This window comes from Seriola aureovittata, chromosome 13 (genome assembly GCF_021018895.1).
Source record: "Seriola aureovittata isolate HTS-2021-v1 ecotype China chromosome 13, ASM2101889v1, whole genome shotgun sequence".
Taxonomy (NCBI): Eukaryota; Metazoa; Chordata; class Actinopteri; order Carangiformes; family Carangidae; genus Seriola; species Seriola aureovittata.
The window spans coordinates 1,239,010-1,310,362 of record NC_079376.1 but is presented as its reverse complement, the minus strand read 5'-3'; the positions used below and the strand labels follow the sequence as shown (position 1 = coordinate 1,310,362).

General features: G+C 44.6%; 2 protein-coding genes across 2 annotated transcripts in view; both read left to right on the top strand.

The window, feature by feature from the left end:
- ehd4 (EH-domain containing 4) overlaps positions 1-19,987 on the top strand; it is a 29,122-nt gene extending 9,135 nt beyond the window's left edge. The window contains exons 4-8 of the mRNA XM_056393300.1: positions 9,404-9,570; positions 9,651-9,784; positions 10,693-10,804; positions 14,115-14,279; positions 15,719-19,987. Of these exons, the coding sequence (XP_056249275.1) occupies positions 9,404-9,570; positions 9,651-9,784; positions 10,693-10,804; positions 14,115-14,279; positions 15,719-16,276 (1,136 nt within the window). The 3' untranslated portion in view covers positions 16,277-19,987. The remainder of the gene's footprint in view (positions 1-9,403; positions 9,571-9,650; positions 9,785-10,692; positions 10,805-14,114; positions 14,280-15,718) is intronic.
- A 4,676-nt stretch (positions 19,988-24,663) lies between these two features.
- Positions 24,664-71,085, top strand: sptbn5 (spectrin, beta, non-erythrocytic 5). The gene is made up of 79 exons (XM_056393828.1): positions 24,664-24,777; positions 29,439-29,606; positions 29,710-29,826; positions 30,845-31,002; positions 31,474-31,702; positions 36,005-36,091; positions 36,214-36,321; positions 36,725-36,809; positions 37,302-37,435; positions 37,531-37,751; positions 38,277-38,415; positions 38,555-38,689; positions 38,806-39,048; positions 39,266-39,469; positions 39,621-39,827; positions 39,927-40,095; positions 40,413-40,549; positions 41,207-41,419; positions 41,590-41,742; positions 42,129-42,259; positions 42,342-42,593; positions 43,030-43,105; positions 43,196-43,407; positions 44,159-44,408; positions 44,591-44,730; positions 45,560-45,659; positions 45,852-46,022; positions 46,188-46,352; positions 46,960-47,049; positions 47,669-47,805; positions 48,302-48,488; positions 48,590-48,699; positions 48,927-49,017; positions 49,474-49,590; positions 49,677-49,834; positions 50,167-50,299; positions 50,634-50,779; positions 50,930-51,044; positions 51,122-51,232; positions 51,443-51,622; positions 51,701-51,904; positions 51,975-52,124; positions 52,212-52,316; positions 52,939-53,127; positions 53,223-53,378; positions 53,673-53,864; positions 53,946-54,041; positions 54,630-54,751; positions 54,821-54,935; positions 55,031-55,141; positions 55,626-55,747; positions 55,966-56,134; positions 56,220-56,402; positions 56,577-56,654; positions 56,748-56,920; positions 57,303-57,393; positions 57,877-58,023; positions 58,557-58,694; positions 58,806-58,973; positions 59,095-59,183; positions 59,604-59,790; positions 60,150-60,218; positions 60,323-60,466; positions 60,993-61,189; positions 61,303-61,507; positions 61,942-62,121; positions 62,216-62,371; positions 62,450-62,667; positions 63,176-63,365; positions 63,459-63,635; positions 63,815-63,922; positions 64,000-64,949; positions 65,095-65,101; positions 65,243-65,311; positions 65,758-65,841; positions 66,430-66,521; positions 66,717-66,833; positions 68,880-69,076; positions 69,161-71,085. The coding sequence occupies exons 1-79, from the start codon at positions 24,664-24,666 to the stop codon at positions 69,316-69,318; spliced, it is 12,396 nt and encodes a 4,131-aa protein (XP_056249803.1). The 3' UTR covers positions 69,319-71,085.
- The last annotated feature ends 268 nt before the right edge of the window (positions 71,086-71,353 follow it).

The window sequence follows — 71,353 nt, the reverse complement described above, 5'->3', positions numbered from 1 at the left end:
TAGTTATGGTTATAGTTATAGTTATGGTTATGGTTATGGTTATAGTTATGGTTATGGTTATAGTTATGGTTATGGTTATGGTTATAGTTATAGTTATGGTTATGGTTATGGTTATATAGTTATGGTTATGGTTATAGTTATAGTTATGGTTATGGTTATAGTTATGGTTATAGTTATGGATATAGTTGTGGTTATAGTTATAGTTATAGTTATGGTTATAGTTATGGTTATGGTTATGGTTATAGTTATAGTTATAGTTATAGTTATAGTTATGGTTATAGTTATGGTTATAGTTATGGTTATGGTTATAGTTATAGTTATGGTTATGGTTATGGTTATGGTTATAGTTATGGTTATGGTTATGGTTATAGTTATGGTTACAGTAAGTCTCCAGGACATGAATGTGTGTGGAGGTAATGTCCTCTGAAGTGATGGAAACATGTCGGCCCTTTGTGTTGTTGCGTAATAGTCCTTGAAATTCTTTCACTTCCTCATATTGTATGAACTCCGGGAGCAGGAGGCCTCGGCGTTCAGGCGTCACTCAGCTTTTAACTCAAGTGTAAGTACACACTGAACTTACAGGAAGCAGAGGTCAGAGGTCACAGCGTCCTAACAGCACAGGGAGCACGCTCAGGTTATGTTATGATGCTGGTGTTTGTCTGAAGGTGTGACGAACATCTCAACAACTGTTCGACCGTTCATGTTCCCCAGAGGACGGATCCTCCGGACTTTAACGGTCCTCTGACTTTCCCTCCGGCGCCTAATCTGTCTGAGTCTGAGAGACATGTTTGCTGTCGGCGCCGAGTCAAATATTCAACACAACCTGCAGATTTTCATTTACATCTTCCGTCATTATTCATGGTCTTCAGAGGATAATGCATCTTGATTTTTGTGACCACCACGATGACAGCATTGCTACTTCCCTCCCCAAAAAGAAGTCTAAATGACTGGACGGATATTCTCGAGATGTCACGATGTCCCCAGAGGATGAACCCTTCAGATTTGAATGACCTGTATGTCGTCTAGTGCCACCTTCACTTTACGTCATCATCACTCCTGGAGAGACTCCGTTGATCAGATCTAGCAGAGTGTTAGAAACAGTAAAATATTATTGGGAAATTTTTCGTTTTCACTTCTTGTTTTTCGACTCTGTCTGTTTCCTCTGATGAACATTTCACCACTTTTCATCAGCTGCAGCTGCTGATCTGAAACCTCAAGAGTTTATGAATGCAGATCTGAAACCAGAGAAACTGACGGACAGGAACCAGCTGTCAGAACCTTTCTTTAAATCTGAATCACCAGCGTTACACCTGACTGTGCAGCTGCTTCTATTAGTTATATATCAAGAAAAAAAACAACGTCGTCTTTAGTTTTAGCTTTAATAAAGTTTTTATAGGCACTGGTAAAAGACATAAGGGATTAATGAGTTTGTTTCTGTTCGGAGTTATCAGTGTGAAAAACAGAACTTATTTCTCAGTCATTTCCAGTTTTATTTCTCAGGAAAAGTGAATCACAGCTGCTGAAGTTGCTGCGTTGCAAAATGTTCAGATTCAAAATATCTTTTAATATTGACTGAAAGAATTTTAGTAGTTTTGTCTCGGTGTAGTTTAACGATACGACTTTATAATCATAGCACTGATGTAATATCAAATATCGCAATATTTCCACCCCTTTTTTTAATTTATTTTTTATTTTATTTTGTCAGTCGTGTTCATTGTACTTTGGCATGTGACGAATAAAACTTTGATCTGCTGCTTTAGTAGTTAAACTGTAGAAGATGTGAACTGGATTTACTCTCACTGATAACAGTCGTCTTCTCCTGCAGTTTCATTACAAAAAAACATCTAAAAACATTGTAACTTTCAAGAAAAGCTGCAGAGAAATCAGGTGTTTTAGTCGCAACAATCCCAAATAAAGCCTGTGAAATCCTGGAGGGACTGATAAGAGAAGCTGCATCGTAAAAGTGCAGGTTTCCCTCATTGTAGTTTGGCCTGATTCTGAATCATTCCTACAGTTTGGACTCTTTGCAGAGGGTTTGATACGACAGCATTGAGATGTTGGGTGGATACAGCACTCGCACTCAAATAGCTCTGACCATACTCTCAGCGTTGTAATGCTGTTGGGAAAAACTCCTGTTAGTGCTCATAAAAGCCTCATGAAGGAGTCCCTCAAAGATCCTTCTGAGGTCCCCACGTGGTCTCAGGCTCAGGAGCCCATAAAAATTCCTCAGAGTTATGGACGTTGTTGAAGAGAAGCTGTTACAAATTTGGCGAATGAAAGTCAGCGGAGAGTAGAGGAAGAGATCTGTGAGCGTGACAGCAGCTGCTTCTTCAAATACTTCTTCAAATACTTCTTCAAATACTTCTTGTGGAGGAACCACAACATTCGGGGGGGGGGGGGGGGGGGGGGTTGTTGAGGCAAGATGCCATTTCTTCCCAAAACTTTACCACCTTAACATCCACAAATTATTTTTTTCTTAACAAAAGTGTAAAACAAACAACTAACTTTTACATTAATGAGTCACAAAAATCATTATACAGCAGATTTCAGGTAAAAACACTCAGAGAAACCAAATCCTGCAAGGTTTGGATGGTGGGTCCAGGTGGGCGGGGCTTGGTGACTGCTTTGTTGTGACATCACAAAGTTCCAGAAGTCCTGACGGCTGGTTTTAAGGCTCAGTTTCTGAATACAGGCTGTGTGCATTTCTCTGTGGACTGAGGCTTTGATACTTTCACAGTATTAATATAGAAGCTAGAGCTGATCTATAATCACACTACACATGGACACACACCTTTACACTGGAGGAGCTTTAAGATATGTTTATTTTCAATTATAAAGTATGTTAGGGCTGCAACTAACAATTTTTTAATTATGGATTGTTTTATTTACAAACTGATTTATGGCCTTGTTTATAAAATGCCAGAAAAAAGAAGAAAAAGTCCATTAAAAATAATAAAAATCCCAGATGACGTTTAGTCGGATCATAAATCCAAAGATACTCAGATATTCAAAAAGAGGGTCAGAGTCTGTTCTGCTCCTCTGGTTGAAGAAACCTTTCACCGTGACGGGATCAAACTCTTCACTCTGTCTCTGTTGCTGTTGTATTGAGTCGGCCAGGATGACGGCTGCAGTTCAGTTAAAGGACCTCAGCTGGACGGGTGGAGGGAGAGAGGGGTGGAGGGAGAGAGGGATGGAGGGATGGGAGGGATTAGAGGGAGGGACGGAGGGCCACAGGAAGCGGCGGCGGGGCGTTCCCTCCATCTGGAAACATTTAGAGCTGCTCAGCTGAGGCTTGAATTCCTCCTGAAGACGTTCAACAGGCCAAGTGTGACTCAAAACACACACACACACACACACACACACACACACACACACACACACACACACACACACACACACACACAGAGGCCGGCTGACGTCAGCAGCATCACTGACAGATCGAGGGTTCAGTTTCTGCAGCTTCTGCTCTGAAACATACATTTCTGTTTTTTAACACGTGAGACGAGCTGATCGGCACCGATGAACAGTGCAGGTGTGTTGGGTACGACCACAGGTGTGTGACCTTTGTGAACCCTGACCTCATCGTGTTTCATCACACAGCGAATCTCCAATTAAACTTTAATCTGCAGTTAATGAGTCAAGATGAACTCGGAGACGAACGGACGGAAACAGTTTCAGTCAATAATGAAGAGAGACGTGATAAAAACACATGGTCAAAGTTGTCACATCGACATTTAAGGTTTATCGATTGATTTCCAAATGTCAATCATGCATCAGTAAAAGAAGCGACGACCTCAACGATACAAATTCATACACTCATGAGGTTATTTTAAAGATCAGCTGTACGTGTGATTAAGACAGAGCAGAGGAGAGAAATGCACCTCTGGCGTGAACAGCTGTGTCCTCTATCCCTCGGTGACTGCTTCGTTGTGACATCACAAAGTTCCAGAAGTCCTGACGGCTGGTTTTAAGGCTCAGTTTCTGAATACAGGCTGTGTGCATTTCTCTGTGGACTGAGGCTTTGATACTTTCACAGTATTAATATAGAAGCTAGAGCTGATCTATAATCACACTACACATGGACACAGACCTTTACACTGGAGGAGCTTTAAATCCTGGTGGAAGCATTAGAATATAAAAATACAAACGTTGTTGAACGGAGGATAAATGAACCCTCATGCTGTGTTTTTGTAAATCTGGTGTTCGACCTGTTTCTGTGTTTTATGGAAACATCACAGTTGTACGTTTGGCTGCAGATCGTCTGCAGGGTGGAGCCGCCGTCTGCTCAGAAGCGCTCAGACTGATCTGCTGCCAGTCCGCCATCGTCAGAGGGCGGAGCCTCACGGCGGCCTCAGAGTGAGGACGGAAACATGATGTGTCTTTTAATTATAGTTTGATGAAGTTGAGAACAAACTGAGGAAAATAACAGATGTTGTTTGAATGTCTTTGTTCCTTCTTTTAAGCGGCATGTAGAAAACCCTGTGAAGAAGCTGAGACTGAGGTTCTGGTTAAACGTCTGTATTTCAGTGAGTCACTGTTGGACTTGAGCCTTACTTAAATTCTTCAGTCTGACCATCGGCTCGTCTTACTGGGCTTTCAGCCAGTCATCCCTCCCTTCTCTCCCTGGCTCTGTCCTCCCTGTCTCTACCCACTCCAGTCCACTCCAGTCCACTTCTGGTTTCACTGGGCTGCTGCTCCATCACCATCAGTCCTGATCCAGTGAATGAACTCAGTCACCCCCGCTGCTCCGCCGCCGCTCCGCTGGCGTCAGGACGGCTTTCATTAAAGGAATAGAGAGACATCATCAGAGGTGTTGAACTTGGGCCGGAGCCAGGCTAGCTCCCCCCCCCCCGCTTTCAGTCTTGATGCTAAGCTATGCTAACCATGCCCTGACTCCAGCTCTGTACTGAACACACAGACACGAGACTGATGTCCGTCTGAAACACAGGTTGTGAATAAAGATGGACGTCGCCTCTGTGACGGTTTTGAATGTCAGCATCGTTAGCACAGCCAGGTGTTTGGGCACCTTGCTCAAAGGCTAACCTAAAACTAATTCATTTTCTGGCTAATTAGCTAGGTAACGAGCTAAGCTAACATACCATACAGGTACGGTGAGGGCAGACACTGATACCTTCTACGTTCAGTGTCTTGAATTGGCTGAGGTGACGCCGAGCAGCTAGCTAACTGTGATGGCACCCACCTGTCCCTCAAAGAGGCCACGCCCTCAATCCTCCATAACTGTAGTTCTTAATAAAATGTAAACAGGTGAGTTATATAAACAGGTGTCATGAAGGAGGAAATTATCTCTAGAGACCAAAACAGTTTCTGTACCAGGCTGTAAACATGTTTATTTCTGCTGTAAAGACATTTTAACATGGGAGTCTATGGGGACTGACTCACTGTTGGAGCCAGACTCTAGTGGTCGTTAGAGGAACTGCAGCTTCTGGTTCTTCACTGTTAAATGTTGAAACGTTCCTTTAAATGCACCAAAACATTGTTCTCAAGCAAAGAGGCGGTTCAGGTAGAAGCTGTAGTGAAGTGTGACGGCTGTGGATCAGCTGTGGATCAACTGTGGATCAGCTGAGCTCAGCAAAGTCCAAAATACTGTGAAGCAGAGTCGTGAAGTTGGTGGTTGGTCATGTGACCGCTTTCCAACACAGAACCGTCGCCCTCCATTCTCTCTCTCTCTCTCTCTCTCTCTCTTCCTCTGGTGAACTATGAACACTTTTTTTCCCAGATGTAATTTCAGCAGGTTACAGCACAGGAAGTAGTATTGTTAGTGTGGAGGCATTTCCCTCCGAACAGGAAGTGGAACATGTCAAGTAACAGAAGCAGCAGCTACAGTCAGAGGACAGACCTCTAATGTAACTCTGCAGGTGTGTCCTCTGTCTGTCTCTCAGGTGTGTCCTCTGTCTGTCTCTCAGGTGTGTCCTCTGTCTGTCTCTCAGGTGTGTCCTCTGTCTGTGTCTCAGGTGTGTCTTCTGTCTGTCTCTCAGGTGTGTCCTCTGTCTGTCTCTCAGGTGTGTCCTCTGTCTGTCTCTCAGGTGTGTCCTCTGTCTGTCTCTCAGGTGTGTCTTCTGTCTGTGTCTCAGGTGTGTCTTCTGTCTGTCTCTCAGGCGTTCAGCTGTAATGAGTGTCGTAGGTGAAGGAAATTTCCTGGCTGCTGACTGTATTTACTGCACACACACACACACACACACAAACACAAACACACACATACACACACACACAACACACACACACACACACACACACACACACACACACACACACACAGTGTCGTGTCTCCTGGGACGAACACCTGAACCTGCAGCTGTAACCTGAAGCTGTGAGGACTCTTCCTCTTCTCACCATCAGACATCGTCTCGCTTCATTTATTCATTAACAGACGATTCCAGGATGGAAAACCTCCGACTGATCCGGTTCTCCAGCGATCAGTCGATCAACTGATGATCAATCTGTTCTGATAATCGATCGCTGTCTCAGTCATTTATAAAGTGAAAAGCTGAAACCTTTGTCAGTTCCTCAGGCGTCTCGGTGTGTCACAGTGAACTGAAGAGTTTTGGTTTCCGGCTGTCGATCGGACAAAACAACATTAAAGACGTTTAGAGATTGATTGTGAACTTAATTGGCAGATTTATTGATAATTAGCTTATTGATATTCTTAAAAGCGACAATGAGTTCTTCATTTAAAAAGTTTCTCACAGGAGAACAGATCAATAATCATAATGTAATCATATGTATATGGATCTGTGTGGGCTGCTGCTGTTAGCCTGTTAGCCACATTAGCTCCCACAGTTTATATTTACAGCTCCACCTGTTCCCCTCCCCCTCCGGCTCTTGACCAGGTGTGTTTCAGTCTGACTGCACTGAGTCACTGTGGTGTGACCATCATAAGACCTTGATGACATGATACACCTAACTCCACCCCCACCCCACCCCCCCACACACACACACACACACTTGTGTGTGTGTGTGTGTATGTGTGTGTTGTGTCCACAAACAGTCAGAGGTGTGTTGCCTTGCAGTCATGTTTAGAGTGTGGACAGCAGCGTCTCGCATGTTAAAATGCTGAGCTTGAAATGTAACTGCTCCTCAATCACACACACACACACACACACACACACACACACACACACACACACACACACAGATTCGTAGACATCTGGTTTTGTTTGATGCTGGGGAATCACATTGAGGCTGTAATGGTGACTGGAGCCTGTGGGGGCGCTCGCAGCAACATCACATGATCAGCACATTTAGAAGCACAGACTTCAGTGAACGCCTGGATGGTGACATGCTGAGTGTGTGTGTGTGTGGGTGTGGGTGTGTGTGTGTGTGTGTGTGTGTGAAGTGTAAACTAGATTTTAAAGGTGACCTCACTGCGTCTAGAGCTGAGTCAGAGGCGGAGACTTTCTGCTGTTGTTGACTGTGGACTGAGACTTGACGTGTCTCAGCGTGGACGAACAGAGCGGCGGCCTCGACGTCTCTCTCACTGCGACATGACATCATCTCTGTCGTCCCTCCGGTGGCGTCTGTTCATGCGGGAAGGAGGATTTCTGCCTCCAGTGTTTATTACACTCAACAGACACGTGCTCTGGTCCCTGAACGCACCGTCCACTGTTTCCATAGGGACTGATTGTTTGGTTTAATGTGGCGTATGTGTGAGTGTTGAAGTTCAGTCTTCACCAGGGAAACAGTGACAGCCTTAACTCAAGGTCCACTTACTAGCTTTTTTCCAGGGCTTTCATCCATATCTCACAGTCTTTTTTCATCAAACTCAAAACTCAAAATAACTTTACTTATCTGTTAGGACCTTCATGTTTGTAGATAAAGATGGGCATACGCTCACCCACCTGTCACTCAAAGAGGCCACGCCCTCAATCCTCAGGTCGTATAAGTGAGTTATATAAACAGGAAATTATCTCTAGAGACCAAAACAGTTTTTGTACCAGGCTGTAAACATGTTTATTTCTGCTGTAAAGTTGGACATTTTAACATGGGAGTCTATGGGGACTGACTCACTGTTGGAGCCAGACTCTAGTGGCCGTTAGAGGAACTGCAGCTGCTGGTTCTTCATATTGATGCTTGATGTTTCAGCCTCGGTGGCTGCTGATTGGTCAGCACATAGTCGGTGTTAAACAGTTTAAAAGAGGCTCGTGAGTCTGAGCTGGATTCTAAAGGTGGTTTTTAAACATTTATAAATTTTCTATGTAAAAGCTTAATGCATCAGATAATCGTAGTGGAGTGCAGGTAAGAATACAGTCTGCTCAAACTGCCTGTAACAGCATGTTCAACAATGTGCTGACCTGAGGTGAATCCTGTGGGAAACTGTGTCACTGCAGCAGCACAAAGAGGAAACAGTGAAGAAGAGTAGAAAAGAGAAATCTGAGTCGTGTGTGTTTCTTCTGTTGGAGGAATTTTTAAAAGCTTTTGTCTCTGTTTAGTTTCCAGTTGAGGAACCGAGTGTCGCCCAATGTCAGAGGGACCACACCCAGACTGCCACACACACACACACACACACACACACACACACACACACACACACACACACACACACACACACACACTTAAAGACATAGTTGACATGCCCTCTGTGCTTTCTGTTGTGGTTTTGTTGAAGGTGATTTTTCACACGTGTTTCTCTCTGGATGTTTTAAAAGCTTCACATTCCAGCTCCACAGCTCCCAGAGAGAGACGGCACTAATCCCAGTTACTAATCCCAGTAAAGCTCCTTTACTTTGAGAGTTTTGGGGTTTAGAGGGGGGGAGGGGGGGAGAGGGGGGGGGGTGATCCGGTGTGTGTTGACAGGTCGGGGGCTTCTTCTTAAAATATAATGAAAGAAACTTCTCCAACTTTTAGATAAATTCACATTTTGTAAAATATTTTTCTGGTAACTTGTTCAGAGTGAGAGAGAAAAAGGTTTTCACACTGTTGACATTTAATGAAACCCACAGACGTCTTGATGCTGACTGGAACCTGATTACAAGAGTTCGTGTAATTACTGGTTTAATCCGTCACTGGTTGAATATTATCTGATGAAGCTTCTAAACTTTTTTCTCTGTTTTATCGTTATAAACTGAACAAAACATCTGAGGACAAAATTCACATTTCACTGAATCATTGATAATGAAAATAATGAAATGATGTGCAGCCACAGTTGATTTATGGATCCTCGTTTAGCTGCCGCCCGTCGATTGATGAAGAATGATCTCAACAATTATGGAATATCAGATTTCTGTCAGTGGACTGGTTGATTGATCGACCTTATGATCTGGAACCTGAAGCTTCATCAGCAGCTAAATGTTCCTCCTGGAGACGTTTGTGAAATTGTTTAATTAGTTTGAGATGGAAACGAGCCGGGCTCTAAATGAACCGTGTCCGTCTCCGTGTCCGTCCTCAGGTTATGACTTTGCGGAGGTGCTGCGTTGGTTCGGCGAGCGCGTGGACCGGATCATCCTGCTGTTTGACGCTCACAAGCTGGACATTTCTGACGAGTTCTCCGAGGCGATCAAAGCCTTCAAAGGACAAGACGACAAGATCCGAGTCGTCCTCAACAAGGCCGACCAGGTACGAGCAGGTTTCACCGTGGCTGGAAAATGCAGCTCACCTGTATCAGTGACTAACTTCCTCCTCACCTGTGCTCTCAGGTGGACACCCAGCAGCTGATGAGGGTGTACGGCGCCCTCATGTGGTCACTGGGAAAGGTGATCAACACTCCGGAGGTGGTGAGAGTTTATCTGGGCTCCTTCTGGGCCAAGCCGCTGCAGAACACGGAGAACAGGTCAGAGAGCAGATCAGTCATCCATTCATCCATTCATCCATTCATTTATTCATTCATTCATTCCTTTAACATTCCTTCATTTATTTAAAAATTCATTCATTCATCCATTCATCCATTCATTCATTCATTTAACATTCATCCATTCATTCATTCATTTAACATTCATTCATTCATTTAAACATTCATTCATTCATTTATTCATTCATTCCTTTAACATTCATTCATTTATTCATTCATTCCTTTAACATTCATTCATTTATTTAAAAATTCATTCATTCATTCATCCATTCATTTATTCATTCATTTAAACATTAATTTATTTAAAAATTTATTTATTTATTTATTCATTCATTCATTCATTCATTTATTCATTTAACATTCATTCATTCATTTAAAAATTAATTCTTTCATTTATTTAAACATTCATTCATTCATTCATTTAAACATTCATTCATTCATTTATTCATTCATTCCTTTAACATTCATTCATTTAAAAATTCATTCTTTCATTTATTTAAACATTCATTCATTCATTTATTTAAATATTCATTCATTCATTTATTTAAAAATTCATTCATTCATTCATTGAAACATTCATTCATTCATTTATTCATTCATTCCTTTAACATTCATTCATTTATTTAAACATTCATTCATTCATTCATTCATTCATCCATTCATTTATTCATGCATTTAAACATTAATTTATTAAAAAAAATCATTTATTTATTTATTCATTCATTCATTCATTTATTCATTCTCTCATTCATTCATTTAAAAGATCATTCATTCCTTCATTTCTTCTTGGTATATTCAAACATTTACTGCTAAATTCATGTGTCCACTCCTTTACCCTTTAGCACTTTGTATTCATTCATCCATTCATCCCCCCCCCCCCCCCCCGTCAGGCGTCTGTTTGAGGCGGAGTCTCAGGACCTGTTCAGGGACATCCAGAGTCTTCCGAGGAACGCCGCTCTGCGTAAACTCAACGACCTCATAAAGAGAGCTCGCCTGGCCAAGGTGAGACAGGAAATGACATGTTGTGTTTGGCGTTAACACCGACACCTTCAGGGATCGTGGAATTCTGGGAATATCTGAGGAATGTTTGGTCGTGTCGGGGAATGCGATCAGTCTCGGGGGGGGGGGGGGGGTCAGTGAACGTTACACGGTGTTTTTAAAGGGGCCAAAGCAGAATAATCAACTGCACAACGTCTCCCATGTAAAACGCTTCAGACAAACGTCAGTTTAATCACTGTGTGAAGGTAAAAGTTGGTGACGGTAAGAGTTAGAAGTCCAGCACAGAATATAACCAGGAATAAAGAATAAAACATAAACAACAGGAAGACAGACTCGGTTAGAATCCCAGTTCAGCCAACTTCAGCATCTCTAAAAAGTTGGACTACATCTGGAGCTTTCAGATGTTCTAGCTTTCGTTTCTGTTCCAGACCTTTATCCTCTGATCCCACCACGGAGAACATTAGCTGTTGTTGCTGAGTCTTATTTTGAAGAGGAAAATGCAGGAATCGAAACACGTCCCTGTTTTTCTTGTTGAGAAACAGAAAGCAGAAGTGAGAGTAGATTTAAAGATGGACTCTCGTGACCTTTGGTCAGGTTGACTCTCCCTCGCTCAGAGGAGGAAACTTCCTGCGAGGCCTCGAGCAGTAAATCAGGAGTCGGTTTGAAACCTGACGTCCCGTGTCGGTGTTTGAAGTTCGGAGGGTGGAGGTGAATGATTGTGCTGTTTTGGTTCTTGAAGAAAACGGCTTCCTGCAGGAAAACCTTTGTTCCTTCATGTTTCTGTTCACACCAGCGTCAGGAGTGATGGTTGTTTTCAGCTCCGAAACTCGTCTCACCTCACTTCCCCTCTCTCCACCTTATCCTCCCTCTTCATCGCCCACGTTACCTCACTTCGCTTCCTTCGCTTGTTTTACATATCACCTCTTTTTCCTTCACTTTCTCTACCTCCTCTAAGAGTCTTTTATTTCAGGGCTGAAGTCATAATGTCCCTCTTCCTCCTCGAGGCCAAACATGTCAAAGGATTGTTGTTGTTAATCTTCTGAAGAATCGCAGGCACGATGTGACGAGTCAGAACGCTTCGCTTCACGGTTGCTTTCTGAACGGACTGTCGGAGCGACCGGGGTTCGGTGACTCGTGACCGGGTCGACCTTCCTTTCCTCAGGACGGTGGCCTGATGGAGCCGCTTCTTATTTAGTGACGTTGAGTTCGATCACGCTGTCGACACTCGAAAACACCTACATTACCTGAACGTCACTGCGTCACACTCAAAACATGCAACAATAAAACCAAATCTTTTCCTCTAAAACTACATTTTCATTCAGGTAATGTTTTACTAGTTAACTCGATTAACTCGGTAACTAGTTTTTTTTCTTGTAAAATGATGATTTTATTCTGAAAACTCTGCAGCATTTTTTTTCACAGATCACACTTGAACTTTCAGGGCGATTTAATAATAGTAAAAGTTCCCGCCTTTCTTCTAACACAGTTTATGTGAGAGTGTGTGTGTGTGTGTGTGAGTGTGTGTGTGTGTGTGTGAGTGTGTGTGTGTGTGTGTGAGTGTGTGTGTGTGTGTGTGAGTGTGTGTGTGTGTGTGTGAGTGTGTGTGTGTGTGTGTGTGTGTGTGGTGTGTGTGTGTGTGAGTGTGTGAGTGTGAGTGTGTGTGTGTGTGTGTGTGTGTGAGTGTGTGTGTGAGTGTGAGAGTGTGAGTGTGTGTGTGTGAGTGTGTGTGTGTGTGTGTGTGTGTGTGTGTGTGCGTGCGAGCAGTCTGATGTTTGGTTGGTGTGTTGTTGTTGTTGTTTCCCGCTCTTCGTCTCTCGGTCGTCGTGGAAACCATTAAAGCTCCTGGACTCAGTAACTGTGTGTATCCAGTGAACGCAGCACGCCAGTCACAGCTGTGCGGATAAGAACAGAGCGACTCCGTTTTCTAGTGGAAACCTTGATGATGTGTTCAAGTGCTGGAAGGGAAGTGCGGCATCCAGGTCGTTCAGCTCAGCTGCCGGACGGTGATGCGTTCGGGGAGCTGGGGTGGAGGTGGTTATTTCAGGCGTCCGGATTTCCTACTGTTCCTTAATATGACATGACTCCAGTGTCGTTCTGCTCCTTTCTCCACTGTTCACCGACCCCTTCAGGGACAGCCTCCTGGTGGGAAGTTTGAGCTCTAGTGTTTGTCGGGATGGGAACTGATGAGATTTTATCGATTACTCATCACGCCACTCCTTGATTGATTCCCTTGATGAATCAATTTTGTATGAGGACAGAATATCAGTAATGAATAAATCATTAACATCAGCTGAAGGTGATAAAAAGGATATTGACCCTCGGTGACGTGCGAGCTGCTCAGCTGTGAGACACATGACATTCCTGGAGTTTAAACCCTCGCTGTGTAGACAGATGTTTCAGGATGTTTCCACTCTACAACAACAACAACCGACCCCGCCGCCATCTTTCTCTCTCCGTGACTCCGTCTTCAAGTTTCCTGCAGCGCTGATGACACAACACCTGAGTACATGTTCATGTGCGACACTTTTGATAAATGGCAAAGATACTCAGAAATTCAATGACCTCACTCCCTCCTTTCCTTCCTTCCTTCCACCTCCCATAATGCCACAGTGGGTCGGTATGAAGGATTGCAGGGTCTCAGCACTTCTGCATTCCTTCCCCCCCCCCTCCTCCCCCTCCTCCCCCCTAGTTTCCCCTCTGACCCGGCGCCGCTCAGTCTCCTGTTTTCAGATGATATCTCATAATGTCTTATAGTTTTTATATCTGCTCTTCGCTCTGCAGCAGCTAATGATTTTCTGATTGTGTGGAAATGAATGGAAGTCAATGGCTGCAGAGAGAGAACAGCAACATGTGTGAGAGACGCTCCCGGAGATCCTCCCGCTGACCTTTCACCTCTGGCCTCATGAGGCGTTCGTCTTACCTGTCCTCTCTCTCTCTCTCTCTCTCTCTCTCTCTGTCTCTCGCCCTCAGTCTGGACTCGGGTTTTCCTGCCTCAGCTCTGTGATTGAGGAAACTGTTGTATAAACAGTTTTGTTGTTGAACGAAGCTCAGCCAAGGTCTCACTGCAGGGTGTGTGTGTGTGTGTGTGTGTGTGTGTGTGTGTGTGTGTGTGTGTGTGTGTGTGTGTGTGTGTTCTGTCTGTTTCTTCGAGGAACTGTCAAGTTCCTGTCTCACTGTTTATTAATTATTATTTTAAAATATCAATTCATTCAGAAAATGTCGGACTGTTCCTTTAATCATCGACCAATGAAATAAAGTGAAGCGTTGATGCAGGTGAGTCTGTAACCTCCGGCCTCCGCTGTCGTCCCCGCAGGTGCACGCCTACATCATCAGTCACCTGAAGAAGGAGATGCCGTCTCTGTTTGGGCGGGAGAAGAAGAAGGAGGAGCTGATCATGAGGCTGCCGGAGATCTACACCATCCTGCAGAGAGAGCACCACATCAGCCCCGGAGACTTCCCCAACGTCGCCAAGATGCAGGTACAGAGCCGCACCAGAGCCGCACCAGAGCCGCACCAGAGCCGCATCAGAGCCGCATCAGAGCCGCATCAGAGCCGCATCAGAGCCGCATCAGAGCCGCAGGGTCGGGCTCAAAAGAAACATCATGACTTTCAGTGTTTAGATCTTATTTTACAAATGTTCTCCAGTGTGAGTTTGATTAAAAACACTGTAGAACTTCCCTCACAGGCGTCATATTGAAGCTTTCTGCGGTGTGGCAGTGATCCAGTGATAGTTGTCGGTGCATCCATGTGTGCACTGCAAACAGGAAGTGATGAGAGAGAATTCAGCTGCTTTTAATGGTGCCAGTGTGAAAAGTCACATGGTTGAACACACTTGTGATTCGTTGATGCAGCTCAGGGGGGAGTTAGGATAAAAACACGGTAGAACTGTTGTCACGTGAAAACGGGTGACGGGTGACGGGTGGCGGTGACGGGTGGCGGTGACGGTGACGGTGACATCACGTGTCGAGCACAAACAGCCTGAGAACAGTGTGTGACCTGGAGACGAACAAATCCAGAGGTTTACTGATGAAAACACACAGTCTGCAGCTGCAAAGTCAGGCCTGCAGAGAGATGCTGCACTGCAGGTGTGTGTGTGTGTGTGTGTGTGTGTGTGTGTGTGTGATTGTACACATCGCACCAGGGAATTGAAAAATCCAAAACATCCACTCTCGCCAACAATTTGATAAATACAAGTGTCGCTGGGGAACACACACTCTCTCTCACACACACACACACACACAAACACACACACACACTCTCTCTCTCACACACACACACACACACTCAGACATACACACACACACACACACACACACACACAAACACACACACACTCTCTCTCTCACACACACACACTCTCACACACACAACACACACACACACACACACACTGACACGTGTTGTGTAGTGTGTGGATCCTCCTCACAGTCTCACACTGTGTCCACCTGCCGCTCAGGGTCACGCTCTCGTCCAGCTGCAGTTTCTCTCTGGAAACCTCAAAGTTTGACTCTGAGGTCGGTGCGATCATGTGACCTCATCCTGCTGCGCCCGGCGGCGAGCGGAGAAACCCGCGGGACGCTTTCTGCTTCTCAATCCTCTTATCAACAGGTTGTGAAGCTCAACAGGTCGGGGGTGGGGGTGGGGGTGGGGGTGGGGGTGAGGTGGCGGGGGGGTTATCGCCCCCTGTCAGTGTTAGTAGGAACTGCAGGTCCAGCTCATTAACAGTAAGTAACCCCAGTACTTTTGCTGTGGGGGGGTTGTGTGCAGCTGCTTCCTGTTTGTGTTTCACAATAAATGCACCTTAGTGTGAAGGAAGTGGTTGAACTTTACTGTGAAATGAGATTCATTCTTAATGTGCAAGATGAAGCTTGAGGTCAGCGGAGTCCGGACTGACTGTGTCTCTGTCTCCCCCTGCAGGACATGCTGCAGCACTACGACTTCAGCAAGTTCCCGTCTCTGAAGATGAAGCTGATCGAGTCGGTGGATAAGATGCTGGCCACAAAGATCGCCGTCCTGATGGCGATGATCCGGGAGGAGGAGTCCAAGCAGCCGCCGGCCATGGTGTCGGGCGGCGCCTTCGAGGGGTCTCAGGACGGGCCCTTCGGTCAGGGCTACGGCGAGGGCATCAGCGCCGGGGCCGACGCCGAGGACTGGATCGTGAGCCGCGACAAGCACCGCTACGACGAGATCTTCTACACGCTGATGCCCATCAACGGCAAGATCACCGGCGTCAACGCCAAGAAGGAGATGATGAACTCGCGGCTGCCCAACACCGTGCTGGGGAAGATCTGGAAGCTGGCCGACTGCGACCGGGACGGCATGCTGGACGACGAGGAGTTCGCCCTCGCGCAGCACCTCATCAAGGTCAAACTGGAGGGCTACGAGCTGCCCACCGACCTGCCCGACCACCTGGTGCCCCCCTCCCACCGCAAGAACCCCACCGCGGACGCCCTGTACAACCACACCGAGGACTAGAGCGCCAGCGGGGCGCCAGCGAGCCGCCAAAGAGACTGAGTGAGCTGAGAGGAGGACGGAAGAAATCACCACAGATCAACATTTCTGCCGCTGACGTTCAGACTGACAGAGGAACCAATCAGCACGCTGACAGAAGGTCAAAGGTCAAAGTTTAGGTGTCTTATACTAAAGAACTCGTCGCCAAGGTGATCTCCAACATCGCTTTTTACCTGTTTAAATAACCGGCCAGCAAAGTAACCAACTAACTAAGAGACTGAGGCTAAATATTCTGCTTTTATTTTGGTAAGAGTTTTTATGTTGTGTAATTCAGCTGATTTCAAAGCACCAAAGAAGAAAAGTGACAAACTTCCTGCGTAACGTAACGTCGCCTCATGTTTTACTAACTCTGGTTTAGTTCGCTTTTATTGTGAAAGGAGACAGTGTTTCCTCATATTTAACCCTTTAAACCTTTTTTTCCCGCCTTCATATTTGAAAGTATCTAAATGACATCACCTGCAGTATATTAGCGTAAGTTGCTTGTAGCGTCACTGATGCGAATCAAACAGATTAAATTTTAATGGAGTCTATCAGCCGCAGAGGTAAACACACGGATCAGCTTTCACACCGAACGCTCGCCACAGCGTTCAGAGTTTGGAGCTTCTCTGCTCCAACCGTCCGTCCAGAAAGACCCACAATGACCCAGAATGACCCACAATGACCCACAATGACCCACAATGACCCTGAATGACCCACAATGACCCACAATGACCCACAATGACCCACAATGACCCACAATGACCCACAATGACCCACAATGACCCAGAATGACCCAGAATGACCCTGAATGACCCACAATGACCCACAATGACCCACAATGACCCAGAATGACCCAGAATGACCCTGAATGACCCACAATGACCCACAATGACCCACAATGACCCTGAATGACCCAGAATGACCCAGAATGACCCTGAATGACCCTGAATGACCCACAATGACCCTGAATGACCCAAAATGACCCACAATGACCCTGAATGACCCAAAATGACCCACAATGACCCTGAATGACCCACAATGACCCACAATGACCCACAATGACCCACAATGACCCACAATGACCCACAATGACCCTGAATGACCCACAATGACCCTGAATGACCCAGAATGACCCACAATGACCCACAATGACCCAGAATGACCCACAATGACCCACAATGACCCACAATGACCCTGAATGACTATGACATTCCTCTTACTCTCTAAAATGGCAAAATTAACGATGTCCATATAAACACAAAGAGACTTTATATTGAAAATGTTTTATTTTCACAACAGAGACAGAAAAGAAATGATCATATCATCAGAAATATGATTTTTGCATATTTTTTTTACTCGTAAACAGAAAATATTTTAGGATTTTAACTTAATAAATGACTCACACGATGAGTTCCTGTAGGTGGACTGATTGTTTGAGCTCTTGAGTTTAGTATTTCAGAATAAAACTCATCATAATTAGCCTGAATCGCTACAGTCACGATGAGCTTTCCTGAAACTGTAAAAATGTGACAGATGTCAGTTTATTTTTATTTATAGTGTAAAACATTTTCACAAACGATGACCAAAGAGTTTCACAGAGAGCTGATTATGTGATTATGAGAGAACAGAGTCCTCGTCTTCACTATAAAACAGATCCTCAAAATATTTTATCATTAAGAATTATATTTAAACAATAGAATAACACGTGTAGATGATGTAACAGGTTCGGGGGGTCATGACCTCTGCAGGAACACAAACACCGTCTTCACTTTAAAAAGCTGTTACTCTCCTCCACGTGACGCACGAGCACAGATGTAGTCCCAGACCAGGACGCAGGGTTCAGGGCGTCCTCAGAGGGTCAAAGGTCGGAGCCCGTCCTGTTTGAACAGCAGACAGTCGTCCGCCGTTAACTCGTCCTCGGGGCAGTCGACAGTTTGTGTCCACTCATTTCAGTTTCCTCGCATTGTAAACATCAGCAGAGGAGAGGAGAGGAGAGCGGTGACCTCTGACCTCTGCTGACTGCACACCTTCCTCCCTGTACCGCCCTCTGAAAACAAGAGTGAAGCAGCAGCTTTTATGGGTCTGTGCCGTCGACTGGGGAAGAAACAGTTTCCACTGAAATGAGTCGATTCACGCAGCAAATAAAAGGCTGAATGTTCCTTTAACCAGGAAGTTAAATCAAAACAAAAAATATTTTCTATCCGTCTGCGTCTCTTTGTTTAAAGCTCCATAATTTCTTCTTCTTCTATGTTTTATTTGAAGTGTTGATCCATCAGAAGATATAAAAACCATCTCAGTGTAGTTTTACATCTCCTCTCTCAGGCTTCTCTCTGCAGCTCTAGTAACAACAGGTCAGTCAGCCAATCAGAAGAGAGGAGGCTCTGAGCCTCTCTTCTGATTGGCTGACTGTTTTCTGAGTGATCCAATAAAAATATAGCAGATTTCAGATAAAACACTCAGAGAAACCAAATCCTGCAAGGTTTGGATGGTGGGTCCAGGTGGGCGGGGCTTGGTGACTGCTTTGTTGTGACGTCACAAAGTTCCAGAAGTCCTGACGGCTGGTTTTAAGGCTCAGTTTCTGAATACAGGCTGTGTGCATTTCTCTGTGGACTGAGGCTTTGATACTTTCACAGTATTAATATAGAAGCTAGACCTGATCTATAATCACACTACACATGGACACACACCTTTACACTGGAGGAGAACGACAAAACTACAGAGTGAAAATACTTTTGGAAAAGAATGTGACAGGAAACATTTAAAAATAAATTAAAAATAAATACAACTGCATTTAATCAGAGGTTTAATGATGATTCTTCTGTTTCTAGATGATGATAAATGTCCGCTCCCCTCACATCATTACCATAAAGAGCCGTGCCACAGGATGTAGCTGGAACTATGTAAATACACACCAGCACTGTCCATTAGCTGCTGTAAATCTGTCAGCCGTAAATATTCAGCTGCTGCCCACAGCGCCACCTAGTGCTTTTAGCAGCTAACTGCATCTCGTCAAGAGCTTTGAACAAAGCCGACTCGTCCTTTAAACGCAGCTCAGACCTCCACAGCAGTGCCTGCTCCTCTCAAGCCTCCCCCAGATAAACAGACTTACTTTCAGGCTGAGTTTGGTGAACACGTTTTCTCCAGCGGTGCCTCCTCGCTCCTGCCTTACACCAAGCTTTCATCTGAAATCGTGCTACGTGTCAGGTCTGTGTGTTTCACAGTGTTTTTAAAAGCCTCTGTTCCTATGACGGGACGGAGGTTCGTCCTCGAGGATCCAGCAGCTCCTGGTCAGTGCCTTTAATACGCAACAAACAACAATCACAGTCAAAGAGTCGAGTTTGTTCTATTGACCAGAAACTTCTCTGATCAAACTGTCCTTGCATTTGATTTTTACCATAAGGGAACATCTGTACAGTCAGCAGTCCTCTCTGTCTCTCATTTAAACTCCTCAGTGAATAAAGTCAAACATTTCATTCTGATCACTTTCTCTGTAAAGACGCGTCACTCAGTCAAACTGTTCGTCCAATGACAAATCAGACCTGCATTTATCTGAATGTACAAGTTGTTATTTTTGTGAGTTTGGTGTATTTTGTATTCCTCGTTGTGTGTGGATGTGTTTCCTGATGATGCAGCTCCGCCTCTCGTCCTGTCCGCGGAGCTGGAGACTAATAAAGTTTATTCAGTACACACACTCCAGGTTGTGGTGGTTAAAGCTTCATTTACATTTTACTTCAGATTCACCTTTTACATGGAAAAACATTCAGAGCATGAAATGTGATCCATGCATACACGGCCAAATGTATGTGGACACCTGAACATTACAGTCATGTGATGGACCAGCTGTTGGGTGATGAGTCTGTAGCAGCTGCTGAAGGTGGAACTGATTTTACCTACTTTAAATTTTCCCAAGTCAATAAAGTTTTCTGTCCATCTGTAATAATTTAATTGTTGATTAGATTTTTTTAATAATTAATCTGAATCTGTTCTTACATATAAAGACGTATATCAAAATTAAAAAGCAAAACCAGATAAATTAATAAAGTCAATAAATAAATAATAAATAAAAATGACATTATTGTCCAGGAGAAATAAAATCACAGAAGTTTTAAAAAAGAAATGATGGTGCAGACCAGTTAAGATGAATTGTGACTTTCTGTTTGTATGTCAAAGGGCAAATTCACACAAATGACCCCCAGTTAACACCTACACAGGGACTATTTCTTCAGCAGAAAGTAGTTCCGGTTACAGCTGCCTCCAGGGTTCTCAGTGAGACAAACAGTGGTCGTTACATAACGTCCTGTTTCCCTGTAGAAGCTGCAGTCAGGTTGTGTTGGCAGGATGAGGGATGCACCAGTGTCATTAGTCTTAATTCAGAAAGGAAACACACACACACACACACACACACATATTCTCAACAGTTTCCTCCTTCCTACTGTTTCCTCTGCAGATTGATTTCCCTTCAGTGAATAATAAATCATAAAGACGTTTCACCGGCAGGAAGTGTTTGTCTGTTTGATTAAACCGTGTGTCTCTGCTCAGCGTGGTGCGTTCGTGTGCGTCCAGCGTCTGAGTGAGAAGCTCTGCAGTTTAAAGGGACGTCAGAGTGACAGGAGACGACTGACACGTGTTCTCAATCCTTCAGAGCCATTCAACAAATCCTCCGGTTTCCTGACCTGCCATATTGTGTGATAGTGAAGTTCTGTGGGATTGTTTTGAGAGAAACACCTCTGCATTGTAAACGCTTTAAAATGAGCTCAGCTGAAGAGTTCATCCACCAGAGGAACTGAACAGAGGAAGTTACCTGAACTCAGGTTTAAAGCTAAAGATATTTTCTTCTTCTTCTGTGTTTTATTTGAAGTGTTTATTTGAAGTGTGATGCATAAGAAGATATAAGAACCACCTCAGTGTAGTTTCACATCTCCTCACATGTTACAGACACAGCAGGTCTGATGACAGAGTCAGTGACTCATTCACTCATTCAACGAGCCGAGTGAACTTCAGCAGGTCATTCATTCATTCATTCATTCATTCATTCATCCATTCATTCATCCATTCATCCCAGGCTGTGGAACAGACTGTGGAGCTCAAGCAGTGTCCAAGCATGATCCAGTTTAAAAAGCGGTTCACACACATGGTTTTCACGAGGTACAGGGAGGAAGAAGGGCTTTAATACTCTGGTGTTTTCATAAATGATAAATGATTTATGTATTTGTTTATTTAATCTATTTATTTTCTACTTCTTTTTTTTTCTTTTTTATGTAAATACATATGTTTGGGGAGAAAGATTGATAATTGAGTAGTGGAGAAGGGGTAGGTTTAAATAAGCATATGCTTCATCCTGCTCCTTTTCAGACACAGTATTATTTTTGTTTTGACTATTGTTATTGGATTTGTTTGTTTTTCAGTTTAATTTGTTGTGTTACTCACACATGTTCGAAATAAACTAAACTAACTAACTAACTAACTAACTAACTAACTAACTAAAGTTCATTCACCTCAAATTAAAACTGGACGTAAACAATTAACTGTGTGTGTGTGTGTGTGTGTGTGTGTGTGTGTGTGTGTGTGTGAACTTTGACCCCTACAGGTTTCTGCCACTGTCAGGTGGATCTGCTCATGCTGTAAATCCGATGACTTCAAAGTTCACAAACACACACACACACACACACACACACACACACACACACACACGCACGCACACACACACACAAATCACGTGAAAACGCAGGTTTTCTATAGTGACAGTTGGTTCAGACTCTCTCTCTCTATCTGTGTTGGATCAGAGAGAGATTGGTTTTTCCAACACGTCTTTGGATCTCTCACTCTGTCTGAAACAATAAGGACAAGACTGGAAGGTAAGCAGCAGCTTCTCCTGTGTTTCTTTTCGTGTTTGTGTCTGTAGTTTTTATGTCGATGCCAAAGAGTCAGACATCAGTGAGTGTGTCTCTGTCTCTGTGTTATCTCAGTCCTTTAGTCCTCAGATTGTGCATCTATAGATACGTCCTCATACATACTTCTACTTTGATGCTTTAAGAACATTTATCTGTTGATACTTGAATAAATACAATTAGACTTTTTCTTGTAATGGAGTATTTTCACCGTCGTATCAGTGGCTTTTACTTCAGGATCTGAGTTCTTCTGCCGCCAGAGGAAACTCAATCCACCTTCCAGCACTTGACCTGTGTGTTTTTTAATAGTTACTGGACAACAACAGAGCTGTGTGGCACAGAGGACTGAGAATCAATTGATCAATAACGATCAGTTCACTGCTGGTTTGGCTCTGCACACGGTGTTAATTGATAAAACAGAACGAACACGCTCGAACGAACATCAGGATTCAGAGCTGAACGTCTCCAAGAAATCAAAGAACAACAGAGTTATGGGCCTGCAACACACACACACACACACACACACACACACACACACACACACACACACACACTGGGTGAATGACTGCCTGGATTATGACAGCTCAGGTATTTTTACAGCAGCTTGCACCTGACGTGTGACTGCTCCTGTCAGCAGAACGAGAAATAAACTGTCGACTCAGTGAACGTGAACTCAGATCAGACGCCTCTGTTAACAACAAGCCCTGAACGCACCAGAGGTGGCGCATCCTCTCCTCAGGTCACAGTGACCACCTGTGCTATTAGCTCGGCTGCTAGCCTCATAAAACCTGTCCACTTCCTGTTGATGCCACTGAGCTGTTATTGGCTGCGGTTCAGTTAGACGGCGCCTCGTGCTCCCGCCTCCGTCCGGTCGTTGATTCAGGGCCCAGCAGGAGCATACACAAGACGTCTGTTATTCCCACTGTCGTACAGGCATTGAACACAACATGGCTGCACTGTTGTTCTATAAGATATTTATTCATGTAACCTGTCTGCTGCTTTTACATGCTGTATGTATTTTTACTGTTTCCACTGAGGTGGACAATAAAGTCAATCAATCAATCAATCAATCAATCAATCAATCAATCAATCAATCAATCAATCAAATGAGATCTTCCTCTATAAACAGGAGTGAATGGAGCTGAACAGCTAAAATAATGAAAAAAGCCCAGATGTTATTTAGTTTTCACATCTGTGATATTGATTATAGCCGATATCCTGTCACTCCTCCCTTTCTGCGGATGACTGCTGATTGGTCAGTAGCCGTAGCTCCACTGATGGAACCAAAATGGCGACTGCGGTGAAGTGGCATGACGTCACAGAAACTTACAGACAGATATTTCACTATAAGTGAGAAGCTAAAAACAGGAAGTCTCAGGGAACGATATCTGTTGTCTCTGCTGGTCACTGTAGAGACAGTAGAAGAAGAAGAGATCAGACTGGCCAGCTCTTTAGTCTCTTTCAAGTTCCTTTCAAAGACACTTTTTTAAAGGTGAGATTTTTCGGGGCAAGTCGTCACCCTGTTTCTTATCGATTAATCGAATTATTTTCGACTGTTTTATCTCTTTTTCTCACTCATCCTCAGCGTTACTCCAGCTGATTTATCCACAAAGATCAACTCAGATTTTTGTGAGACTTGATTGTGTTTCAGCTCGTGGCCTTCATGAGAGTCGTCATAAAACACATCACAAGGAGCTTTTTAATGAGATCTGTCACACACCCACACATGGACGGGTACGTGGTCATCACATTCCTCAGCCGGCACAATTACAGACGCTGTACATGAGCCATAAACAGAAGAAGCGTTTGCAGGGTGTGGAGGAGGCGTTAGTGAGACACACTGTCTTTTCACCTCTTCAGACTTTCTCCCTCAGACGAAGGTGAAGGCGTCAGAGATCCTCACTCCTCCGAACCTTCAGTCAGCAGGAAGGTGTGAAACCACACGACCTGCAACCTCTGGCAAAATATAATAATAACAATAATAATAGACTTTATTTGTAAAGCACCTTTTAAAACAATGATACAAACTAATTTACAAAGTAAAAACACATTAAAACAAATCAGCACAATTAATTGAATGCAATAAAAAAAAAAAAATGTTTGGGGTTTGTTGGTTTATAAGATGTTTCTGATTCTGAGCCTCAGGTTTCCTCAGTAATTACCAGCTTTGAAATGTCCTGATCTCCCTGTATATTCTAATGACCCCATGACCTTTCATCTAGTGCATTCAGTTTCTTGAATTGTGTGTATCTTCATATTTCATCCTGTATTTAATAGTTTGCTGTATTTTCCTGTCATATATAATTATACGCTCATATTCTGCATTAGTGAAGGGGATGTAAAAGTCTTTCTTTTATGCATTTCAAACATCATGTTAGTCGGTCGTACTTTTGTCCTTGGGGGTTTCTATACCTGTGAAAATGAAGCAGAACCTTGTCCCTTTTCACCTTGTTTGAAACTGTGTTTGTGCCGCCGCCGGTCAGGATGGAGGCGGACGAGGACGGGGCGGGCCGGGTCAGGGAGCTGCAGGAGCAGAGGATGGCGGTCCAGAAGAAAACCTTCACCAAGTGGATGAACAGTGTTTTCTCCAAGAACAAGGTGAGACAGAACAGATTCAGTTCATTGTGTCTGTGGTTAAAGGCTCAGCTCAACAACAACACCATCGTCCACCACAGGGACCTGAGGACGTATGTAGGTTTGTTTCTTTAATTTGAGTGAACTGATCTTCATTTTATAGAAGCTTCAAACGATTTTCAGAATCACAAACTTAGAGAAAAGTCACAGAGAGAAGAAAAAAAACAAGAATCAGTGATTCTCAGGGAATATTAAATGTATTATGACAAAAATTAAACAACATATCCGACTCAGAAATGACCACAACATCTACAGAAACAAAAAAGAAAATAGTATGAACATAAAGAGGTTATGAGAATGGGAAAAGTTAGTTCATCATATCAAGTGAATGAATCATAAATGGTGGTGAAACTGCAGCCAGACTGTTCACATCAGTTCCAGGTTTCCACCTTGTTTTACAGCTTCCCCACAAAGCCACAGGAAACCTCTGTGATTCAAGTCACAGCTGGTCACCATTACAGTAAAAAGGACCGAATTAGATTTAAATAAAGTTGTGAAACCATCAGAGAGAGAACGTCTGCAGTGAGCCGCTCAGAAACCACCGTGGACACAGAGAATCCTGATGTCTCCTCTCTGAAGAAGTGACAGGGAACCTTCATTGTAGATGAAAAAAATCAGATTCCCCTCTGAGGTGTCGAGTGTTTCATACGCCAGAGGTTTTCTGTTTGTGTTGCTGTGATGATGTCAGTGTTATTCTGTTCTGAGCCACGTTCCTGTCTGATAAGCAGCTATTAACTGCGGTCATTCGGCTGGTAACACAAAGACAAACACACATTAATCATCGGTCATGATGAGTGACTGTTTCTCAGCCTCCAGACCTGCTGATCTCCAGTTACTTTTCAGATTAAGATTTTACATGAAAACACATGACGAGTTTTTAAATACAACATAATGTTGGCGAATGTTTCCCATTCATCATCTCACGGCCCTTGAGATTTATCTGGTGACTCTTTGGAGGGGCCCGACCCCTAGGTTCCTCCAAAACAAGAACACTCTTAGTTATAGAACACTTTTCTTCTGTTGAGCTTTCACTGGTAATGAAGTATTTATACAATGAGTACTTCTTCCTCCACAGACAATAATTCAGAAACATTGTGGGGTAAGAATATGCAGGTTGTTTTTTCTCCAGCTCCGTCTCGTGTCCTGTGGATCAGGTTTAACAGATTCCTCTCGGTCCGTGTAGCTCTGGCATGATTTCATGTGTTTTGCTCTGATAAACTGGATGGCAGCTGTTGGCTGAACACTGAGCCCCGCCGCTGATCTTCATTCCCAGAATTCCTCAGGGGTTTCTGCAGGAGGGCGGTGGGGAGAGAAAAACCACAGAGCTCTCACTCTGTCGCTGTTTCCATCCACACATTTACTTCATCTTCTTATCCAGCTCATGGTCATGTGTTCTGTGCTATTACTGGAAACTCAGTTGGTTTATAATGGCACAATGAGTTAACACACTAAATTAAACTCTTTTAGGCGCAAAAAAACTTAAATAAAAGTTTAACTTTAAGTCTTCCTCTTTGAAACTAAAGAATAACAGAGTAAAAGTGAGTGTCCACATACTTTTGGCCGTTTACAGTGTATTAGTGTTGTTGTAATGTGTCTCCCGACCACCGGCGGCAGCACTGAGCGCGCTGCTGCTGAGACAGTGAGGAAGAAATCCCGCGCCATGTCTGAATTCACCTGTTTGCGTGTGGACTGTAACGGAAGTCGGTCGCTCTAGGTCGGAATAAATCAAGTTTTCTGTCTGTATACATCTACCTGAAGTCTCATTTTCCCGCCTTCTTAAATCACTAAAAAGATTGTGTTTTCACCGGTGAGTCTGTATTCATTAATCGTAAACAGTTGTATAAATGCGAGTAAAGCGACAGGGTTCATTACACATCAATCTATGACCATGATATAAACCAAGATGGCGGTTTCATAGCCGGACTGTAGCTAATTAACATTAGCATGATTATCAATTGAAATCCGATCTGTGTAAATCTACCATAGTTAATATAAATGTTGTCCCCGCGTTAAACAATGTTTAAATCGAACATTTTCACCGAATGTGAACTAAGAAAATTTGTGTTAGCTAACGACAGTAGCTCAGGGAAAGGTATGCTAGTGCAAGTTAGCTTAAATGCTAATATTAACCTAGCTAACCAAGCTACAGGTAAAAACATTCCTGGGTATTTATATTTTTCCTACTGACATTCATTTGCATTTAAGTAAAATAAATGAATAAATTACCCATACAGTGTTGGAAGTTAATTAAGTCTATTTTATTCTATTTTTTTTCCATGTCAGAGAAATATTGAATATTGTGCTTTTTACTCTAATAAATCTAACAGCTACAGATTCAGTGATATAGATTTTACTTGTAAAAGATCTTACAATGTGATCATGTGATTTTATGACATGCTACAGACAACATGATTAATTAACTAATTGAGAAAATAATACACAGATTAAAATAATCATTAGTTGCAACCCTAAAAATGATCTCCACCACAATCCATAGAGTTACTGATTAGCTGATTAATCAACTAGTAGAGTGACAGAAAATTTTGATAATCAATTAATTGTTTAAATAATTTGTCTGGTTATGTCAGTGTTGCATGATAGTAAATTTAAACAAAATAAAATTAGTAATCTGAAGATTAAACCATGTGCTTGGAACAGTTTTGATGGGCATTTTATGTTGTTGACGATTGATTGAGAGAGTAAATGATTGATTACTTAAATATAAAAATAATTGCTAGTTGCAGATTTGATGCTTATTTCTATTCTGATTGGGTTAAAGCTATTTTTCTATTGTCATATTTTGTCTCATGTGATGACCTCTGTGTGACAATGTTATCACTGGCAACAGGAAATCAAACCAAGGTGATTGTATAAAAGGTTGTTTCCTCTTGTATGGTTTCACATTTACTGTGTTACCGAGTTACTAGAAATCCTACAGCTCAGTGTTACACCCAAACACGTCATCAGCTTTTTAAAGCTAATGGTCTGATGGCAGAAATCCAAAAATATAACCACAACCAAACCATCCATTAAAGGCTTCCTGCTGACAGACAAAGGAACAGGGAGGAAACAAATATAGAAACTCCAACAAGGAGCATTTCTTAGACTTCAAACTGATCAAGCAGCTTGACGATCTTTAACTAATTTATCTCATTCTCTATTTATTTAGATTTACTGAGATAACATACAACGATCTTTGTAGTAAGATTTACAAGCCTTGACTGTCCATGTCCTTTTTAAAATTGTTGCAACAAAGGTTAACAAAATTACAGACTGAGTAATAATGAATAATACAAAAGCAAATAAGTGGATAAAGTGAAAAGACAAGTATTAGAATTAAACATAGGCCTGCAACTTCTGATTGTTTTCTTGATTAATTGTTTTGTTTATAAAATGCCAGTAAATAGTGAAAACTGCAGGTTACTGAGGTGACGTCTGTAAATGTCTTGTGTTGTCTGACCCTCAGGTGAGAGGATTTGATGCTTTTCTTTTTCAGTAAACTGAATCTTTTTGTTGTTTTGGACATTTGGTCGGACAAAACGAGACGTTTGAAGACGTCACACATGAACTGTACAACAGGAACAAAGCAGCAGACCCTCAGGCTGCATAAGTAGAGGGGGAAACTGGGGAAATGGACCCATGTTCAGAGTCTAAGTGGGGAATGTCTGTTGGGCTTGGTTTAGCTCAGGGGAGTCCTGAATTAGAAGACCGGTGTCAGCAGGACTGTCGCCTTTGTGGTCATGGAAGTAAATCCTCAGGTTCTGAGAGGTTCTGATAAAGGAACCGTAAATCCTTTCAGAACAAACACTTGTGAGTCTAAAGTTAGGAGCGGCCTGTAGATGACCAGGATGTCCTGAACCAGACTGGACAGAGACGTTATGTAACGCACTTCAGGGGGAAGCAGCACTCGACTCTCGGGATGATTAAAATGCACTTTGACTTTTCACAATGAACTTCCTGTCAGTCACAGAGCCGTGATGAGACTAACTCACGTTACTCTCATCACGGCTCTGTAAACTTACTGCTCACACGACACAACAAGCAGAGGTGGAAGAATTATTCAGACCCTTCACTCACGTCAAACTACCAGTATATCAAAGATGCTCTGAATCCTGCATTTAAACTCTTATTTAAGTAAAAGTACAGAAGTATGATCAGCTTCGTGCACTTTAATAATAAAAGTACTCGTTAGTAAGATGTCTGATTGTAATTAATACTGATGAAGCAGCGTTTACTGTTGTAGCTGCTTAATGTGAAGCTACTTTGAACTGCTGTATGGGTCCCAGCCGAGGGGTCGGGCCCCTCCAAAGGGCCACAGGATAAGTCACTTCGCTCTAACATTTTTGTGAATTAATGGATAATTTCACACCTCGGTAAAATACCTCAAAGTTGCACTTAAATTACAACCTTGGTTTTAATATTGTAGTTTTGTGCTGATTTGTTTCACAGTTGAAGAGAGAATCAAAACATCCACATTAGACGTAGAAAAGTCGTGTTTGCAGTAACTTCAGTTTTATTAAATGAGCAGTGAAGAAGAAACAGTTTAGTGTCAGAGCTCTGTGATGAAAACGCTGGTCAAAGCAGAACCTCAGCTGTCAGTCCTGAACTGTCGCCACCTCCCGCAGGAGAGCGTGGAGCTGACCGACGTCTACACGGAGCTGAAGACCGGCGTCGCTCTGATCCGGCTTCTCGAGCTCATCTCCAGGGAGACGCTGCCTCCGCCCAGCCGCCGCAAGCTGAGAGTCCACTGTCTGGAGAACAACAGCATCGCCATCAACTTCCTCAAAACCAAGGTAGCTCACCTGTCCAAGGCGCTCAGAAAAAACACTGTAAACTGTGAAGCTCATGGTCCCTGTGTCGATCTCTACACTGAACAGTCACCCTCTTCTCCGTCAGATTCGGGTGGATCTGATTGGTCCGGAGAACGTGGTGGACGGGGACCGGACGCTGATCCTGGGTCTGCTGTGGATCATCATCCTCAGGTTCCAGATCGGACCAATTAACCTGGACGAGGTGCAACAACCACAACTCACAGTCTCTAGTTTAGCTCTGTGAATATTAAAAGTTTTATTTCCCTTTTTTAAAAACAAAAAATGTGACCTGACCTTTCCTCTCCTCTCTCCTCTCCTCTCCTTTCTTTTCCTCTCCTTTCCTCTCCTCTCCTCTCCTTTCTTTTCCTCTCCTCTCCTCTCCTCTCCTCTCCTTTCTTTTCCTCTCCTTTCCTCTCCTCTCCTCTCTTTTCCTCTCCTCTCCTTTCTTTTCCTCTCCTCTCCTCTCCTCTCCTCTCCTCCTCTCCTCTCCTCTCCTCTCCTTTCTTTTCCTCTCCTCTCCTCTCCTCTCCTCTCCTCTCCTCTCCTCTCCTCTCCTCTCCTTTCTTTTCCTCTCCTCTCCTCTCCTCTCCTCTCCTCTCCTCTCCTCTCCTCTCCTTTCTTTTCCTCTCCTCTCCTTTCTTTTCCTCTCCTCTCCTTTCTTTTCCTCTCCTCTCCTCTCCTCTCCTCTCCTCTCCTTTCCTTTCCTCTCATCTCCTCTCCTCTCCTCTCCTTTCCTCTCCTTTCCTTTCCTCTCCTCCTCTCCTCTCCTCTCCTCTCCTCTCCTCCTCTCCTCTCCTCTCCTCTCCTCTCTTTTCCTCTCCTCTCCTTTCCTTTCCTTTCCTCTCCTCTCCTCTCCTTTCCTTTCCTCTCCTCTCCTCTCTTTTCCTCTCCTCTCCTCTCCTCTCCTCTCCTCTCCTTTCCTTTCCTCTCATCTCCTCTCCTCCTGTTTCCTTCTGTCCATCTATTTCTCTCCTCATCTTTTCTCTTTCCTTGTCTCGTCTCTCTTGTCTTTGTCTTTTTTTTCTTCATCATCTTCTCACGTCTTCTCTCCCTCTCTCCTCCTCCTCTTTCATCCCACCTAATCTTGTTTTCTTGCTTCCTTTCCTTCTACCTTTGTCCTACTGTTTCTCATTTTTCATCTTTTTTGCTTTATTATCTTCCTTCTTTCTCTGTCTCTCTTCCCTCTCTGTGTCTTGTCCTTCCCATCCCCCCCCCCCCAGGCGGGAGGGGGAGGCAGTGTGGCGCACCGCTCGGCGAAGGAGGCTCTTCTGATCTGGTGCCAGAGGAAAACGTCGGGCTACGACGGCGTCAACGTGCAGGACTTCTCGTCCAGTTGGAGGGACGGACTTGCCTTCAACGCCCTCATCCACGCCCACCGGTAACACACACACACACACACACACACACACACACACACACACACACACTCATGTGATCACAGAACATCTTCAGAAGCTGCAGCAGGAACCAAACACTAAATGATTTATTAAAGTTTTTATTGTGTTTCTTCATTTTTTGAGTCTCAACTTTCAGTGTGATCAGTGATGTTTGTTTGTTTGTTTGTTTGTTTGTTTGTTTGTTTGTTTGTTTGTTTGTTGAGAGAATGTTGATGTAAAATCAGTGACAGTGTTTTTAAAAAGTAAGAAAATAAAACTAAACTAACACGGATCCATCTGTCGTCATCTTCCTCCTCTCTTCTTCTTCACTAACGTTCATTTACATATGTATGTGTCAACAAGCTGCATGTGTGTGTGCAGGTTGTACACACCTACACACTGTACAGCTGATCTAATACAGAAATCACACACACACACACACACTCTAACTTCCGTGTCTCTCTTCGTCCAAGGCCTGACCTTTTCGACTACCGCCGGTTCCATGGCGACGACCCCCGCCGCAACCTGGAGCACGCCTTCTCTCTGGCGGAGCGGCAGTTCGGGATCATGCAGCTGCTGGAGGTGGAGGACATGGTGGTCCCTCACCCGGACGAGAAGTCCATCATGACCTACGTGTCCCTGTACTACCACTACTTCTCCAAGATGAAGCAGGGACAGACCATCCAGAAGAGACTCGCCAAGGTCAGAGCCACGTCCACCAGGGGGCAGCACCAGACCACCGTCCTGCAACAGATCACTTTTATAACCAGAGCATTAAACCATCAATTGGTTGGTTTTAACAGAAATGGAATCGGCAGAAAATGATACTTGATCAGATCTTTTCCACTTGTTGTCAGTGTGAGCTGTGAGCTGTGTGGTGGAGCACGACACCAGTTTAATTACATTTCCTAGTGATGATCTGGTGGCGTAGGTTTATACTTTATCCTCCAAGTTCTTTATCCTCCATAACGATGCAGCGTGACCAAACGCTGCATCGTTTTGTTTGACTTTTTCGTCACTTCCTGTCTTCAGGTTCAGGAGTAATGTGATGGTTTTTATGGGTTTGGTACCGAGGGGAAGTGGACGGAGCTGGTCTGGAGTCAGTCTCATGTCACGTATAAGCGGCACTTTTTCAGTTGTTGTCTGTTCTCTCGACACTCGTCCTCATCAGCGCTGAAGACGTTTGTCCCTGTGTCGCCTCTTCAGTGACGCATGTCAACAAAGCGGGAAAACAAGGCAGAACCCAGAACTTACTGGTTCTTACAGGTTCAGGTTATCAACTGTTAAATGTCTGTGGTGTAAAAACACTTCAATGTTCTTTGAGTTTTGGATTGTTACTCAGACAAAACAAGTGATTTAAAGACATTTATTCAGCCTCTGGGAAACTGATGATGATGATGATGATTCTCTACAATCTTTCAATGATCTTGTGAAACTTCAGAGACAGCACTGACGACAGATCAAAACGTTGGTTCTCCCAAAAAAAATGTAAACATATAAAAGTCAAAGTGAAATTTGAATTTCTCCCTTTTGTGTTAGAGAATATAAACTGTAATATCACTGCAGATCATCTTTTCTCAGTTGATCAGTTTGTTTTGTCCTAAAAGAAAAGGAGAAAACAGTGACCCGCTCTGATTTCCTAAAGCCCAAGATGTTGTTTTCACATTCTTGTTTTATCCAAAATCTCTAAATACTCACTTTACAATCAGATATGACGAAGAAAAGCATCAAATCATCTCAGTTAAACAACAAACATTTGGTTTTTTCTGCTTGAAAAACGACTTAAACGACGAATCAGTTGCAGCTCTGACTCGGTTTAACAGTTTTGATGAACTGTGATAAATTAGTAAAGTAAAGTAGTATTTGCAGTAGTAGTACTCACACACTGAATTCGAACCTTTATCATAAATCCTAGTGTCAACCCGTGGACTCCCCCGCCCTCTGCAGGCTGCTCTTGGTGCTGCAGCAGCAGTCAGTGTTTAAAGCTCATCCACGCTCACACGGGCTGCGGTGGAAAAGTCACTTCTCCTCCACCTTGGCATTTCCTCCTTTCCTTTCCTAAAGGAAGCTCTGGCGTTTCCTACGCTAAAGGAGATCAAATAGGAAGCACTGAAGCTCCTTTCCTCAGCGCTTAGAGAAGTGGGCGTCCTGTAATCCATCAGGTCCCGCCCCCTCTACCTGTCACTCAGTGTGGATTACTGCTGGATTACAGTCAGGACTGATTGGTGCTGAGGGAGTCACTGAGGGACTCAGTGAATCTCAGCTGTGACACTTCAACACATCAACAACTAGATAAACAGAAGATATAATAAACACACATCACAGAAGATATGCTGCTCACCTGTTACAGCAGAGGTACCATCTTTATTATTATTCATATTTACAGTAATAATAGTCGTGGTGCTTCATGTTGGGGGGTGAGGTGACCGTGCAGCCTGTTGTTGACCTGTCTACACTGTGTAGCTCGCTGTGGGCGGGGCTGCTGACGCTAAGCTAATCACATCAGATCACACACACACACACACACAGACGCTCAGACGCTGCTGGAGGCAGCACATCAGAGACATGAGCAGTCATTCAGAGACTCCACTGAAACACACCTTTACCTGAACCAGGAGAGGAGAAGAGCCGGGGGCGGAGGGGTGGAGGGGCGGAGCTGGACTTTTACACTTCAGCTTCAGGGTCTAAGATGTCGCACCTGACAACACGGTGAAACAGAACAAAGATTTCACTGTGGATTTATAGACAGTTGTTGTTGGTAAAGCTTCATGTTTGTTGTGAGAACAGGTTTCTGTGACGTGAGGAGAATTTAACTTTCTCATTTGTTCTGAGGGAGTTCATCTCCGTATCGTCTCTGGTTGAATCAGAACTGGTGGTAAAGTTTATACGACTTTTGCGTCCATGTAACGTCTTTAACTGTTAATTAATGGATCAGTTACTGCGTTGAGGCTCTAAGGTTCCAGCTGTTTCCAGCAGGTAGAAAGTCTCTGTAAAGCTCCGTGTAGTGGCTCGTCTGTATCGACAGTTATTAACAGAAACTGATGGAGGATGTTGCGCAGCCCCCCCCCCCCCCCCCCTCGTACTTCATCAGCAGCAGACGTGATGTCAGATGTTGCGACAGATCAGATGTTAGATTGAGATTTTAACATCTTTACTTATTGATTAATTTGTTATCGAACCTCCTGATGTCGAGTTGTGATGGTTGGAGCTCGAGCAAACCAGGTATGTCCAGGTCCAGTGATTTGCCTGGGGTTACGTAATGTTGGTTTCTTTGCACCAGGTGGGTTCAGGTGTATTCAGGTATTCAGGTAGATGTCCAGAAGCTTAGGCGTCTGGGTAAAACGCTGTATCATGCACTTCCAGGTGTGTAAAGGTTTCACCGGAGGCTGTCCAGGTCCAAATTGGAGGTAAAAGGTGTGCCGTGTAACGCAGGTGTGTGTGTGTCTAAAAGCATCTCCAGCAGGTATACAAGATGTAACAGGTGTGTTCCAGGTATGTTAGCACGTTTAACAAAGGATTTATGGGCTGAGACTGGGTATGGTAAGGTATATTGAACTGTCTCTGGCAGTTTAACCTCTCGCACCAGGTGTGTCCAGGTTTTTTCAGGTATATTAGAAAATTTCAATTTCAAGACTTTACAGGCTTAAATCTGAGGCAGAGGGTGTGCCAGGTGTGTTACAGTTGTGGTCAAGGCATAAAGAGGCATCTTCAGAAGTTGTTCTGTACGCACCAGGTGTGTCCAGGTGTGTTCAGGTGTGTTCAGGTATGTTCAGGTGTCTTCAGGTGTGTCCAGGTGTGTCCAGGTGTGTAGAGTTTTCAATAAAGGCTCAGATTTCTTAAATTGGAGTTGTGGTCGGGGTATTTAGATACTGTATGCATCAGATGTCAAGGTGTGTTTCTAGGTGTGTAGCGGTTGCCACGCTCATCAGCTGAGCCAGGTGTGTTTTCAGGTATGTCAAGGAATCTGGAAGCAGGTTTCACCAAAGATTTCACAGGCTGAAACTGGAGGTTCCTTGTTGTACCTGGTGTGTTCCAGGTGTGTGCATCTCCATCAGGCTCACTGTATGCTTCAGGTGTGTGCAGGTCCTTACCTGTTCTTTCCATGTTCAACAAAGATGTTTCAGGTTTAAATTAATTTATACATCAGGTGATGTCCAGTTGAGGCGATGTTGGTGGTTTTAACGAAACATTTCAGTTTGTTAAAAAAGCTTTAAACCGGAGGGAACAGGTGTGCCAGGTGTGTTTCAGGTGCAGTCTAGGTATGGAGAATCCAGGTATGTTAGTGGTTTCAACAATGACTATCCAGGTACCTGCTACCTGAGTCACGTGTCTTTACACTAAGTGCACCAGGTGTGTAGAAGCGACCGTCATGGCCGACAGGGTGCAGGTGTGCATGTAGACAGGTATCAGTATGTCAGTGGGAGGAAGTCTCAGCGGTCAGTGGCTGAAGAGGGAGTACAGGAGAGAATCACCTGCGACGCCTCGCCACAAGGTCTGTCCCGTGTCTCTGCAGCGTCCTGTCCTTTAGTGTCTGTATGTTCACGGACCTGCAGTTCTTCTTTCTGCTGCACGAACCATCTTTATTTCTCAGACATTTCTCTGATCTTTTCCTCCTTTATCGGGGAGAAACACTCGATAATTTTCCGTCTAAATGATTTAAATGAAAGAATGTGAGGAGTGAAAACGCTGTGACTGAACTCCTCACATGTGGAACCGTTGACAAGAGGCCGCAGGGAGATATTTCTTCGTGTTCGAGGGTTACAGGGAAAAGAAAGTAAAAAGACCAAAAATGGATTTGGTCCCTGATCACGAGATTGTAAAACTTTGCTTTGTTTTGTATTAATTCAAAACTTTTTAACCTTCAAAGACTCGGACATGACAGACGAACTTTATCATGTTGAATGTTAGATACTGGGAATCGCTGCAGCCGTCGGTGACAGATGTTGGAGTGTAACTCTGAGGACGTGTGAGACAACAGACTGATGCAGGACTCTGTCTCCTCAGATTGTCGGGATGCTGATGGAGCTGGACGACATGAAGGTGCAGTATGAGAGATTGGTCTCAGATCTGCTGCGCTGGATCAAAACCAAGGTAACAGAACCGCCAGCGACAGAAACTGACACGGACTGACACCAGGACTGACTTAGATGAGCCATGCAGTGAGTTAGAGAAGGAAGTGACAGAACGTCTCACCGCTTGTTTCCTCGCTGAAGGTGGTGCAGCTGAACGACAGACGATTCCCAAACTCTCTGAGGGAGATGCAGACGCTGATGACGGCGTTCAAGACCTACAGAACCGTGGAGAAGCCTCCTAAATACCAGGTGAGACGCCGTCACAAAGGTCGAGAGTGAAACCTGTCACACCTGCCCCGGACTCGTCTGCTGACACAGATACACCAAAAAAATAATTAAAAAATATATAATATATAATAATTAATAAAAACTTATTCAAGTGCAAAACTACAAAACTTTTATTAAAATTAAATGACAATAAAAAATCCCCAGCGCTAAAATCCTGATCCGTCCCTGCAGGATTCAAGTGACTGAGATTATGAATCCAGAAGAACTTGTTCTGTTTTGATTAATAACATATATAATTACACAATATATAACATTATAATAGTGAAGCGCAGGTATTTTTACAACTGCTTTTTCTGTATCTTGTCCTTTTTGTTTTTCTAACCATGGAGCTGATTGACATGTGACTGTGTCTCTCTCTCTTTAGGAGCGCGGGGCGATTGAGGCTCATCTGTTCAGTCTGAAGACTCAGCTGGCCGCCAACAACCAGTGGGCGTACAATCCCCCGGAGGGTACGAGACACAATCTACACACTGTGCTGCAACAATCAGTCAATTAGTTGTTTAATGGACAGAAAATGAATCCACAGCTGTTAAATGTGATTATGTGATTATCAAATCATCGTTTTAGTGACTTTTCTTTAAGCAAAGGTTTCAAGCTTCTTAAATTTGAGGATTTGTTGCTTTTCTTCTTCAAACAAAACTAAACTGAATATCGCCTTCGTGTTTGTTTTCAGTGTTTAACTGTCACTTATTCTAATCTCTCAGAGTGATTAGAATAAATATAAGAATAAATATAAAACGTTATTTTGTGATCACAGGAAACCAGAGTGATATGACGTCTTTGGCGTTTCATAATACGTTTTCTACATTATCTAATGTTGCTTTTCTGTGTGTGTGTGTGTGTGTGTGTGTGTGTGTGTGTGTGTGTGTGTGTGTGTGTGTGTGTGTGTGTGTGTGTGTGTGTGTGTGTGTGTGTGTGTGTGTGTGTGTGTGTGTGTGAAGGTAAAACCCTGAGCGACATAGAGAAGAGTTGGGTTTTGCTGGAGAGAGCCGAACACGAGCGAGAAGGAGCCCTGCAGGAGGCGCTGCTTCGTCTGGAGAACCTGGAGCAACTCGCCCAGAAGTTTGGGAGGAAGGTAAACACACCTGTCCTGATGAGCAGCTGGTGCCAGAGTGTGGGATGGATGATGGATGGATGATAGATTCAGTGGTTTTGTCTCTGCTCTCTCAGGCAGCGCTGAGGGAGGGGTATCTGGAGGACACGGTGCGTCTGGTCCGGAGGCAGGACGTCCGAGGTCTGTCCACCCTGGAGGAGGCTCAGGCGGCGGGCCGTCGTCTGGAGGCGCTCGCCACCGACGCTCTGGCCAGAGAGCCGCGGTTCAGTGCCCTGAGAGACATGGCCAAGACCGTCGAGAGAGGAAACTACCACAGCAAGGAGCAGATCATCCGGAGGTGAGAACGACCTCGGTCAGCTGGAGGAGTGAAGGTGGAACTGGCACCAGCAGCTCCGTCAGTCTGAAGATGAGGAAGTGATTTCAGTCAATGACAGAAAAATAACATCAGGTGTCACAGTGCAGCTCTATGATGTCATCATGGCTTTAGACATGTTTTCTCTTGTTCTGATTTTCTTAACAAGACTTCAGACTCTACAGTTAAATCTGAAGACGTGTTTTCATCAGCTGATTTCCGACCGCAGGACTTTAAGCTTCATGATGTGAAATTCTGACGGAGATGCTAACGATTAAAACGCAGACATGTAGAAGAGACGTTCAGCACGTTGAAACAAGTTTGTAAGAGAGTTTGGTGAGTCGGAGGTTTAAGATGAGAATACAGACACTTACTAATAATAGAGTCTGTGTTTATGTTGCTGATTCAGTTCTACTGTTTAAAACAAAATAACATCATCTTAATGTCAAACTATGAAGAACATCATACGGGACAGAATCATTTGTATGTGTGTATGTTTGTGTGTCTTAGGGAGGAGAGCATCAGCCGTCGATGGAAGGAGCTGCTGCAGCAGCTGCAGGAGCAGAGGGGGCTGCTGGGAAATGTAGTTGAAACTCTCAGTGTCCTCAGAGACATCGAACTCGTCTCCCAGGAGCTGAAAGAGCTGCAGGTTTGTTCAGGAGGAGACCAGGTGTGATTAAAAGTCTATATACAACAGATCTTCTTGTGTAAGATCAAAGTGATTCCCTCCCTCCCTCCCTCCCTCTCTTCTCTCTCGCTGCTCTCCCCCCTCCCCTCTTGGTCTTCAGTCCCAGGCCAGTTCCTCTGAACTGGGGAAGCAGCTGGAGGAGGTGGCTTCTCTCCTTCAGAAGCAGGATCTCCTGGAAGCTCAGATCTCAGCGCACGGTGAAACCATCGCCGCCATCAGCAGCGCAGCTCTGAGGGTACGACACCGTGTCCGGTATCACTGTCAGGTGAAGCTGTCAAAGGAGGTCAGGGGGTGAGAGAGATGTCGGCTCATCCCTGTCTCTCTCTCTCTCTCTCTCTCTCTCTCTTCCAGGGAAAAGTCAGAGACGGTCAGCAGATTCAGAGCAGAGTGAGAGCTCTCGACACTCAGTACAAGTCTCTGGTGTCGCTCAGCAGCAGCAGGAGGAGACAGTTGGAGGCTCAGTTGAGGTTGTTTGAGTTCTTCTATGACTGTGAGGAGCTGGAGGCGTGGCTGTATGAGCGCTGGTTGAAGCTGCAGGCGGCCGGACTCGGACGAGACCTCAACCACATCCAGCTGGCCCAACACAAACACAAGGTGAGACGCACAAGCTAAGCTAAACTAAGCTAAGATAAGACATGCTAAACTAAGATAAGGTGACTTAATGTCATAAGATTATATATTATTATATAGTATGGTAAATGAAATAGAATAGAAATGTAAACAACCCGAGTTACTAATTAGTGGGGATGATTCATCTACGGATGGATCAGGATGATCAACTTAATAAATGAATTTGATTTAATTCCATCAGGGGCTGGAGGCGGAGATCCAGGCTCAGGAGTCTCTGTACCAGGGGGTTCTGGGTCGAGGTCAGGATCAGCTGACCAAGCAGAGTCAGGTGAACCAGCGCGCCGTCCAGAAGTGGATCAAGACCTTAAAGAAGCAGTGGAGCCACCTGACGGAGGAGGTGACGGGACGCCGCAACAGACTGCAGGCTGCCGCTACCATCAAACAGGTAACCATGGAAATGCTTTAAACTTCTACCTTATATTAATTAATACATATCTCAGTCTTTCTCTGAACCTCCTGCTGTGTCCCTGTTTATGGGGCCTGGGTCCAGGTTTCCTCAGACCTCCCTGGTTTAAGACAGATGCTCCTCTGTGCAGTACTTTGCAGATGTGGCAGAGTCCGAATCCTGGTTGGGTGACAGGAAACCGCTACTGACCAGCGAGGATCATGGGAAGGATGAGTCGAGCACGGCGGCGCTGCTGCAGCGCCACGTACGGTTGGAGAAAGAGATGGTGGCCTACGCCTCGGAGATAAAGAGACTGTCGGAGCAGGCGAAGAGCGCAGCGCAGCAAACTGCTCTGACTGTGAGTATAGACTCAAATCTGTGAAGCTGCGAGGGTAAGTGTCGTCATCTCGCCACGTCTGAGGGCAAAACTGTGCTGACACTCACTCTACCTGTGTAGGCGGAGCCTCACCAGAGTAAAATGATCCAATACAGCGACTCATCGGGAGAGGAGGAGGGGCCAGGATCAGCGACATCATCACCTAGCGCAAAGGGTGGGAGGAGTTCTGTGAGCTCCGCCCCTGAGAGACAGGAGAGCAAGGCCAAGGTCCGCTTCAGATACAGCAGAGGTACTGCAGGTCTGATCTGTGTCACTGTTAAACAGCAGAGCATGATGGGAAATGACACAAACATTCAAAGTCAAACTCCAGTAATTATTAGTAAAAACCTTTAGACTCTGGAATAAAAGAGTTGGGATTAGTTCATAAGTCACACACCTGTCAGTATCTGTGGTATGAGTCATTTTTACACACATGTTATGTTTTCTAGTTGGGTCTTTTACTGGTTTATATAAAAGAATAATAGATGCTTCTGTAAGTTGTTGTTCTTGTTGCAGGACTCCCACGACCAGAGTCATTATATGAACTGATTGTTGTCTTGTGTTCAGGCCAGTTTCAATGGGATCGTAACGACATCATAACAATCGTCAGCACCGAGCCGGATGGAGACCGAGTTCTGGCCAGAGACGGCCAAGGAAACCAGCAGCTCATCCCCAAAACCTACCTGACCCTCCTCCCAGCCACCGTACGATCAATAATCAGTAACTTTTAAATAATGAATTTAACCATTGTCTCTGATCATTATAGGTAAATATGAATAGATATTGATATGTTTAGATAAATAATATTAAATGTTCCTTTTGGAGTTCCGCAAGGTTCGATGTTAGGCCCATTATTGTTTTAATTTTGAACACAGACGATAGAGTTAAGGTTTCCAAAACACTCAAAATGATTTTATTTGCAGATGATATAAATTTATTTTGTTGTGGTAAGAATTTTAAACAGTTTTGATGCTGTGGATTCAGGATGAGATATTCATCATCTTTGGTGATCCTGTAAGAAAATTAATACGCAAAGGAATGAGAGGATGTTGAAATTGTCTAAAATGAAATTTTTTGAATGATGAAAAATAGATAAGAACTCAAACTGCAGATAAATTATGTCAAAGTAAAAATAAATTATATAACCTTACATTACCTACAGTGTGGATGTTCAGGGAATTGCATGTTAAACAAACACAAATCCAATTATTATACTTCAGACGAGTTGTAAACAAAACTACAGAACTAATGAAGCCACTGTCTTTGAAATTAAAGAGATTAAAATTCAGAAACTTGTCAATTGTTTAGTTGTTTACAAGGTCATCACCTAATCTTCCTCCCGTCTTCATCACCCTCTTCAGACTGCTCCCCCCACCCCGCCTGTCTCCACCACTGGCGTGCCGGAAAGCCCGAGCAGGAAGCTGAGTCGTCCGAGGCGAAGCCGCTCGATGCGTCGCAGCACGACTGAGATCCAAACAACGATGCTGCCGGACCCACAGTACCAGAGAGACACTGTGGAGAGCACACAAACCGCTCTGGACCAGGACTACCACTCCCTGCACAACCTGGTCAAGGTGAGAGAGGGGCAGCGTGGGAAATGTAGTCTGATGATAATGGAGTTAAGATGAAATAAAACAAAGGAAACTGATGGTAAAGATGCAGTAAATTCAGACACACTTAAAGCTACATGCAGCTTCATGTGAGGCTCCCTTAAAGTAAGTTTCTGATTTGTTGTTGTTTTCAGTCGAAGACGAGAAGTCTGGAGGAGACGCTGCGTCTGCACCGATTCTACAACGGCTGCCAGGAGTTCGAGTCGTGGATGGAGGACAAGGAGAACGTCCTGAACACCTTCACCACCGACGCCGACAACCTGGGAGTGGTGCAGGCCAAGTATGAGGTGAAGACTTTACCCAATGTGATTACACAGCGGGGTGTGGTTTTATATCGAGTCACGTGCTGGAACTGTTGCCTGGCAACAACATCTTCGCGTGTGATTAAAACATCAATAATCAGACAGTAAATAAATAATAATTAAAGACCAGGTTTTGAAGGGTCCTGCTTAGGCAAGGTTTAAATATTTAAATATTGATTCTTTTTCAATACTATAATAAGTAATGGAGCATGTTAATGGGCATTACCCACAATGCCTTAGTGCAGAGCATAACTGCATGTACATGAAGACAACGTGTGGACTGTTATTAGCAGGTGGAGATGATGATGATGATGATGGTGGTGTAGAAAGACAGCCCAACAGATTTAACCTGTATTGACTTCCTGTTTTAGAACTTCCTGACTGAGTTGGCAAGTGGGCGTGGCCGGTTGGATGACATCATCAAAATGGCGGAGGAGCTGGTGAAGAGTCGGCACAGTAAACACAGAGAGATCCAGGCCAGACAGAGGACGATTTCCAACAGGTAGAAACCATCAAAATCAAGCAGAGTGTAGACATGTGACCTGGACTGAAGCAGCTGATTCAGGTCTCCTCCGTGTCCTCAGGTGGGATCGGATCCAGCAGCTGAAGGACGAGAAGGGCCACGAGCTGCTGAGTACGGCAGACGTGCAGTCCTTCCTGCGGAGCTGCGAGGAGGCTAAAGGTCAGCTGCAGGGTCAGCTGTCCCGGCTTGACGTCGTGGACGTGGGCTGCAGCTCCTTCACCCTGCTGGCCGAGGAGAAGAACCAGGCTCAGGCCCTCAGAGACATCCAGACCCTGGAGGGCAAGATCGCCTACCTGAAGAGCGTCGCCAAGATGTACGGCTCTGAGTTAGGCTGTAGGACTGTTACAGAAAAACTAAGAATAATTAGTTTGTTTCCTTGTAAAAGAAGGAACCAAGAGGAGGAGGTGGTACGAAGAGGATGGTAAAGATTTAAAAGGACACGTGTTACTTTTGTTGGAGGTTGAAGTTGTTCCCCTGATGGCAGAGAGATTCTTGCTGCTAAATTTTATTGAAGACTAATGAGAGTCGCTGTGGATCTTTGATAGTGACCACCACTCTTCCTCTTTTAATTTGTGCTGTAAAACCCAATAAACAAATGAGACAGAAAAAGAAACTAATTAGGAGACAAAGCAGAAGTGTTTTAAAACAATAAAAATTTTGTCACTGATTTGGTGTTTTTCACGTGAACCATCTGAGGTGAGAAGTTTACTGCATCTCATAGTCCCGGATGTTTGTTTCCTGTGCTGCAGGAAGCAGGACTGCAGTCCGGCAGAGAGTGCAGCCATCATGGAGGAGGTTCGGGGTCTCGAAGCTCTGCTGAAACAGGTTAGAGTTCAATTCTAACCTTCTGCCAGAAGACAGAAAAGGAGGAATTAATCTACTTAAAAATAACGACCTGCATGGGTTGTCTCCCAGGTGAAGCATCAGGCTGCAGACAGACAGCGCCTCCTGGAGGAGGCCCGCAGGCTGCAGAGCTTCCAGCAGCAGGCCAAAGAGCTGCAGCGCTGGGCCGGTTCAGTGCAGGACCGTCTCCTGCAGGAGGAGGCGGCCGCTGACGTGGCCTCAGCCATCGCCCTGCTGGAACAACACCAGGAGCTTCGGCTGGACATGGAGGAGCAGAGGAGCAGGTAAAGAGGAGGAGTCAGGAGGTACCGCCACAATAAAACACAACACAGGTTATTACTGTGGCCTCAATGCTTAGAGAAAATATTCTAATCTATAACAGAAAGAACAGTTACTTTATTTCTAAGAAACAAAACAGAAAAATTTGAAGCAAATTTGACCAGATTTCATTTCACTTATGGACGTCTATAGCTGTCAATACGAAATTAAATAATTTAATAATTTTTTTTTATTTGAGTGCACATATGTGATAAAATTTTATAAAATTTTTAAATATAACTTTAATATTTTTATATTTTGAAAATAAATAATTTCCTAAATTAATTATTTTTTGCGTACTCTAAACACAACACTGCCTTAATAAGAAGAAAAAGACATTGACCTTTAATTCATTTTCTTCTATTAGAAATTATTTAAAATCATAATTTTGATCAAAATGCAAAAATTTTAAATATAAAATACATTTGAAATTTAAAATATATTCATGTCAATGGTGATTCCATTTAAATTTTTATTTTGACAGTAATTGTGTATTTTCGATGAGATTCCATTGTCAATCACTGATTTAGCAGTTTTAATGTTGAAATCATTAAAGTTATGCACAAAAAGAGAAATGTAAGTAGATTCAGGGAACTGAACACATTTTAGCCTTATTTCCATTATAATTTCAATTAATCAAGTTATTGTTCTTATTAATAAATATTGTGAATGAATAATTACAGTGTAAATGACCAGTACAGTGTGTTTGTGTCTCAGGCTGAAGGAGATGGAGAAGTTGGGGGAATCTCTTCAGCGGGGCTCCTCTAATAGGACGACGGGTGGTGTGGACATCCAGGAAACCCTGGACAATCTCTCTTCTGATTGGTCCAAACTGGACAACATGTGGACCAGTAGGAAGCAGTATTTGGAGCAGCAGGTGGAGCTTCAGAGGCTGAACCAGGAGGGAGACCGGATTGAGGCGGCGCTGTCCGGACACGAAGCCCGACTGAGGGTCAAAGACGTCGGGGTGAGGACGCTTCACTCTGATCTGTTTTCATGGTCCATCGACCCTGAAAGTGAAACTTGACTTCAGTTAGATTCCTGAATATACGTAGATTAAACTGAGACATGAAAGCAGTGCTTCGAAACGTAAAACCTGCTGAATAACTTCTGTGTATATTGATTATCTCTCTGCGCTCACTGATGCAGGACTCGGTGGACAGTGTCCACAGTCTGCTGGGTCGACAGGAGGAGCTGGAAGGTCTCCTGAAGGCTCTGGACCAACGAGTCCATCATTTCAGAGAGCGCAGTCTGGAGCTCATCAACCAGCAACACTACGCCGCAAAACAGTAAGAGAACACAGGTGGAAATTTGTCTCTTTGTTCAATATGGAGAAGATACAACAATGAAGGTTTTGACTTGGTCTGTATTTACCTGAAGTAGGTAACACCTGGACAATATGGATCTAATTATCATCACAATATTAATAATTATATGAATATTAATAAGAATTGTTTTCAGCAAAAACAAGTTGTGAAGACAACACCTGTGAATCATCACTTTTTAAAAAGCGATTCGGTTTTAGCTGAGTGAGCTGATTGGTTGATTAATCGACGAGTAGACGACGAAGCAACCGGCAACTAAACACAATGATCTGGCAACTGAGACGAGGAAACACAAGCCTACGCATACACTGAAGGCTAATTAACTAATGAGACACGTGGCACAGCAAAACAACACAGAACACACACAAGGTGAAGTAAGTAATTTCAAAATAAAACAGGAAATGCAACACACGGACGGAGGTTTCTCTCACCAGTCCTGTTGTTTTCACATCGTCAGTTCAAACATCGATATTATAAAATCATACATTATCACAGCTTTAAAGTAATTTTTAAATAACTTATATAAAAAAATGATTGTCAATTTATTATCAGATATTTTTTAATTTCTGGCAAAAACAACATAACAATTGAACAGATTTTCAGCCCAAAGAACTGATGATCAAAGGTAATTAACTTCACTAGTCTTTATTTATCTATTTATTTATTTTTTAATTTGGACAACAACATCTTGATTAACCAATAAGTTTCCAGTGCAAGTCCAACAATCAAACCTAACTAGTGGTGATGGAGCATGTTATGTAATTCTGTTTAAACTACTGAGTTAATGTTTCAGCATGAAGGAGAGGAGCAGGAGCATCCAGACGGCCAACGTGAGGCTGAAAGACAGCAGCACTGAGAGGAGGAGTCTGCTGCTGGCCTCCAAGAAATACCAGGTATTCTCATATCATCACACCAGGACCAACCTGTATGTAAAGACAGGTTATCAGTTCCATTCTTTGTTTGATTTGTTTATCCGTCCATTAAACCCTTCGGTCTCTTGTAGTGTCGTCGTGTTAAAAATGTTGTAGCAGCGTTTTTTTCAAACGATAGTGTGTCATTAGTTTCCCTGACGTTTGGTGCTGCAGGAGTTTCAGAGGGACGCAGACGAGCTGCTGCTGTGGATGGAGGAGAAGTTTAAGGTGGCTGAGGACGAGTCGTACCGCGACCCCACCAACGTCCTCCACAAGCTCAAGAGACACGAGGCAGCTGAGAAGGAGATGCAGGCTAACCAGGTCTGGCTGGACAGACTGGTTCAGGTAAACTGCTCCCCTCCGGTTCTTCTCTAGTTAGTTAGTAGTTAAAACAGCTGTTTCTTTGATAGTTTGCGTAATTTGTGAAGAGACACTAATACAATGAAGAAGACATTTACTTTACTAGTGTCACTTTTCATAAACACCTTACATGCGTTTGTGTGTGTTGAGCTGGGACAGGAGATGCTGGCTGAGGAGCACTACAACAGTCAGAGCATCAGCAGGAAGTCCACTCAGCTCAGCAGCCGGTGGAGGAGACTGCAGGACAAGATGGCCGACAGAGGAGACAAACTGAGACAGGCGGGACAGCAGGAACAGCTGATGGAGCTGCTGCAGGTAAATACCTCAGTAACTGACTAACCTTAGCTATCTAAACTGACCAGTTCACCACTGGTATTGACTAGCTAGCAAACTGAGCTAACTGACTAATTAAAACTGATGCCTAGCTGAACGAATGGCTAACTAACAAACTGAAACACAACTGGATAACTGATTAATTTAGCCAACTGACTACTAACCTACCTCCTGACTGTCTGGCTGATAAACAGGCTAACCAACTAGCTGAATGTTTAATGTTAGCTAACTGACTGATACTGAACTGGTTAGCAAACAAGCTAGTCAACTGACTAACCCTCGCTGTCTAAGTGACGGAAGTATTAGCTAACACACTGGTTGACTGACAACTGGATAATATAGTTAACTATCTTACCGGCTTACACACCAGCTAACCACCTTGCTAACTCTTGACTAAGTTAGATATTGGCTAACTGACTGGCTATCAGAGTAACCTAGCTAGCTAATTAACTGATCAGCTAACCAACAGTGTAACAAACCAGCTAACTGAACAACTGATGAACTGACTAGCTAACTACTGAGTGATAACTTAAAGCTCGGTAACTAGTTTAGCTAAATAAACGCTGATGTTCTTCGTGTCCGTCCTCAGGATGCCAAAGTGAAGATTGAAGCCATCCAGTGGATGCTGAACAACGCTGCCAAAGGTCACGACCTGCGCTCCAGTCGACAGCTGCTGAAGGTGAGGACACTGATATAACACCTGTCCACTGTTTTTAAATTTATTTATTTAATGTTTATTTGTTTATGGACAAATATATAGTATGAAACAAAGCAACATACCAGAGCATTTATATCTCAAGCTGATTTACATGTCGTTAGATGAGCCTTTAAAATACAAGAAAATACAAACAAAACAAACAAGCTGTTTACAAACGATGATACAATAAACAAGGTAGATGGATTGGGGATGCAGGAGGCAGAGGAGTCATTATTATTATTATTATTATTATATTATCTTACATTTTTAAACTTGCTACATGTGCTAAATGTTGCTACAGCTGTTTCATCAACATTTTTACGTTTTTTTTTTAATTACTTTTTAAGTTTTACTTTTACATGTTAAATAGTGACCTAGATCTGAAGTGCTTGGGACATTTGATCTTCAGCTAAGGAAGTTACCAACAATGTTTTCTTATGTTGTGTATTTATTAAAAAAGAAAACTAAAATTCTGTAAGATGAATGTGTCCGTCTTCTCTGGGGGACAAATTTTATAATGGAGACGCTTTTTTCTAAATGACCAAACGACTGTGCTTCAGGGAAAGGGGTGAATTTATGAAACAGCTGTTTGTGTGTGAAGGAGCATCAGCAGCTGGAGCAGGAGGCCAAGGAGCTGGCGGAGAAGATCAACTCCATCGTCAGCAGGGCCAAACACCTCGCCTCCAACCACTTTGACTCTCACAGGATCCTCCAGGAGACCGACACGTACCTCACTCTGTGAGTCCACGCTGCAGCGTGTTAACAGCTGGATTTAGCAACAGCTGCACTGATGATACTAATTTCTTTATCGGGAGCAGCTCAGGCATCAACTACAGACCCGAGTATTTCACTTCTATTTTCAGACGTTGTTGAAGTCGCTAGAGTAAAATAATTATTGTAAAATGATGTGAGGGGATAGTTTTTCTGCTTCTTACAAAGGTGCTGAACCATAATACTCTTCACACTGTAAACTTTACAAAGTAAGTTTAGCATAAAATACTACAATGATAATGTGCTGTAAATAATTTCAAAGGGTCCATTTCTCTACAGCGAATATATAGAAGTGACTTTCCAGAATGCAGCAGGTTTTTAGGTTCTATTTAAAATCAAAAACTTTGCCAATAAAAGAATCAGATAAATTATATGAGCAGTAAAAAAGTATCTGGTTAACATAGTTGACTGAACACAGGAACCTGAACCAGATGGTGTTGACTTAATGAGGTCTGTGCCGCAGGTTCAAATCCCTCCAGAAGCCTCTGGACCGGCGTCGAGCTCAGCTGGAGGCGTCGGTGCTGCTGTTTGGGTTTTATCACGATGTGGACCTGGAGCTCAGCTGGGTCTCTGAACACCTTCCTGCCTCTGGGTCCACAGGGTACGACAAGTCTCTGGCTGGAGCCATCAGCCTCATGCAGAAACACAAGGTAAACGATTATAATAATAACAATAATGATGATGGGGATCATTTGTGATCAACCTGTAAGTTTGCTTATTTAAAGCCTCGTGTGTGTGTGTGTGTGTGTAGGATTTACAGGCTGAAGTGAACGCCCACCAAAAACACCTGAACCACGTCCTGGAGAAGGGGCGGAGCCTGGCCAAATCCAGCAAATCAGACGGAGCGGACGTGCTCCAGAGGTGCTCATTTCTCTCAGGGGTTGAAATTTTTTTTTTTTTTTTTAATGTCAGAGATTCCTCTTTTGTTTTGCATCTTTAGTTTATGAAGAAAGATTCGTGACCAGAACAAGAATTTGAACAAACATCATTAAAGTCTCTCTACTGTTCATGAAACACTGTGTGAAACGTTTTTTCTGTTCTCTCATTGTGACGTTTTGGTCTTACCTGTGTCTGCTGTTTTTTTGCAGGTGCAGCCACCTGAGGGCAGAATGGGAGGAGCTTGAGGAGGCCTGCAAAAGGAGAGCAGCCCACCTGAGCAAGGCCATCACCAGAGAACAGGTGAGAGGGACGGAGAGGTGATGATTACTTTGAGAGGTATCTAATTATTGTCTTATTGTTGGAAATAACTCCGTCAGGTCTCATAGAAAACTTTTTTTGATGTTTTACTTACTTATGAACAATCGAGTTTGCTTTTAAACAACAAACCAGTTTTATCAATATCAAAAGTATCAGTAAAATCAGTGGTTAGCTTTAGATTAGCTGAACTATACTTCACATAATGTTTGAGCTACAACTTCTTCCTTTACATTATTTAGATGCTTTATGAAAATAAAATGAGCCAATCTATAGAAGTGAAATAATCAATAACGTTATAGTTTAGCACTGGATGCAAACAACAGAGAAGGAGTAGATTTCTCTACATGTCCAATGATAGTGAGTCATTGTATTTGCATGTTACATTAAGTTTCAGTGAATATAAAGAACTGAGTGCGTCTGAACGTGATCTGTCCTCAGCTGCTGCTGGACTGCTCAGAGCTGGAGTCCAGGCTCACGGAGACTCTCAGTCTGGTGACCAGTGATGACTATGGCAAAGACCAACTGGCCACACAGAGTCTCATCACCAAACATCAGGTACAACACACACTGTGAGTGAGAAGTCTGAACCGAAACAAGAGGAGACCTGGATGTCTGTGAACAGTCCCCTCCTGGTCCTGCAGGTGTTGGAGGGCCAGCTGGAGGTGCTGGAGGTGGAGGTGGAGGAGCTGGGAGACCAGGTGGATCAGGCGGTCCAGAACTGGAGTCTGGAGGAGCTCAGCAGACCCTACAGCCACCTGAGCAGCCTGCACCAGCAGCTGCAGCACCAGGCTGCTCTCAGGTAAAGCTCCAAACTGCAAATACAGAGTTTTAACGTTGAGGAATAATCCAAGATTTTTATTTCTCTCTGTTGTTGCTGCTGATTTTACAATTCATTTTAAAGCATATCACTATATTGTTTTATAAGTGTAATCAGTCCCAGTGCTGTGCACAGGTTCTCTGAATGCCTCAGTGGAGACAGTCTCACGCTTCCAACCTCATTAATACCATAATTGATTGATCCTTGATAATAGCTGCGTCTGCTCTTAGTTGCTTTATATCCTGTTTTTTCAAATGGAAAATGTTCGGTGGCTGACCCGCCTGTGCACATGTGGTCTCACTGTCTGCTGTCAGGGGTCAGAGGTTACAGGAAGTCTTCCACCTCCATGAGTTCACACGTGAATCCTCAGAGCTGGAGGACTGGATGATCCGGCAGAGACAGACGGCAGAGTCTCAGGACCTGGGCAACGACTACCAGCACGTTCAGGTGACGCCTGTCTAACTAGGGTAGAGCCGTACAGATGAATCAGCAGGTCTGACATTATTACAGGCCGATCGTCACGGATTACAGGTTTATTATTATCTGTATGTAAAGCACAGTGCAAGAGTGAGGACGCTCTCAAAAATAAAACCATGAAAACAGAAAAAAACGAAATGAGATCAGTATTTTAAGTGGCTAAAACTGTTGCTCAGTGCTGTTTATCGTAATGTGATCGTTACGTCCTGATCACAGGAAAACTCTTCCTCTCAAGATCTGATGATGATGCTGTTTTAAAAACAATGAAGCTGAAGAGTGTCTGTGTTTGTTGTGGACGTGTCAGTTGCTTCGTGGGAAGTTTGAGGGTTTCCTGAAGCAGCTGGAGGTCGGAGAGGAGCGACTGCAGAGCTGCAGCGACGTGGCCGCTCGACTCATCCGCAGCAAACACCCGCAGAGCGCCGCGGTCAGAGAGACGCTGCAGCAACTCGGGTACAACGCACTGTAAACACTGTGACCTGTGCAGGCTGCTCAGACGCCCACATTCAGCTACGCACCTGATTTATGATTATTATTATTATTCTGTGCTCGTTTTCTGTTTGTTCTTTTTTTTGTGTTAATCCTGACGTTGTCCGTGTGCAGTGCATGCTGGGAGGATTTAAAGGAAGTGGCCAGAGAGCGTCAGGATCAGCTGCAGAGAGCCGAGGAATGTCACCGCTTCTACCAGGATCTGACTGACGCGCTGACGCTCATCAAGGTATCTGTCCTTTCTGCTGAAGTCCAACGTCTCAGTCTTCACGTCTCTCTCTCTCATCTTTCTCTTTTCCTCTGTAGGAGCGACAGAAAAGCATCCCCGACGACATCGCGAAGGATCTGCGAGGAGTGATGTCACAGCTGAGGAAACACGAGGCGCTGCTCCACGAGCTGGCCGCCACAGAGCAACAGGTACAGACTCACAGAGGCGAGAGGTGATGAGTCATAACCCGGCGTCACAGAACCAAATGTGGGCCAGCTCGACACTCAGTTGGCAGATTATTAGGAACACCCGGCTACAGCTCACACAGTCTGATCCAACATGGAGGAGGTGTTTCTGTGATTTAGCCTTCTCTCATTCATATAAAAACGTGTGTGTGTGTGTGTGTGTGTGTGTTAAAGTTGCAGGAGCAGCTGGACGCCGTTGACCCCATCCTGGACCTCTGCACACCTCAGCTGAAGCTCCGCCTGCAGGACGTGCAGCAGGAATTGGTGGAGCGGTGGGAGGAGCTACGACTTCACACCGAGCAGAGGGAGGAGGAGCTAAAACTGGCGTGTCAGCGATACCTGTTCCTGAACACGGTGAGGATCAGACCGACGGGCGAACGAGTCGACCTCTGACTCGTCAGATCTGACCCATGTTTTCTTTGCGCGCTCCAGGCGCAGGACTACCTCCTGTGGTGCAGCCAGCTGATCGGTGCGATGGCCGCCGAGGAGAGCATCAGCGACGTGGCCACCGCCGACCTCCAGCTCGCTCAACATCAGCAGCTGTGGGCCGAGATGGAGGCCAGACAGGAGACCTACCAACAGGCCCTGGACGTGGGGGAGGAGCTGCAGACACATGACAGGAACAACAGGAAGGAGGTGAGGACGACACGGAGGTTTGAGACGGTTGATATGCTGATATGTTTATTTTGGCTGCTGTTTCCTTCAGGTGGTGGAGAAGCTCGATGCTCTGCAGGCGGAGAGAGACAAACTGGAGCATCAGTGGAACAAGAAGCAAAGCTGGTTGGAAACGGTTCATCTGGAGCAGGTCTTCTACAGGGACGTCAACAGCATGGACAAGACCTCCAGCTCACAGGAGGTACGTTCACCCTCTGTGTTTGTTCTGGAAGATAAAAGATAATTATCTGTCCTGTCGCTGGTAAAATCCTCTGCGTGGTGTCTGCAGATCCTGCTGCAGAACGGCACTCTGGGAAACACGGTGGACGAGACGGAGGGTCTGATCAAACGTCATGAAGCTTTTGAGAAGCTGCTCAGCTCACAGGACGACAAGGTCTGTTCTGCTTCTCTGCAACTAACCATTATTTTCTTTTCTTAATCAATTCTTTAATCGTTGAATTGCCAAAATAAAATTTAAAGTTCCCATAGTCAAAGACGACGTTATAAATATTTCATTTTCAACTATTTCAAACAGAGAAACCGGTAAATCATCACGTTGGAGAAGCTGGAGAATGTTTTACATTTTTGCTTTATGAATGACTTGAAAGTTTGATTGATAACCAAATATTGATTATCACCTTCCATGCAGTTTGTTTTTTTGTTTGTTTTTCAACTAAACGCTTTCAGCAAAACACAACCTGTGGCAGGGGGGCGAAACAAAATATAATATCTCGATTATAGTTACTTTGTCATTGTTTTTTATTGACATATTATTTGTAATTTATTATTTGTTTAAATTATTTTTTTTCTTGACTGAAAAACTTTTTATATGATGAGAAATAGTGCGATATCTGATATTATTGAACGTCAGTTCGAGCCTAGCGGCAGAGTTATAGCTCCTCACAGTGAACTGGAGACTCATCCAATCAGAGTTGATCGACCTCGTTTTCTTCAGGTCACCGTCGGCTTCTTTTACGATATTTAAATGTAATTGCTGCCTCTCTCTCTCGGTGCAGCTGTCGGCTCTGAAGGAGCTGGCTGAGCGACTGAAGAAGCAGCTCAGCAGAGAGAAGAGTGGGCGGGTGCAAACCAAACTCAAAGCCCTCCTCCAGAGACGGGACAGGATCAGGGAGCTGTCCGTCAAACGCAGGGAGGAGCTGGAGCTCTCCAGGATGCTTTGTATCTTCAACCGAGATGTCGCCCAGGTATTCAGCCGACCAATCGGAGACCACCACAGTGTATGTGGCAGCGCGGCGATCGGTTCGGCTATTATCTGACTGTTTGTGTTTGCGTCCGTCAGGCTGAGGAGTGGGTGTCTGAGCGGATGCAGAAGATGGCGGAGGACGGTAAGGCCGACCTCAGCAATCTGCAGACCAAGATGAAGCTGCTGCAGAAACATCAGGTGTTCGAGGCCGAGATCCTGGCTCACAGCGAGATCATCAGCTCTGTGCTGCGGGTAAGACAAGCTGCAGGTAGAAATCTGACACGGAGAGACGTGAGTGGATGAGACTAAAGTTGAGCAACGAAAAGGTCAAATCAGAGAAGAAGAGAAATGGTGAGATTCAACATCATGAGCAAGAAGATAAACCAGTGGAATGAAAGGAGGGAAGTTGAACAAGATGAATTTAGATGTGTGATGATGAAGAGGAGGAGAGAGACTGAGACCTGTCTTCCTGTTTAGAACTAAATGAAGGGATCCTGTCGCTGTCATGAAGAAAGGATCTTTATTTACCTTGTTCTGTTCCTCCAGGCCGGGGAGGAGCTGGTCTCCCTTCATCACCCAAGGTCCAAGGAGGTGAAGAGGAGCGCCGCCGCCCTGCAGCTCCACTGGGAGGAGCTGAAGAGAGCCGTGGCCACCCGCGGGAAAGCCCTGGAAGACAACAGAGACTTCCTGGAGTTCCTGCAGAAGGTGGAAGAGGTGGAGACCTGGATCAGACACAAGGTGAGAGGAGGACGGAGGGACGGAGGGATGAAAACCTGGATCGCTGTGTAACGCTTCCTCTCTGACCCGTCTGTGTTTCAGGAGGTGATGATTAATGTGGGAGATGTTGGGAAAGACTACGAACACGGAGTTCAGCTGCTGAAGAAACTGGGCGAGTTCAGGGGAAGTGGAGACGGGGTGAGTAAGAGCCTGTTGTCTGACTGAACATGTCCAGATCTCCTCCTGTAATTCTGCTTTTACTCATAAATATCAACAAACACGTCGCATTTACTACCGCTGCTTCACAATAAAAGCCTCCTGCTGACTTCCTGTTAATAGAAACTGTTGATATCAGCACTAACTTGACTCAGAAACGTCCCACAGATTCAGATAGAAAGGTGTTGAGAGCTGAACACAGAGAGACTTTGGAATAGGCCTCATTCATTTTTTAATCAGACCGATGCTGCTACTTGCAGTTTTGTTGTCGGTCAGTTTAAGATAGCAGGGAGCGGTGGAGTTCAGTGACCTTTCAAACTCTCACTGTACAGATGTGTTTCACACCTGGACGAGATCCGTCACACCTGCTGCTCTGGAGGATCACTGTAGCGTGATTGTCCAGATGAGATTAGCTAATTGGTTGTGATTGGGCTGTGATCTCCTCACCAGCGGAAACACTTGTTCACGGCTTAATGCAGGAAATTGAAAGTGATCATGTGATCAACTGCCTTATAGAGCGCGCATGTTATTGATTGCGGCGACGTTAATGCGGGTTTGTTTAATCTGTAGGAAGCGACGGTGGACGACGCTCACATCACGGCCATCAACAGACTGGCGTCCAGACTGGAGAGGAGACGGAGCGCGGACGAGCTGGCGACCGTCAGACAGAGGAGACAGCAGCTCAACGACAGGTAACATGAACTCACACCTGCGCAGGTCGCGTTCTCCGCTTCACGCCGACGTATCTCGTCTTTTTCCAGGTGGAGCAAATTTCACGGAGATCTGAGCACGTACAAGAAGAAGCTGGAGGCGGCGCTTGTGATCCACGCCCTCATCAGAGAGCTGGAGGAGGTCCGGGACCGAGCCAACGAGAAGGTCGGTCCCGCGTCAGATCTCGCGCTGACGCTCACATACGTGTCGAGGAAGCTCAGCTGTTATATCTGAATGAGGTTCGTTGTGCGTCCCTGTAGATGCTGCTGCACGGTCAGGATTGCGGTTTTGATGTGGAGAGCGTGGAGAACCTGATCAGACGCCACGAGGAAACGGAGAGAGAGGTCGGGGTCATCCAGGAGAGGTCGAAGGTGAGAGGAGGGTCGCTTTGACCTTCACCATTAAATCTGGACAGCAACATGATGATGGATGACAGCGTCACTGACCTTGTTGTCTTTGCTAGCAGCTACAAGTATCTTCGCTGTAACTAAGCAACCAACTGCAGAGTAGACAATCTGCTTCCTGTTTACACCGGCACGCACATGCCCAGTGAGCATTAATGGTTGGAGATCATTTTCGTTTGAACACCATTTTAAAATGACGTGACTTGTTTCCTTTAGCGATGACGATGAGCTCGCAGCAGGAAGGTAGAAAACGCGTTGCTTGCATATGCACATCATCAATATTTATTAATGTTATTTATTAATGAAGCAATTTTCTTCTTGTATTTAACGTTTCCCACGTATTTTCCTTCAGCAGTTCAGTCTGTTTTTTATTTTCACATTTGACATGGAGCATCATTAGGTAAATTCTATGAAGGCGCTAATGACTGCGTTGGTGACCTCTGCCCCCCAGGCTCTGGAGACGCAGGTGTCGGATCACCTGAGGGCTCGATCGGTGATGAGCGACAACCTGAAGAACAAACAGAAGGAGGTGCAGAAGGCTCTGAAGACTCTGGACAAAGAGGTCAAACACCGGTGAGGATGAACCATTTTATTATTATAGTGATTTTACGGCAAATATATATCAAACAGCTTTTTATTAAGACACTGTTAATTATGGAACCGTTTTAAAATCATGGCTTGAAAGTCAAACTCTTCTCTTTGAAAGTCGTGATATTGATGTGAAACAAACGTGGCTTGAGCCTCGTGGTGTGATTTAACAGATGGGCTCATGGGAAATGTTGTTCGTTTAGGAAGGAGAAGCTGCAGGAAGCTCACCAGCTGCAGCTGTTCAAAGCTAATCAGCGCCTCCTGCTGGAGTGGAGCGTCAAACAGAGCAGCGAGCTGGCAGAGAAAAGTCTCCCCAAGACCCGAGCCGAGGCCGAGCGGCTCATCATGGAGCATCAGGACTGGAAGGCGAGCGTTGCCCCTCCCCCTCCTGATATACTGCGTCTGTGTGGTGGATCAGATGTAACAGTAAACCCTGTCTCTGCGTTTCCAGACAGAGATCAACGCCCGCACCGAGCGCATTGACTCTGTCCGGGACTTCGGTCTGGGCCTGATCCGGTCCGGCCACAGTTCCAAGGCAGAGATCCAGAAAGCTCTGAACCAGCTGGAGGAGGCCAAAGCCGGACTGGACCGAGCCTGGCTGAACCGCAACACGACGCTGGAGCAGGCGCGAACCCTGCAGGTGACGATCAGGGATCAAGAAGAATGATCTCAGCACAGGGCCAAGTTACCTACTAGTTAAACTAGTTACCTACTAGTTAAAAGTTCTGCAAACTCTGCTGTAGTTCTGTTTGTTGGACTTTCTGTTCTCCTGAATACACGCGTGACTCAGTGTAACACGGTCTCCCTGCTGCAGGTCTTCCTGGCCTCGGTGGAGCAGTGTGAGAGCTGGCTCAGCAACAAGGAGGCCTTCCTGTCCAATCAGGACCTGGGGGTAAAGATGACTTTGTTTGGAAACCTGATCTGTTCTGTCTGGGGGAAGTTTTCAGGTTGATGGGAGTATTTTCCTTCTCGTCTGTGTCTGCAGAGCTCGGTGACGGAGGTGGAGACTCTGCAGAGGAAGCAGACTCAGTTTGAGGAGGCTCTGGAGGCTCAGGTGGACCAGGTGGACCAGGTGGAGAAACTGGCCCAGACGATGGTGCAACAGAAGCACTACGACTCGGACAACATCAGAGCCAAGAGCAAAGCGCTGGCTGCCAGGTTAGAGCGTCACGGCGCCACAGACAGTGAAGCTGCTCACTGACGGGACGGAAAGTTAAAGTGTCTCCAGAAGCTTCCGGATCTCGTTTGTTAAATAAACGTTATCGACCCACAGTCCCACCGTTCTTCCAGTCGGTGTCATAAATATCTGTTATATCATTGATCACATGCTCAGGATTTAATGGAACATCAGTGTGTTTAAAGTGTCGATTAAATTTAAACAAATGTTCAGGGATTTGATAGAGAACACAGCGTTGAGAGGATGATTTATTTATTATTGTATACATATGTTTTTTCCCTCCATGAACACTTTGATAACCTCACCTGTGTGTCTGCTCACCTGTGTGTCTGCTCACCTGTGTGCCTGCTCACCTGTGTGTAGGCGGAGTCAGCTGCAGCAGCAGAGCAGATCTCGTCACAAAGCTCTGGATCAATCCCTGCAACTGCAACAGTTTTTATCCAGCAGCTACCAGGTACTCTACTGACCTCTACTGACCTCTACTGACCTCTACTGACCTCTAGTGACCTCTACTGACCTCTAGTGACCTCTACTGACCTCTACTGACCTCTAGTGACCTCTACTGACCTCTAGTGACCTCTACTGACCTCTACTGACATCTAGTGACCTCTACTGACCTCTAGTGACCTCTACTGGACTTTAGTCATCTCTGTTCTATTCATCTCCATCCTGCCGTGTTTAAATCAGTCTTCTGGTGTGTATGTGTTTTCTAAATTGTGTGAGTTTAGTTGAGTTGAGTTTAGTTTAGTGGAGTGGAGTTTATTTATTTATTTGAGGGACGATACAGTTTAACATACTTTAAATGCAAACCATGAAACTAAAGTGTTGCACAAAGAGTTTATAGCTGCTGCTAATTCTCAACTCCTTTCTCTCGTTGGGCTTTTACATCCTTGTTGTATGAAATGTGTGTGTGCGCGTGCGTGCGTGTACATTCCAGGTGTGTGTGTGGCTGAATGAGCGTAACGCCGTGGCGTTGGATGAGAGCTGGAGGGAACCAACCAACCTTCAGGCCAAACTGCTGAAACATCAGAGCTTCGAGGCCGAGGTCCTCGCCAACCGCTACAGACTGGACAACCTCACCAAGGTGTGTGTGTGTGTGTGTGTGTGTGTGTGTGTGTGTGTGTGTGTGTGTGTGTGTGTGTGTGTGTGATTTCTGTATTAGATCAGCTGCACACACACATGCAGTTTGTTGACACATACATATGTAAATGAACGTTAGTGAAGAAGAAGAGAGGAGGAAGATGACGACAGATGGATCCGTGTTAGTTTAGTTTTATTTTCTTACTTTTTAAAAACACTGTCACTGATTTTACATCAACATTCTCTCAACAAACAAACAAACAAACAACAAACAAACAAACAGACAAACAAACAAACAGACAAACAAACATCACTGTTCACACTGAAAGTTGAGACTCAAAAAATTAAGAAACACAATAAAAACTTTTAATAAATCATTTAGTGTTTGTAAGATGTGTTTGACCTGATCTGTGTGTGTGTGTGTGTGTGTGTGTGTGTGTGTGTGTGTGTGTGTGTGTGTGTGTGTGTGTGTGTGTGTGTGTGTGTGTGTACGTGTGTGTGTGTGTGTGTGTGTGTGTGTGTGTGTGTGTGTTGCAGGAAGGGGAGAAGCTGCTGTCACAGTCTCGTTCAGCTGATGTGAAGGTCGGACCTCGACTCAGAGAGCTGACAGACAGCTGGGACACTCTGATCCACAACTGTAAGGAGAAGAAGAGCAGACTGCAAGAGGCCTACCAGGTACACACACACACACACACACACACACACACACACACACACACTTCCTGAAGCCTGTATGTGTCACGTTCATCAGTAGATAATTGTCTGTGTCTGTCTTTGTGTTTGTAGGCGCTGCAGTTCCAGCGTTCATTGGACGACATGGAGCAGTGGGTGGGCTCAGTGGAGAGGGAGGTGGCCAATGAGGACTGTGGAAGTGACCTGCCGTCCGTCAACAGGCTGCTGAAGGCTCTCCAGGGGCTGGAGGAGGAAGTGGACGGACTCCGGGGCAGAATCCAGGTCCAGAACCTCGACTTCTTGAATTTCGCTGACGACAATTTCCCAGTAGTTTTTGCCATGTATTTGTATCTTTCCAAAGCGTTACTGTTGTATATTTGACCTTTGTTTTTTAATCCGTCAGGACCTGATGGACACGGCGAAGTCCTTCCACTCGCAGGGAAACTTCCTGGCCGAGGAGATCCAGACCAGAGTGGCACACACCATCAGCAGGTCTGACAACAGTGAATGTTCATTCAAAGTTCATTTATCCAGAGAGAGAGAGAGAGAACGGATGATAATAGATCTTATCTTTCAGGTCAGAAATATAAAACAAAAGGAAAAGAAAATGATATTTTCTACTTGTGCCATTAGAAAATATCGCACGAACCATATAAAGCTAAAATAATAAAATTACTGATGGAAAAACACTAAATATATGATTTACAGTCAGTTTAATGTTGGTAGAATTGAATCAGCCACATGTTGTTGTGTGTTACATGTTAAAAATTAAATGTATATAAAATTATTAATATGAAAATGATCCATTCGTCCATTAATAATTGTCGTACAGGTACTGATCTCTCATACTGCTGCAGTACCTGGTTCTCAGAGGTGTTAACACCAGGTGTGTGTGCACGTCTTCTCTGTCAGGTACAACAGTCTGTCGGAGCCCCTGCAGAGGCGCAGGGAAACCCTGGAGGCCTGGCAGGTTCTGTTCCAGTTCTACAGAGACCTGGAGGAGGAGGTGGCCTGGCTGAGCGACAGACTGCCCTCCGTCACTGCCAGAGACCTGGGGAGTTCCCTGAGCAGCAGCCAGCAGCTGCTCCACAAGCACCAGGTGACCGCTGGTTCGAAATGTTCTTCTAAATGTTCTATATCAGTTTCTAAAGGTTCCTCTTTCTTACATCTTGTCGTATGAAACTTGCTTCATAAACCACGTATCGTTGTTATCACCATCATTACTTTTATTTTTATTACCGTGGTTTTGAGGCTTTAGCAGGTGGAGAATGGACACGGTCGAGTTAGACATGAATACTTAAAGATCGTCTGCATACAGGGAAACTTTAAAATCTTACTTTCCCATTGTGATGCCAGTGAAGCTCGAGGAGACCAGGGGAAATAGAAAAGGTGACGTTTGGGGGAGATTCTGTTCTGTTCATCTCAGGAAATGTTTAAAAGATAATGTTTTTTATTCAGGCTGTGACGCAGGAGATCTCGAGCCGCGCTCCTCTGGTCCAGGCAGTGCAGGAGGCGGGACGTAGCTTGGTGAGGAACCAATCACGCTTTTCTAAAACTCTCTGTATCGTAATGTAGGTGTGTTTTTATAATGTCAAAAAACACTCATGACCACGTTGTGTCGACCCTCTCAGGTCAGAGGTCGTCACTTCGCGTCTCACGATATTCGGGAGCGTCTGGAGGAGCTGAAGAGTCTCCACGAGGAGCTGATGATGGAGGCGGAGAGGAAGGGGAAACTCCTGCAGGAGGCGCTCAGCATCCACACTTTCCTCTCCGAGGTAATAATCAGTCTCTAACAGTGTTGGAGCTTCAGTGAAGAAGAAACTGGAGGTTTGGAGAACAATGTGTGAATGTGGTTGGTGTTATATTTTATATTTTATTTTACTATATGTTTTTATATTTTAATGATTTACATCTTTATTTGTTTTAACTTATGCTGCCAAGAGGATTGCTGCATAACTTAATTTCGTTGTGTTCTTAATGAATAACAGTAAAATATCTGTCTGTCTCAGCTTTAGTAGATCAGGCGTGTTTTCCTGACAAGTCTTAATTTTATTTAATCAAACCTGAATCCAGTAACTGAATCCTGAATCCTCTCCGATCCTTCACTGACCCTCGTTACGTTTGTCTTTCTTCGTTTGATTAAAGTTATAAATAAAGATTGATCTCAGATCTGTGATCAGCTGTTGTTGGTACTGCAGTTTTTAGTCGCAGCTACTAAATTAATCAACAATCAATTAACGTTAATGAAGCTAATTAATGTACAGGATTAAAGGAGCTGTTAATACGTTTGTGTGTGTGGAGGTGTTGGAGCTGGAGCTGTGGTTGGAGGAGCAGCGGGTGGGTCTGGAGTCTCGGGACTGTGGGAGGAGCGAGGAGGCGACGGAGGCGCTGCTCCGGAGGCTGGACTCTGTGGACGTGGAGCTGGAGAACCAGAGGAGGACGGTGGAGAGGCTGCAGGAGAGCGGAGCGTCGCTGCAGCACCTGGGACATCCCAACAGGTGAACTGCTGTGACTCATTCATTTAGATTTTTATTTTCAAAATAAAGCTGGAAGTATTCAGTGTTTTATTTTGAAAATAAAACAGCAGAGTTTGTGTTTCTGTCCGTCTCAGCCACCTGGTCAGTGATTCCCTCCCAGCCGTCCTCCAGCGCTTCGAGACTCTCCTCAGACTCTCTGCCGCTCGCCACGTCGTCCTGGAAGACCAGCTGCGTCTCTACGTGTTTGAGCGAGAGGCCAAAGAACTACAAACATGGCTGACCTCCAAGAAGACAGTGGCAGAGTCCGAGGACTGCGGACAAGACCTGGAGGACGTAGAGGTGAGCCACAGATGAACGAGATGAAACTAAGTACTGTAACGTGGGGTCGGGTTCTTCTCGCCGTCTCAAAGTCGAGGTTTAAATCTAAAGGTGACCGTGTTTTCACGACCTGCTGGAGGACACGAGGCAGAATCTGTGACTCGCTTTCACGTGATGTCGACTCCTTATCGTCCTCTTTTTGCTTTTTAACTCTCTAATTGTTTTTATTATATTGAAGCGTATTGTCTCTCTTTAATTTCTCCTCATCCACCTGTCTGCTGTTATAATGTCCTGAGCCTCTTACCTGTTATTGCTTTTTCTGTTTTTAAAGATGCGATATAAATAAAGTTCTCAGCTGCTTTCACCTCAGCTGAGACAGAAATCAGAATTTAAGATATTAAATCTCCCTCCCCCTCCCCCCTGTGACTCCTCACTTCTCTTCCCTCCGTCTGCAGGTTCTTCAGAAGAAGCTGGAGGTTCTGGTGTCGGAGGTGTCCGGTTTGGGGCGGAGCAGGCTGACGTCGGTGCAGCAGCTCGGCCGAGGGCTGCAGCAGGACGGTCAGGCCCGGAGGAGAGACGACGCTCTCAGCAGGCTGTGGGACGACCTGGACAGCAGCATCAGGACCAGAGAACAGGTGCAGCGCCGTCACAGGTGTGACACACACACACGCTCGGCTGTGAGGAGGACGGAGGTGGTGATGGTTTTGTTCTGTCCCCCGTGTCCGACAGAGTCTGCAGTCAGCGAGGGAGATTCATCAGTTTAATCACGACGTGGACGAGCTGAGGGGCTGGATGGCTGAGAAGGAGGCTGTGCTGGACTCAGAGGACCAGGACCACGACCTGCAGTCCATCCAGACTCTGCTCAGACAGCACCAGGCTCTAGAGGTAGGAAGCCACCAGCAGGGTTCACAGGTGGGAAGGTGTAGGATCAACTCCCACTAACCTGTCATTGTCTCCCGTTAGAGAGACCTGGCGCTGATCTCTGAGGAGGTGACCCGGAGCAGAGAGGAGGGCCGGGCTCTGAGCAGACGGCAGCCTCAGTCCAGATCCTCTGTGACTCAGAGGCTGAAGGAGCTGGAGACCTGCTGGACCAGCATCCAGGACAAGGCCTCGCAGCGCTGCGCCAGGCTGGGCCAGGCGGAAGACGTGCAGAGATACTTATCTCACTGGACTGAACTCATGTAGGTTCTCATCACATCCTCACATCTCACTCAGACCAGCGACTGGCTGACTGTTTTCTGAGTGATCCAATAAAAATACAGCAGATTTCAGGTGAAAACACTCAGAGAAACCAAATCCTGCAAGGTTTGGATGGTGGGTCCAGGTGGGCGGGGCTTGGTGACTGCTTTGTTGTGACATCACAAAGTTCCAGAAGTCCTGACGGCTGGTTTTAAGGCTCAGTTTCTGAATACAGGCTGTGTGCATTTCTCTGTGGACTGAGGCTTTGATACTTTCACAGTATTAATATAGAAGCTAGAGCTGATCTATAATCACACTACACATGGACACACACCTTTACACTGGAGGAGATTTAATCTATCAGTTTCATCAAGGATTTTCTCTTTCAAATGTAAGAAAATGTTATAAATGTTATAATTTGCCAGAGTTCAGTGTGATGTCTTCAGATGTCTGACTGAATTCAATGATCAGATGCAGTGCGAGTTCTGTGACGTCTATGTCGTGTCGCAGGGCGTTGCAGAAGGAGATGCTGTCTCTGGTGCGAGTGGAGGCGCAGAGCGTGGAGGGCGGCGACCTGGAGCAGCTCCTTAAGAAGCATGAGGAGTACCGCGTCCAGATTGACAGGCAGCTCAGCAAATCACAGGCCGTGAAAGACGAAGGGAGGCGACTGATCGAGGAGAGAAACTTCATGTACCAGGAGGTGACGGAGCCGAGACAGACACACAATAAAATCAAAGCAGGTGGAAGCGTCTGCTCAGAACTTGTTACCTGACATTTCTCCTCGTGCTCCCAGGTGGAGGAGCGTGTCTGTGAGCTGGAGGAGCTGGAGGTGCGGGTGGAGAGGGTGTGGGAGGAAACCAGGCTGCTGTACGAGGAGGAGCTGGAGATCTTGCTCCTGCAGAGGGAGCTGGAGCAGGCAGAGCGCTGGCTGAGCTCCTATGAAAACACTCTGACGGCCGAGGACTACGGGGTGGGTCCACGACCACGAGCGCTCGCTGACGCCGCTTAAACAGTTTGAACTACATTTGAATATTTCTTTTCTCTTCTACTTTATTTTTCTACTTCATTTGACTGAAGAAGCATCTGGAACTCAGGACCGAGGTGATGTTTAACCTGAATACATGTGTTCTGTGTTTGTGGCCCCTCCAGGACTCTGTGTCTGATGTCATGGAGCTCCTGAAGAGGCAGGAGGACTTGGAGGCCATGATCCAGGCCCAGAGCGACCGCTTCATCGCACTACAGAAGAAGAAAACACAGGTTGGTCAGTCACACCTGGTGAATAATGGAGGTGGGTTCGTGGACTGTCAGACATCATGTTTTCTTTGTTTCCCCAGAGGGAGAAGAGACTCGGTCTTCACGGAGACGAGGACCTTCAGGACAGGAGACCTCCGGCCAGAGTCTCCTCCCTGAGGAGTAAACCGTCCGATCCAAAGACCCCGCGGGTCTCCTCCTCTAGAGACGCCGTCCGGCGAGTCGGCAACGGCTTGCAGACGGAGAGACCAATCAGACCATCCATGCGAGACAGGAAAACAGACAGACTCAGCTTCTCTGTCAGTCCTCCTCCGAGCCCGTCTCTGCAGCCTGAACCAGATTCTCCGAGACGAGTTAGTGTCAACAAAAAGGCAGAAGAAGAATCGGCTCACGGTCCTCCTGCTAGTCCGACTGTGAAGCCCCAGAGAAGTCCAACCAGAGACTCAAACTTTAATCCTGACGCTCCTCTCAGAGCGCCAAACAACGACTCCTCTCCAAAACGTCCTCAATCACCTCCACCCTCCTCCCCCAAACCTTCCCCACCCCCTCAAACCTCCTCCTCCTCCTCTAAAGGGCCTCCTGAGGAAGACCGTCGCCCCAGATCCAAACCTCCTCTGGCTCCAAAGCCTAGAATCTCCTCCGCAGAGCAGACGTTCGGACGCCGCTCTGAGCCTCCGAACCAATCAGAGAAGCCGGCTACACCACCTGACTCACCTCCACTGGTCAGGCGGCTCGTCGCTCCCACCGAACCGCCACCTCCACCTGCCGCAGAGCGACGGACTCCCCCTGAATCGCCAACGCCTTCGATGAGAAAACGACTCAACGACCTGGAATCGCAGCCTGATGTTCCCGATTCTGCAGCTCCGCCTACCGACAAACAGGTTACACCACCTGACTCCCCGACTGCCGAACCAATCACAGTGGAGGATTCTGACTCACCTGACCTCGATCCTCCAACAAAGGAGCAACCTGCGTCTCCTGCGCAGAGACCGAAGCAGTTAGAAGATCTACCGAGGAGGAGAACACAGCTGAGGTGATAATCTATCCAATCAAAATCATTAGCAGCCACACGCTTTAGACCGAAGCTGAAACGATTGATTAAGAAAATTCATTGGAATTGGAATGACTTATTGATAACTCGTTAAGTCATTTTTATGCCTCTGCCTTTTATAGACCAGAATAAATGTATTAATTAAGGAAAATTTAAAAGATTAATCAATAATGAAAATAAACGCAGCTCTACCTCAGACATATTTAGAAAATGACTGTCACGTGTTGAAAACTGGATGATTGGCAGCCGCTCTGTCGTTCCTGTTGTGTTGTCAGGTGACGGCGGAGCAGCCAATCAGAATGGAGGGGACGCTGGAGATCAAGCTGAAACAAGCAGGAAGCAAGGTGAGAAACGTCCAGTCATCAGAGCAAAAGATCAACCGCCGTGTTAGAAAATAACAGGTTCCATTATTCAAGGGTCAAAGCTACAAGCAGGAGAGGAGCAATTAACTACAACTCCCAAGATGCATTTTGGCAACAAAAAAAAAACAAAAAAACATCCAGCTTAAAATTTGATTGACGATGTTGAGAAAACTGAAAACACGTTTTGAATTTGCTACCACTCTGACCACGTCTCTGTGTAGCAGTGGCAGCCGAGGCTCATGGGTATTGTAGTCAAATGACGAACAAAACATTATTTCTCATTGAAATGATGGTGGACACACTGTAAAAACTATAAGGTTGTTACATTATCAGAAGAGTTTCTTTGCTCAGTAACATTAAAAAATGAAAAATAAAATGAGACGTGGAAACGGCAACAACATTATAACTGTGAGCGTCTGCTGCTGCAGGGTCTGGAGCACTGGGAGGAAGTGTTTGCTGTTCTGCAGGGAGAGACGCTCGGCCTGTTTAAAGACCGAGCAGCTGCTGCACAGGTATGATAAAAAAACACTTCACTCACACTGAAAACATCCGACTTAATGACAGGAAACATCACAGAGGCTCGTTTACTGACACTCAGATCAACTGGAGGTCAAATTAAACATAATATACATAATTGGTACATAATATAATAATGTATACTATATTATTATAACATAAATGATTTAGATTAATGTCCATTATACTTTCTCTTTCACCCTCTCACAAAAAACACATACCTCACAGATGGATACGACTACATCACATATAAACCTCGAAAAATAAACACACACACACACACACACACACACACACACACACACACACACACACCATAGACACATACCATACACATCATATTCTTTTCTTTCTATTTCCTTCATGTCACACCTGTTTTTTTTTATGCAAAGTCACAAAAAAATAAAATGTAATTTGTCTGCTTGAAAAAAATCAGAGTTTAATAGATTATTCGATATATAGGTTAGTAAGTTGTTTAAAGAATTCATCAAACATGCATTTAAATGAAGTTTTATTTGAGAAATGATCAAACTGTAATAATGTCAGTAATGAAACACTCGACTGTGTGTGCTGTGCTTCCACAGAGAACCTCTAGGTGGCCTCCTATCAACATGGCCGGAGCAGTTTGCAGGGAGAACTCCTTCTACAGGAGGAAGGAGAACACGTTCAAACTGATGTAAGTGAGCAAACAAACCCCTGCACTTGCTTTAATCACCTTCTGCATGGTTTTTAAAAGTCTTAGATTTAACCTGGTGAACCTGCAGAAACTCCTCTAGACTGCTCAGTTCAAAAGGTTTGTAAAGAGTCTGTGTGTCACGGTTCTGTGAATGAATACACAGTATTTCCTCTGTGTGCTGTATGTCTGTGTCAGACTGGAGGATGGCAGTCAGTACCTGTTCGCAGCGTCCAGCAGAGAGCTGCAGCAGCTCTGGGTGAAGAAGCTCCAGAACTGTCCCGGATCTGCCAGCAGCGACTCTGACGACTCAGGGTGAACACACACACACACACACACACACACACACACACACACACACACACACACACACACACAGCTGACTTCTCACCTTCACTCTAAAACTGAGTCATAACACTGATCCCTGTGAAGAAGAAGCAAACTGTCCTCTCTCTGCATCATCCACAGAAAATCATAATTTATTTATTTTTGGCTCATTCATGGAACCTATATTTGAATTAAATTAAATACGAGTCACGTACACTTTAAATATCGCTGAACAATTCGCTCAACGTCCTGGAAGTTATTACATGTGATGTGCTTCTTTAATTCTGAACCACAACTTTAGGATCTTCATTTCTGTCGACTTTTGTCCAACCAAGTTGCTGCATCGACTGCACACAGGAAGTTGAATTTTTGTGGTTTGATGCGTTATAAACATGGATGTTCAATGTTTTCGTCACCTACAGATACTTGAATCTAAAATTAGATTTATAGAATTGAAGTATTCTTTTATTCTACCTGCAGAAAATGTCAGAACAAACAGCAACACGGAAACATTTTCTAAATAAAATGCAGTGTAAAACTTGATTATTTAAACCAGGGAACATCTGATTAAACTATCAGAGACCAAAGCTAATGGAGCGTTCAGTACCTGACCGTCTTCACGCCTGGTGCTGCGACAAGATTCAGTCAGTTTGGGGTCAAACAGGACGTCTGTCGCTCAGAAGTGTTTGATGGAGTTTCAGGCCGAAGTGGTTTCCTTCAAACAGCGTAAGGTAATTTGACTTTGACTTTCACATCTACCTGTTCACACTGTGCACTGTGGGAACACCGGGCACCACTCAGGTGGGTGAGAGGCTAAAGAAATGAAACTCCCTGCCAGCAGGATTGTTCTTTAATGAGATACTTTGACAAGGTGTATTACATTAAGGGGGCACACAGTGGTGGCACTGGACGCAGCCACCGGTCCTTTCAGCTGCCACACATTACATCTGCTTTAGTTTGCGGCACGGGGAAGGAATATACCGCACTGCAGAGGCAACGTGACGACAGAAGTCATACAATACGTCCATGAAATGATTTCTGGGGGGGAGATATATTTATTTAACAGGTGTAGAAATAGAAGTGTAGAAAAGGAATCGTGGTTTTAGCAGCAGTTAGCCACCGTGCTATTTGTTGACCAACAACTGCTGGGAACAAGATGCAGGACTTAAATCAAAAATACTCGCAGCTGCTGGATCATGGATTCATTTGATTTTGACAGAGCTAGGCTAACAGTTTCCTCCTGCTTCAAGTCTTTGTGCTAAGCTAGGCTAGCTGGGTCGGGTCCTGGACACACAACAAACTCAAACTGAGATGAACTAACTTTTGACTTGGTTTAGCAACTGAAGCTTGTTTGAGAATCAGTTAGAACAGTCTGAGAACAATTTACACACAATAGATGCACCAAAATAATGTTAGCATAGCATAATCAGCCCCATTGTTGGTAACAGGGTTAACATTTGTAAAATTTCCACCTGGATTAAAGAGTTTGATGTGATTATTGTAGCAAACAAAGAGTCAGTTAGCCGCCTTTTTTCCTATTAATTGCATGTATGGTGACGGTAGACAAGCTAGAGAACTAGCTAGATTTGGTTCTTAGCTAACAAATATTAGCTTGTTACCAACTGAAGTCTGCTAGCTAATGTTAGCATGACGTGAATCCTTTTTTGAGAATGGCGTGTCGAGTTTTATTTGATTATTCTGTGTGAAAATTAGTAGGTTTCTCATAGATTGTTACATTTCTATTGATTTTTAACAGAGCTAGCAGTTGTTTGTTTGTTAGCTACCATGCCAGCTAGGTTACATTAATTCTCTAGCTGGAAAAAATTAGCTTATTAGGAGCCGAAGTCTGGGGGTTGATGTTAGGGAAGCACTTAAAATAGCTTTGAACAGAATACAAATTTTACCCTGTCGGTGACTAAAGTTAGCATTAGTATTTTTTCCTAATTAAATTTAATTGTAGATAATGACGTAGCTGTCATGCATGTTTTAAGTACATCCAGATGAAGTCCTCTGACGTTTGTTGTCATTGTTCAGGAGAGCGTCATCCGTCAACCTGAGTTTGGAGAAGTTGGCCGAGGCTCCGGATGATTCGGCCTCGTCCAAACCTCTGGACAGGAGAGCTGAGAGCCTGGAGAGGCAGTCATCCGGCGAGGGCCAACCTCCTCCCAAACCCCCCCACACTTACTACAACAAACACCGCTACCCAAACGGAGGGGAGGTCCCGACCACAGGTGAGAAAACACAGCACATGACCGATTGTTAGTAATTCAGTCTGAGCGGATATTTGGCCTCATTATTTATTCGTCGCACGGCAGGTTCACAGAGCCACCGAAACCAGCCTCCTTCAGTCCCTCCTCCTGCACCCCCTGACAGTCAGGACACCCCCACTGTGACCCCCCAGGTAACGGATGACAGCATGAACAAAGACAAGTCGAGACGGGGCGTCTTCAGGAAGTTTTTCACTAAGAAATAGAGATCTGACGTCTGACGTCTCTCACTCTGGGGAATCCAAATGGAGCAGGTGATAAATCTCTTGATCACCTTTAACTCACTCCTGTTTTCTTTTTTTAAACAATAAACGACAAGGTGTTTTCACTTAAGGTACTAAACATAACTTCCAGACGTGGAAAAAAAGCCTTATCAAGAGCCAAGGAAAAATAATTCAACGTTTTAATTTCAAGTGCTTTTATGAAACAATCTCACAAAGTGCTTTACACAAAATAAAGTAGAAATAAAGAAACTGTATCGACGCCTCAAACAAATGGACCAGAACTACTGAGAAAATAAGTGACAGAAGGGAACAAAGACTACAAAGATGGCTTCCCGCCAAAAACCTGTAAAATTTGTTCAAAGAAAAAAAAAAATCAAATTTTACCCCGAGGTCCAGATTTTCACTTTTTCAACTTGTCTTTATTAGATGTGGCGTTGTGTGAAGTTCCCATGAATACCCAGAGCGTTCGCTGCAGTAGATCCAGATCAGCACAGTGTAGCACCGCAGCAGGAGCATCGCTACGCTAGCAGAGTGATGCGTTGCTGTGGGCGGGGCCAGCAGGATAAAAAACAGATTTAGAAACTTTTAAAAACTCCCACTGAAACAATCCAGTATCAGTTTAAATGAAGCTTTGTGTAGAACATTTTCAGCTCTTTATCTTCCTGTCAAAACGGCGCTTTCCTTCGGGTACTACCAAAGTACGCACAAACGCACCTACAGCGCAGCCGCAGGTCAGCTGAGTGAATCAGGAAGAGCTAAACTCCGCTTTGTTAAACCACTGAAAATATTCTACATGACGCTTCATTTAAACGGATGTTGGATTGTTTCAGTGGGCGTCTTTTAAAAGTGCCTAACACAGGTTTTTTCAGCCCGATCCCTCTGCTAGCGCACCGGTCGTCCTGCTGCTCCTCGACACTGACTCTACTGCAGGTAACGCACTGACTGTACGTGACAACTCCACAGGAAATAACCTGAACTATCCCTTTGAGGAAAAACAAAACCACTGTGAGAGAAAGTTTATCTGAAGTCGAGGTTGTTGTCCGGCAGACAGGTGAACTCCTGGTCACGTCTCTGATGATGTTTTCTCCACCTCTGCTGAGAATCTGATCTAAAACCGTTTGAAGTGACTTCATGTGAAGAGTTTTGGTCTCTACCTTGTTGAGAAGTGACACCCGCTCATAGACGAGAGATTGACGGCAATTCAAACAGATTTTCCACATTTAGGAGCTGAAAAGGTTTTTTTTTTTTTCGATAGAGATGACGCTCCGTGTTTCTCTGATTTTTAAAAGATGAACTTTGGTTAATGATTCAGTGTTTTTTTTTTCTTCATTTATTTATTAATGAGCAACAAATCCAAACATCTTCAGACTCATCCTCTCCTCCATTCAATCGGATCAATAAGTGAATCATTAGAAATAATGAGTCAGATTAAGACTTGTGACAGAAATCAGGAGTTCATACACTTATTCAGTTTCCAGAGAAATTAAAGTCAATTGAAGTGTTTGAGTGAGAGTCATTCAGACAAACTGACTCCAGTTTATGAATCATAAACATCATCAATATTCTGACGTAACTTCAGCGTTTATCTGCGGCTGTTTCTGCAGATCAGATCAGGACGATGTTATCTATAGTCTCGTTTATTTTATTGATTACTGCTGATTACTGAATGTATTTTACAGTGTAGCAGGTTGTGGTAAATATTAATTATTAATTTGAACTGCACTGAATGTTTTAATAAACTCTTTCCACGCTTCATCATCATCATCCTCGTCCTCTGTCGTTGTGTGAGTTCTTCCTCTCAACGTATTGATCTATTCATCCAGTTTGTAGCCGTCTAGAATTTTCTTTTTCCCGTCAGTGATGCTGAGTTCAGAGGTCAACTGTCTGAGCTGGAGAGTCACTGCAGATATGATCATCTAATATTTAGATTAAATCAACAATTGATTTTCTTCTGAGACTTTGTCCAGTTGAGTTTGTTCTACGTCTCGCCTGCACCGCTTGAATCTGTTGCCAGAGT

Coding starts and splice junctions, on each gene's coding strand:
- sptbn5 (XM_056393828.1), top strand. CDS start 24,664: ATGGAGGCGGACGAGGACGGGGCGGGCCGGGTCAGGGAGCTGCAGGAG. Junction 39,828..39,926: donor CGCAGCAAACTGCTCTGACT/GTGAGTATAGAC, acceptor CTACCTGTGTAG/GCGGAGCCTCACCAGAGTAA. Junction 46,353..46,959: donor AGCTGATGGAGCTGCTGCAG/GTAAATACCTCA, acceptor GTCCGTCCTCAG/GATGCCAAAGTGAAGATTGA.